We start from the raw sequence: 72,089 nt of genomic DNA on the forward strand, positions 1-72,089 counted from the left end.
TCCAATGGGATCTATGAAAGCATGAAGCATATTTCCGAGTTTAAAGCATACATGCATCGTATCTACATCAGGGCGCGTAAGGACCTGACACAGGCATGGACCTCACTCCGCTTTATTTCCATTGATGATGTTGTGAACGGGGTTGTGGATACCTCGCCACCGACATGGTGCAGACCAGAGGCTGTAGAGCGCAACGAGGCCACTATCCGGTGGCAAAAAGAGGAAACTAATCCTGCCACACAACAAAAGCAAAATGAATAGCTCGTCGTGAAAGTTTAGGCAACTTGGGAGGTGGCACTGATAGTAGCAGGAATGACACCACCAGGAGGGGATACATTGACAATGGCCAAAAGCAGTCAGAAGCTCCCACTGAGATGGTCGTGGACGAGCCACCAACAACTGGCACGGATTCGCCTTTGAAATGGCCAGCACAACAAGAATGGCCGAAGCCATGAAAGAAGGCAAAGGCATCCAAAACAGACAGTGGAGTCACCACCTTAACTGATTGGGACCTAAATGATATAGAAAACATTGTTCGAGATGCCACTTAGGATGCAGTCAATGACGCCATGACAAAGTAGCAGATTGTGTTGGGGGAACTCAATATGCAGCTACAAGAACATGGAACAAGGATCGCGCCAATAGGCACCAGCGCTACTCAAGGGATTCCTGGTATCATAGCCATTGAACCATTATTGAAGACCCAAATGGCTCATTCCATCACGATTCCAGGAGGAGCATTGATCACCGCAAATGCGGAGGACCATGCTGTGCTAGGATGACTTAAAGGGCTGGGACTAAACGTGGCTGCTCTACCGCGCGAAAGTTTGCAATAGCTCCAAGACAGTGCCACAATGGAGCTCCACACTAGGGCCAACCACGTCAAACAAGTACTCTAGGAACATAAAATTAATATCGAACAACTACACCTCCAATGAGATGAAGCAGTTACGCAGAAGCAACAGGTGGAGAAATTAGTAGCGGAAGCTTGCTCGAGTGCTCGTGAGTTAGAGATTGCGGTGAAATTTCCTATTGAGACACAACTCCAGAAATTGGCTACTGGGTTTAGACACACAAAGGAGGAGGACGCACGGATCCAGCTTGAGCTCAGCTTGCAGATCACGGACTTAAAACTACAGGTTCCACCGCTCACACCACTAGAGATCCTAGAGCAATGCAGGAATGTTATTACTATGGGGCACGCAATGCTCACACATTCGATGGAGGAATGTACCGAGCTACTAACTCAGTTGATTGTTACACTCACCTCCCTTCAGCAGGATCCAACACTTCGCCAATTGGAAACCGAGGCCCAGGAGCTCCAACAAGCTTATGATCAGATCAGAGGAACCGTGCAGAACATTGCTATTACACAGTGCTTGGCTAAGATACGGGAGGCTCAAGACCTAAAAATCCAAGCTGATGCTACCAGACAAAAGGAAGCAGTGATTAAAGCCCGTCTATAACTGTGGCTAGATGAGGCATTTGCGCTTTTAACCACTATAGAGCGCAAGGCAGCCCACATGCAAGCCAAGTATGCCACTATGGAGACAACAGAGACAAGGACTAAGGTGTCGCTGACACACGTGGAACAAATGCAGTGAATGATAGAAGAGTTTGCTGCCAACCCAGCGACGCACAGAGGCTGATAACTGATCTCTGTGCAAATTTGGTCGAACTAGTTGAGTGACTCGAGACGAGTCATGATGATTGTGTTGGGGGATTTTTGGGTAGCGGAAGCCCCGCACAATGGTCAGAGGGCACAAAGCCCACAATCTTGGGTAAAGCAAGGGTAAAGATTCCGCGAGAAGCACAAAGAGGGATTTGTAATAAGTCAAAGTCAAAGGGTAGTCTGTCCAAAAATAATGTAAAGAAATGTAAGTAGAGTCAGCCTGCCCATGGATCACGGTCCATGGAAAGGTATAAATAGAGCAAGGCTCTATGGGTAGAGGAGGCTAAGTTTTGTTGTATGTTTTTGGGTCTAAAATGTAATGAGTTCTTGAGAAAAAGAGTCTGAAAGCGTCTATAAGTCCGAGTCGGGTATTTGGGTAGTGATAGAGGCTCTGCAGCTATGTGCGCAGAGGCATGGAAGAGTCCGCAGCTGTGTGCGTAGGCCCCTGCAGCTGAGTGCGTAGGGTGGATCTGGATGTATGGGTGATAAGTGGAAATAAATATAAGTTTCTTATGCAAGTTCTGTGTTACAATCTAAGTTATCGCAAATCTGACTGTATGAATGGTTGATATAACTGTTTAATCTATTCGCATATGCTTATGTTATAAATATATATGAATCTAAGTTTATCCTAAGTGTGCGAACTGGTTAAATATGTTAAATGTTTCCTTAAATGCCCTTCTAAGTAGATTTGAATTACAATACTTCATCAAATAGATTAGAACGGTAAACAACACGATCTCAGAAATTTAAAGTCATTCTGGGTCCATATTTGTGCAAATATAGAGTAGTGCGAGGCTGCAAAGTAGCACGCGATACCTCCAGACCACATCTAGACATCCCAAGGGTGTGGAATCCTGGTTCCAGCACCCTCCCCTGCTACCTCGGGTGAGACTTCAATCTACGCTCCACAGACTGTTCCTGAAAGGGCTGGTAGCTACGGGATTTGCTTGGCTAAATAATTCTTCAGAACCTGGGTTAGGCCCATATAAGCCAACAGTCATCAGTCAATGTGGCTGAAAAATGCCATCCTTTCGGCTTTGGTGGTTGTCTTCTTTTCCTGTCTTTTTTGTTTTGTGGGCACGCACTTTGTATGTGACCAGCTTGATGACAAATGTGGCATCTAAAGGCATTGTTTTCATAATCAAGTGGCTGGGCCCATTACTTTTCATTGTGGAGTAAGAGGTTGTGGTCTAGTAATCCTTGACTGAGATCAACCTCCACACAGATCTTGGCAAAAGTGTAGATATCCTTGCAAAGGTGCTCACTGTCTACTTTTAAGAACTTCCCCAAAGCGTTGCCAATGGTTGCTAATACTTTGATGTGCCAAAAGTGTAGAGGTAGGTTGTATAATTTTACCCGCGCAGGCATTTTGGAAACACCATGGTGTTTCGGTCAAATTCCAGAGAGCAAGATGTCATAAAAAGGCCAGCATTACCCCAGAACCATGGTCCCTAGTTCAATGCATATTCCTTATCATTGACTGTGTAGAATTTGAAAATAAAAATCCTTTCGAACAAAGGTAGATATCACAGTTTTTTGTCCATATGGAGTAAATCCATTGACTAAGGGCTTCCGGTTTGGGCCAAAACCCATTAAACTTGCATATCACTGCTTTAGATAAATAATCATCATGTATTTCATTTACCTCATGTATAGCAATTGTTAATGCAGGGTTCTGAGTTGTCTGCTTGATGATGTAGACACCAGGGGTCGTATCTTGCTATTTTGTTTGCGCTTGAGGTTCCATATTCCCATTTACTGCATCTTTGAAGGAAACAGGTCCTTTTGAGCTTGTGTTAGAGCAACCTCCATAGAGTCTTGTGTTAAGGTAGATAGTTGAGTCGTTTCCTATGTCGTATTCTATTAGCTTGTGCTCCTCCTGCAATACTTTTCCTGCGTAGATCAATAGTTGTTTGCAATGTGGGATACCTATCCTTTCTTGTATCCTCTATTTGAGTGTTTTTATCTCCTCCCAAATCCCTATCTTGATGCATACTGTGTTCCCTTCCATAGATCTGATAAAGAGGTTACTTTGTTTACCTTCGAGCATTTCAGGAGTAGAGGATTCAAGATCCAATGTTGGGGTGTTTGCCTCTTCGTGGTGTTCATGCACAATCATTGTAGTTCTCTATTGATTTGTTTTGTTTCGTTTATGGATCAATGTTACTCATCGGTGATCGTCATATACTGGTCCAAAGTAATCCTTAGCACCAGGCCTTGTATGCTGCTCTGCCCTCCTCCCATGGATCGTGGCTACCATTGCTCTTTGAATCTTCTTCATGGCACCCCATTTTTCCTATTGTGGAAAATCCCCACCTTTTGATAGAGGAAACCCCCAAAAGAATGGGTCATTAGTCGGTAGTGACCTCCTCGACTACAAATATGCAACGAGGATCTCTGATTTGTGAAAATCAGTCTCACCCAAGGAAACATGTACGATTTTTCACTCTGGACCTGGGGTTTTGATGCCCCTGGTAGTTCTCGCCATGCCTCTGCCACTGGTGAAGAGATGTGAGCCCACAGAGCACATTCTCAAAACCCTAGATCTCCTCTGCAACACTACCACCAAGCACTTCCCAGTGCCCGCCATAGTGACAACTCCGCGACAGCCATTGCCAACGGCTTGAGCATTCCTCTGAACTTGGGCAAATAAGCAATGTCTGGTACCCTTATTAAACACGAAATCCAGGCGCCGCAATCTGGAAAACTTAGATCAAACCGGTGACGATGTGTTGGAGACGAAAACATACTTTCTACAACCAATGTGGATTGTCGCAGAGCTGGAGTTGATTGCCATGGCTGCCATTATTCAAATCCCTCCTTCTAGGGTTTCCAGCAATCCCCACCCCCCCCCCCCCCCCCCCCCCCCCCCCCCCCCCCCAAAAAAAAAAAAAAATGAACTTATCTCCATTTTCTAGTTTGTTTATTTAATGGCATTTTTATTCTTCACTTTTAAGATAGTAAAAGTTTTCTTATACAAGCCTCGAGGGTTATCTCAATTGGTTGAGTCTCTATCATTAAAGCACCTCTATTATTAAGAGGGCACAGTCTCAATTCTCTTGACACCCTTGGGATCATGTTTCGTGGTTGAGCCTGTAAGAATTGATTTCTTTAGATAGATCTGTTTGATACAAATATTTTGTAGATATAGTAGTCACCAATCTTAGAGGTCTGTGAATCACATAGAAAAGGGAAAAAAAATCTTATATATAACATTAAATTTAAACATTTTCTATTAATTAGTCAACAAAGTATAAAGAATTGTTTGATTTATATTCAAATGAGTTGTGTCAATATCTTTAAAATATGATAACTATTTATTATATTGAATATGATTTGTGATGTAGTGGCAATTGTTTGATCTATAGTTAGATGAGTGGTGTTGGTATATGTAAAAGATTATAAAGCTTTGTTCTATTGAATATGGTTTGTTGTGTATTGACCATTAATTGATTTATGGTGTAGTGACCATTAATTGATTTATAGTTTGAGTTAGATGAGTGGTATCTATAAAAGATGATAAAGCCTTATTTTTTATTTTATTGAATACGGCTTGTAGTGGAGTCGTAATTATTTGATGTATATTTAGATTAGTGAGGTTGATATGTGTAAAACATGATAAATATTTATTTTATTAAATATATTTTGTTGTTGATGTAATTTAATAGAATTAATATTTTCAAGTTTATAGATACGTTTTAATAAGACCTTGATAGTTATGAGATTAATTTTGGCATTATAAAGGTAAAATATATGTGTTGTGGTAATGCTAATTTAAGTTGATGAAATTAAATAGCTAAATATGGATATGTTTATATTTTTGTTAATTTTTTTCAATTGAAGAAATTGTGTGTGGAGTCACTTTTAAATATACATAGTTTTATTTAGAATTAGATCACAATATCTATGGAACTAAATCTCCTCACTTAACCATTAAACCACATCTTTAAAACGATTTATATTTTTTATATATTTATAAATATAAATTAATATTAGTAATTAAACCTAAATGTAAATTTAAATAATTTTAATAAAATTAAATTTTTTACTAAAATGTATATTTTTATTTAAAATTATAAAAAAAAACACTAAACTAAATAATATTAATAAATCTCATATAATATTAAATATAAACCCGACATCATCATTATTTCAATTTCATTATTTAAATTTTATATTTTTTATATGTAAAATTAAACGATACAATTCCTCATTATCCATTTTCATATGTAAACATTGTTTCATAGTGCAAGGTTGTAGCTACTTAGATTTCAAAATTTCTACGTCCAAAATATCTTACAACTAGCATTTGCACCAGATGTTGCAAAGGAAACGCCGTAAGGCATAAATTTGAGAAGAATCATGAGATAAAGAAAATCACTGAATAAAATTTAGTAAACAAAATTTCATTCAAAGCTTGATGATAAAGAGAAATCACTTACATTATACTTTTATACATTCGAGAAGAATCATGAGATATAGAAAATTACTAAATAAAAATTAATAGACAAAATTTCATTCAAAGTTTGAAGATAAAGAGAAATTACTTACATTATACCAACCCGTAATTAGTTAATAATAACGAAGTGAGACTTTAAATACATTCTTGGGTCAAGAATGTTAAAGTATGTTATGAGGGTTAAAAGAGGTTGAAAAATAAAGAAATTAACAAATGCAAACAAATACTTTTCTTTTAATTGAAATGATATAATTCGATAAAACGTGTTAAATTCAAACAAATTCCTTAAACTTTTGAATTCAAAAGATGTAGATATCAATTTCAATGAATATAATGTAATTTTCCTTTTTAGATTTTCAAAAAATAGCCTAGTATCATAAAATAGAAATGTGTCAAAGCAAAAAAGTCCACCTCAGAAACAATAATTTAAATTTTTTCCTATAAATTTTTTCTACTAAAATGTAATAAATAATGCATAAAGTAATGCTCTTTAATTGTTAATGAATGGAAATTTTCCCACCTTTGTTAGACAGATTCTTATATATCGAGAGGAAGGTTTAAAGAGGATGACAGTTTTGACACGAAACCAGAAAAGGTGGCAGCGTATTCGGTACAAGCTGTGATATTGCGCAATAAGCTAGTGAGCTAGTGAATAGATTCGCTCAAATGTTGTACTGGCAAGGCTAAGACATGACAAAAATGGTTGGTTAATGAAGGGCACTCTGCTTTATAGGTTTGATGTAGCTGGTTTTTTTTTATAACTATGACAATGAGAATCAACATGGTCAACAATCTTAGTACCTGTAAGTGTTCCATAACTCGATTTTAGCAGAGCATGGAGTTTTGATCGGTTGTATTAATTATATTTTGGATATTTTTAGTGTCGCATGAATATTTATGATATAATCTCTCCTAAGATCAAATTTTATTCCTATCAACAAATCCGAAACTATCTCCTTCCTCGGGAGAGAGCTTCTAGGACAACTTTTCAGAATTTGAGATATCTAATCTGCACAAATATTTTAAAAATTTGGTCATCTATGTATCCGCGGAAATGGGCGGTTTATATAATAGTTTCCAGCATGGAATTATTTTTTTAAAATATATAATATTTCAAAATATTCTAAGAATTTGGAATTCGTAAACGCAATGAGGAATTTATTTTTCTAAATATATAATATTTCAAAATATTCTAAGAATTTGGAATTCGTAAACGCAGTGAGGAATTTATTTTTCTAAATATATAATATTTCAAAATATTCTAAGAATTTGAAATCCAGTTAAATGCTTGGTAAATACAAAATAAAAATTTATTTTTCTAAATATATAATATTTCAAAATATTCTAAGAATTTCGTCACAAAGAAAATAGAAAACAGAGGAGAATGAAATGGGGGAAAAGAAAAATAGAGAGAGAAGGCAGAACAATATGACGAGAAGCAAATAGAAAACAGAGGAGAATGAAATGGGGAACAGAAAAAGAGAGAGAAAAGGCAGAACAATATGACGAGAAGTAAATAGTAAATAGGAGATAACAGTTGTAAAAAGTTCAACTATTTCCCATAAATCTTTCAAAATTCAACTTTTTGAAAAACTTGACAAGTAAAATATACATTTTTTTCTCCAAACAAATTTAAAAATTTTGAACAATAGAGATAAGAATTCTGTACATTCATATTTCAGGGGAGAAATATGTCATTGCTTTAAACAAGGCCAAATATTATTCATAATATCAGTGTACAAAAAGACTGGCAGTCCGAATAATATCTTGGTGACCCAGATTCTCTACCAGAAATACATGTCACCTCTTGTTTGTTATTGACAAGGATTCACTCTGAATATCCAAGTAAAATAAATAGATGAACACTTCGTGGGATAACAACATGATAAACCAAGGCATTTTTGTGTAGATATAATCCCAAAGATGACTAACACAATGATTTGAACAAAACCCTCCAAACTTCCATGCCTTAACTTCGTCCTTGATATCATTAAATTGTTAAAAAAAAAGCCTTTCAACCCATTAAAGTCAAGAGAGCTAGCTCTTTTCTTGGCAAGCTTACCTTCAATTAGGGGCATTAGGTAAGGAGGTTTATCGGTTATTAGGGCATATAGAAGGCATCATTAGGTTAAAAGGAAGTGTCCAGTCATGTAACATAATCTGTAAAAGTACTACTTCTTACATAAAACAAGATAATCATAATAGAGTAGTTATTTCCCTATTCCTTCTGCCTGCCACCAATAATAATCCATCAGTGATGGAAAGAAAAACCATCTAGAACTTCGTTGTGGAGGTTCCAGAAAGATTGCATCAGCATCATTACCTTGTATGCAGTATTTTTCCTTCATATAAAACATTCACAGCCGAGGGCAGCCAGAATGTTAGAATCCACCAGTGGTCTCTCCCACATAGAAATGAACATGAATCCTCTGAAAGAACACGCAAGAACTTGCCCTATAGTAAATATTGTTGGTTTCCTTAAAGGGTCCATCTACCAAAAATGATATTTCACGTTCAACACTCAAAATGTCTATAAAATAAATTCTCTTTTGGAGAAACCATTGAGAAACCCTTAAGCCATCAAGAAATTGTTTAGCAACAAGAAACTCTAACTATTAATTTTTTCTTAACTATTAACTATTAATCTGACAGCCTCTTCTGATCTTTATACCCTCTTGGATTTCTTCTCTCTTTATGCTATAGGATTCATTTAAAGTTTAAACTTAACCAGTCCATGTGGTTGCTTCATTGGATCCTTGGTGTTAAGTAGAAATTCTGTGATGTAGGTCAAAGTTAATAGTAGCAATGCAGCTCCTCTCTACAAGTTCTTGAAGTTAGGCAAAGGTGGGCTTTTTGGTAATGGAATAAAGTGGAACTTCACTAAGTTTCTGGTGGACAAAGATGGGAATGTTGTAGAACGATATGCACCCACTACGTCTCCATTGAGTATCAAAATCTTGGAAAAAATCTCTTTGTTAATTCCATGTATCATATATGAAGATCCTTGTTACCACTAGCTCACTATATAATTACTTTGGTGAAAACTTGTTTTTGTGTGCACCAATGACACCAAACTTGAACTAAGGACACCCACAGGGAGATATGTTGTGAAGAACATCACTCCTTGGAAAAAGCAAAGAGATTGTATGCAAATTGGCACACAGAATAAGCCATGACGTTGTCGAGAACAACATGCTGTTAAAAATTAAGTACCTTGTTCTTCAAATCGATGTCTTATTTACATTGATGATGCAATAAACCATGATCTCCAGGGTGATATAAGGCCTAATACCTATGTTGCATCATATGCAAATGCAGAATAGAATCAGATTTTAATTTGTATTGACCTTGCCAGTCATAAGGCCTATGTTTCAAATAGCTTATATAGATTATAATTGTATTCCACTGAACAAACAATTGTACAACTTGAGTTATGTTTGCCTCACAGCAAGAGCAGCAGGGCTTGTTTTCTTGGCCTTTTATCTTCTGGTATTTCTCAGCACTCGTGGAAATACTAAGATGGCATGTATCTAGCAGTGAATAATTTAGTATAATTACTCAAATCCATATTAATGCATGATCTATGATGTGGTTAACGCTATCAAATTCCTTGATGCAACAATTTCAATGTTAAGATGGATGTGTTCTAGCATTCTTCTGAATAACTTCATATGACTGCCAGGTTGGATAACTAATAGGCAAGGTATATTTTTAAATAGTAGATATATAAGCCCTATTTGATAAACCTGACCTGAAGTGTAGATGAATCCCCATTGCAAAATAAATTTATTGAAATGAATATCCAATTTTGCAATGACACTGAATTTCTCCCTTACGGTGTTTGTTGATTTTGTTGATTTTTTAGATTGATATTGGGGTTTAAGGAGACCATTTTTTCTCCTTTGAATGGATGGGAATGAAAGCGATGCTTATTTTTGTCAGGGCAGCCCAGGCTATATTCCCAGCATTTGTTAATGGATGGTATTACGAAATGCCTAACAATACCTTGGTATGTATCTCTCTATCTTCATCATCGTTGTCACACTCTCTCAAACTCACACACGTCTCTCTTACAATTTCTTTCACTTGTAGTTTGTGCTGGAGAAGGCCAGGGAAACTGTTGCTGGCCAAAATTTGGGTTCTGTTGGACTAGAAGCTGCCAGTGCAGAAATCTCAGAATTGGCTTCAAAAGTGTCCAGTGAATGCCTCAACAATGCTTTTTCTAGTTTCCCTGAAATGCCATCATTATACAAGTAGCATCAACATATGGTACATGCTATGCATAGCCTTAATCAGCAATTTCAAGTCACATATTTTTCAATGGAGAGTTGTTTGACATCAACTGAGAGTTCTGAAAAGAATTTAGTTCCGATTATGCAGAATGCTGGCAAGATAAGATTGAGAACATTACAGAATATAAATGTACCTTTTTGGCAGACTGACACTTCAACATCACTGATTGTTTTTAGTGAAGATAAGTACTTGTCTGCTCCTAGTGCAGTCTCTGAAAGAATGGCCTGTTGTAATATCTTGTCCCTCAAAAGCATATCTGTTATCTCCCTCCTGATTTACTGTGCAACCATCTTGACTCTCCTTAGATGAGCCATGCATATAATCTGATTTTGTTTTGGGAATTTGCTAAATTTGGGTCCATGGGAGTACAGGTAATTCCGATTTGGGGTTCTGTTAAATTTGGGTCCAATGGAGTATTCGAAATGTTTGAGAGTACACAAGTTTAAAGAATGTATTGTTTTTGTCGTCTACGCATCAACCACGAGTGTGTGGAGGCACTGTTGGGTTGCAGGCAATGACTATAGACTTGTTTGATGAGCTAGGAGTTGCACCATGTTTCGAATCAACAGTGAACGATGTGTCGATATTATCTACTATTTGTTCATCTATTACACCTGTTAATGCGGGTGCCTACTATAATCAGACATTTTTAGAAGATATAAACAAGGGGCAATCTATTTTCATGTTTACTATACTCGATTTTTCAGGGGAAAGTACCAACCTGGAAGCAAAATTGATTTTCATGAACTCATTTAAAACCAACTGGCAAATTTTGCAAGTAAGTATTGTGAGCCACGAACCTGTTCTTTTCAACTGCTCAGTAGTAGACAATATTCTATATGGACTGAAAGGCAGAGCCAGCACTGTTGACATTGAAAATGCTGTCGTACATTTCAAAAACCTTTAGACATGTTTTAAATCTCGTTTGATTTGAACTAGAAACATGCGACTTGTATTGTCAAATTGAGAGTACAATTAGTTGCTTTATTTGACTATTTCAATGAATATGGAATTCTCCTAAATTTGAAACATTGTCCACTTCTGACTCAACAAATACAGAGAATGGCCATTGCCCATGAGTTTGTATCAAATTTTCTGGAAGGGTACAATACACTTGTTGGAGAGCATGGTGTGAAGTTGTCAGGGGGTCAAAAACAGCGGATTGGAATAGCAAGGGCATTACTGAGGAATCCTCGTGTACTTCTTTTGGATGAAGCTACGAGTGCTTTGGATGCAAAGAGTGAATACCTGGTTCAGGTGATACCATGACCCAAACCATGATAGCCTCTTTGTTCTTCTATTACTCTTGATTTTTCGTGTGATCTTATTTTCTTCCTTAACAATGCCCTTGCTTGTATTTAATCAGGATGCCATGGACCAATTGATAAAAGGACAGACGGTTTTAGTTATAGCACATAGACTTTCAGCAGTCTAAAGTGCAACTACCGTGGCAGTTGTGTCAGGCGGTCAGATAGTTGAAAGTGGTACTCATGAGGAATTGTTGAAAAAGAATGGTATCTATGCATCTCTAATTCGAAGGCAACTGCAAGGATCCAAAACTAAAAATTAAGTTTTCTTAGCCCGAACGAACATGGAGCAAACTACCCGAGTTGCGTTTCATAAATCCATACTACATTGATCGCTAATTACATCTAGTCTGAATCTCTGATACCAGAGTCACTAACACAGAAATTTGACGATTAACAATTGTTAGATGATCCTTGCTTATAATTTTATGGAAGGAAATCTTGTTGAGTATTTGCCCGGTGCACAGTACAAATGATAAGCAGAGTATGGAAAATGAGCTGTATCATTTCTGTAGACTTTGCTACCATTGGAATTCATGTGATAAGGTGGACAGACAGCAAGGTTATCAGGTCTACACCAGCTCGTCACCTCAGGATTTATGATCATCTCACTGTATCTAGTAACATCTGTTTCAACCTCACCATCACATGGCTGTCCATCATTCTTCCAGCAGCTACCGATATCAATCAAGTAAAACTGGCTATTTGAACCACCTCCGCGTATAACATTGAGTGTCAATCTTACCTTGAAATTTGGTGACTCTGGCAACTAAACGAAAAATATTGAAGTGAGCATATGAAGTATGCTGAATGCATTTTCCTAAATACTAAACAGTAAGACAAATAAGGACTCAGGAAAGACCTTCAACATCATCCCACGAGTGTCGTAATGATATCCCCCAGAAAATCCTTCGGTGGCATCAGCACGCAAATACAGCATCAACCAAGGATATTTCTTGGACGTTCTCAATTTATGGGAAAATATCCATCTGCCTGTGCTAGCTTGCTTCTCCCAAACAACAGAAAACTAAGAAATATTATCAATGTCAGCTCCTAGACTTGCATTCAGATCATAAGTGCCATAGAAGCTTCCCCTTAAACTGGGTGATTGTGAATCACAGGAATAAATTGCATTTTCTTGAGGCTTTGTCCAGTTGTGGTACACAAGAGGTTGATTCATGCAGCCTTTCCCAAAACACGGAAAGGTCCTACTTGTAATGATCGGACTGACTTTTCTACCATTCTCTGGACCCAATTCAGATTTAGTATCAAAGTTCCCATTCTTCAACATGATCATCCAAAACTGCCATGGATTTGATGAGTCCCTTACTTCACAGAGGGAACCAAGATATAGCTCTTTCTCCGCAGCATATTTGTCTGGATTACTCTGAGACTCAAAAGAGATATTTGGAAATTGATCCCCACTCCTTAGTTTATTGTCTACCTCAGTGACTTTCTGATTTACTGTGCAACCATTTTGTTTTCCATAGAGGCAACCGCCCACAGGATCTGACATGAAATAAAATAAGAGGTTATTAAGCAGATTGTAGAGAAAGCTAAAAATTACATAAAAATATCAAACATACTGTTCCTCAAATAAAAGGCCCTCTGTTTTGGCCTGTAAGGGTAGAAAGATAGGTAAGAGTTCACCTTGCTGTCACATTATCGAGACATCAGCTTCCCTGACCAAAGGGGCTGCAGTCTGGGTCCAAGCACGCTATCACCACTTACTGCTGAACTCAACTCATTGTCTTCAGAACAAAAAAGCCCATGATTGTGAATAGTTAAAAATAATTAGTCCTCTGAGAGATCAGATGTAGTCATGGCTGATGAGACAGTTCCAACAGATGTGGAAATTATGGAAATTGTGGGTGTCAAGGAAACCATAATACTAACTGGGTTTTGTGGAAAAATCAGAGAAAAACTGGTGTTGCAACTGTCTGAATACGTATTGACGCTAAGAATGCAGGTACTAGGAAGTAGACAATGTGACAACAGCTGGAACTAATTCTTGCACCAGAAATGGATTCTCATCTGCTGGGTCTGAAATTAACTGGGCTTTATCATTATGGTCATCATTCTGATTATTTTTTCAATTGCCCAGTTGATTTCTTCCATTGAATTCATCTCTTCCTGCTTTCATTTTGGGAATGGTGCATGAGGAAGTTGCAGCTTAAGCTTCTACATTAGCATTACAAGGACCTTCCTTTTGTTGGAAAGCTCACCATCACTTCCAAGATTCTGCAAGATGGTCACATGTATTATGCTTCTTGCTGGTTTCCAATCCAATCTCAATTTCTGAAGCTGGAGAAGATTTTAAGAGCATTCTCATAGGCTAAGTATGGAAGATAATGGGTTCTCTCTTCGCATCTCTGCATCATGCCAAAGCTAGAAGGTTGACAAGGGCTTATTGATATCGAAGATTCTGGCAACAATGTGGGTAGTAAGGAGTCTTGTTGGAGAGCCCCATTTGGAAAGCTTAACTCATCCACAGAGACTATGTAATGCAGTCATATCAGCAAAAATTAGGGTCACTTTTCACTATGTGGAATCATTTGTGCTCCTCAATACTTCAGAATATAGGAATTTCTTGTCCTCAAGAGTGTTTGAACTTTGGGAAGCCTGGAAGCCCATGACTAAGTGTATTTAATGGGAATTTATTGGCAATAGGAGGGGATCAGATCTCACCTTCCATCCTATTTAGATTTTGGAGAATGCAATAACAATGCATTAGAACTCACAAGATTTTAGCCAAGGGAACTCAACAAGAAGGGTGTTTTTTTGTGGCATGGTTTTTGGGATATTGATCAAAGGACATGGACAGAGTAGAGAACCCTTGCCTATTCTAATAGTTTTTTTTCTTCCAATAGAATGATTATCAGAGAATTACATGCTACTATTGATGTCGAGGATCTGTCCAAAATGATCTTTCTAGAAGGGCAATTGGAGAGATTACGGATGATCTCTATTTTTTTTAAATTTGAAAAATACTTCTTATATTTACAAAAATATATATGTCAAGAGAAAACAAAAAATAGAAAGGTACATAAAATGGTATTTACATTACAGAATATAAATGTACCTTTTTGGCAGACTCACACTTCAACATCACTGATTGTTTTTAGTGAAGACAAGTACTTGTCTGCTCCTAGTGCAGTCTCTGAAAGAATGGCCTGTTGTAATATATTGTCCCTCAAAAGCATATCTGTTATCTCCCTCCTGATTTACTGTGCAACCATCTTGACTCTCCTTGGATGAGCCATGCATATAATCTGATTTTGTTTTGGGAATTTGCTAAATTTGGGTCCATGAGAGTACAGGTAATTCCGATTTGGGGTTCTGTTAAATTTGGGTCCAATGGAGTATTCGAAATGTTTGAGAGTACACAAGTTTAAAGAATGTATTGTTTTTGTCGTCTAGGCATCAACCACGAGCGTGTGGAGGCACTGCTGGGTTGCAGGCAATGACTATAGACTTGTTTGATGAGCTAGGAGTTGCACCATGTTTCGAATCAACAGTGAACGATGTGTCGATATTATCTAATATTTGTTCATCTATTACACCTGTTAATGAGGGTGCCTACTATAATCAGAGATTTTTAGAAGATTTAAACAAGAGGCAATCTATTTTCATGTTTACTATACTCGATTTTTCAGGGGAAAGTACCAGCCTGGAAGCAAAATTGATTTTCATGCACTCATTTAAAACCAACTGGCAAATTTTGCAAGTAAGTATTGTGAGCCACGAACCTGTTCTTTTCAACTGCTCAGTAGTAGACAATATTCTATATGGACTGAAAGGCAGAGCCAGCACTGTTGACATTGAAAATGCTGCCGTTAAATCTCGTTTGATTTGAACTAGAAACATGCGACTTGTATTGTCAAATTGAGAGTACAATTAGTTGCTTCATTTGACTATTTCAATGAATATGGAATTCTCCTAAATTTGAAACATTGTCCACTTCTGACTCAACAAATACAGAGAATGGCCAATGCCCATGAGTTTGTATCAAATTTTCTGGAAGGGTACAATACACTTGTTGGACAGCATGGTGTGAAGTTGTCAGGGGGTCAAAAACAGCGGATTGGAATAGCAAGGGCATTACTGAGGAATCCTCGTGTACTTCTTTTGGATGAAGCTACGAGTGCTTTGGATGCAAAGAGTGAATACCTGGTTCAGGTGATACCATGACCCAAACCATGATAGCCTCTTTGTTCTTCTATTACTCTTGATTTTTCGTGTGATCTTATTTTCTTCCTTAACAATGCCCTTGCTTGTATTTAATCAGGATGCCATGGACCAATTGATAAAAGGACAGATGGTTTTAGTTATAGCACATAGACTTTCAGCAGTCTAAAGTGCAACTACCGTGGCAGTTGTGTCAGGCGGTCAGATAGTTGAAAGTGGTACTCATGAGGAATTGTTGAAAAAGAATTGTATCTTTGCATCTCTAATTCGAAGGCGACTGCAAGGATCCAAAACTAAAATTTAAGTTTTCTTAGCCCGAACGAACATGGAGCAAACTACCCGAGTTGCGTTTCATAAATCCATACTACATTGATGGCTAATTACATCTAGTCTGAATCTCTGATACCAGAGTCACTCACATAGAGCCTTAACTTCTTGATATCATTAAATTGTTTAATAGTCCAGTCATGTAACATACTCTGTAAAAGTACTACTTTTTACATAAAACAAGATAATCATAATAGAGTAGTTATTCCCCTATTCCTTCTGCCTGCCACCAATAATAATCCATCAGTGATGGAAAGAAAAACCATTTGGAAATTCATTGTGGAGGTTCCAGAAAGATTGCATAAGAATCATTACCTTGTATGCAGTAATTTGCCTTCCTTCCGTTCTATGGTATAAAGATCAAAGAACTTGTCCTCCACTTATCTCTGATACCAGAGCATTCTTATAGGCTAAGTATGGAAGATAATGGGGTCTCTCTTCGCATCTCTGCATCATGCCAAAGCTAGAAGGTTGACAAGGCCTTATTGATATCAAAGATTCTGGCAACAATGTGGGTAGTAAGGAGTCTTGTTGGAGAGCCCCATTTGGAAAGCTTAACTCATCCACAGAGACTATGTAATGCAGTCATATCAGCAAAATTTAGCGTCACTTTTCACTATGTGGAATCATTTGTGCTCCTCAATACGTCAGAATATAGGAATTTCTTGTCCTCAAGAGTGTTTGAACTTTGGGAAGCCTGGAAGCCCATGACTAAGTGTATTTACTGGGACTTTATTGGCAATAGGAGGGGATCAGATCTCACCTTCCATCCTATTTAGATTTTGGAGAATGCAATAACAATGCATTAGAACTCACAAGATTTTAGCCAAGGGAACTCAACAAGAAGGGTGTTTTTCTGTGGCATGGTTTTTGGGATACTGATCAAAGGACATGGACAGAGTAGAGAACTTTTGCCTATTCTAAGAGTTTGTTTTCTTCCAATAGAATGATTATCAGAGAATTACATGCTACTATTGATGTCGAGGATCTGTCCAAAATGATCTTTCTAGAAGGGCAATTGGAGAGATTACGGATGATCTCTCTTTTTTTTAAATTTGAAAAATACTTCTTATATTTACAAAAATATATATGTCAAGAGAAAAAAAAAAATAGAAAGGTACATAAAATGGTATTTACATTACAGAATATAAATGTACCTTTTTGGCAGACTCACACTTCAACATCACTGATTGTTTTTAGTGAAGATAAGTACTTGTCTGCTCCTAGTGCAGTCTCTGAAAGAATGGCCTGTTGTAATATCTTGTCCCTCAAAAGCATATCTGTTATCTCCATCCTGATTTACTGTGCAACCATCTTGACTCTCCTTGGATGAGCCATGCATATAATCTGATTTTGTTATGGGAATTTGCTAAATTTGGGTCCATGGGAGTATAGGTAATTCCGATTTGGGGTTCTGTTAAATTTGGGTCCAATCGAGTATTCGAAATGTTTGAGAGTACACAAGTTTAAAGAATGTATTGTTTTTGTCGTCTAGGCATCAACCACGAGTGTGTGGAGGCACTACTGGGTTGCAAGCAATGACTATAGACTTGTTTGATGAGCTAGGAGTTGCACCATGTTTCGAATCAACAGTGAACGATGTGTAGATATTATCTAATATTTGTTCATCTATTACACCTGTTAATGTGGGTGCCTACTATAATCAGACATTTTTAGAAGATATAAACAAGAGGCAATCTATTTTCATGTTTACTATACTCGATTTTTCAGGGGAAAGTACCAACCTGGAAGCAAAATTGATTTTCATGCACTCATTTAAAACCAACTGGCAAATTTTGCAAGTAAGTATTGTGAGCCACGAACCTGTTCTTTTCAACTGCTCAGTAGTAGACAATATTCTATATGGACTGAAAGGTAGAGCCAGCACTGTTGACATTGAAAATGCTGCCATTAAATCTCGTTTGATTTGAACTAGAAACATGCGACTTGTATTGTCAAATTGAGAGTACAATTAGTTGCTTCATTTGACTATTTCAATGAATATGGAATTCTCTTAAATTTGAAACATTGTCCACTTCTGACTCAACAAATACAGAGAATGGCCAATGCCCATGAGTTTGTATCAAATTTTCTGGAAGGGTACAATACACTTGTTGGACAGCATGGTGTGAAGTTGTCAGGGGGTCAAAAACAACGGATTGGAATAGCAAGGGCATTACTGAGGAATCCTCGTGTACTTCTTTTGGATGAAGCTACGAGTGCTTTGGATGCAAAGAGTGAATACCTGGTTCAGGTGATACCATGACCCAAACCATGATATCCTCTTTGTTCTTCTATTACTCTTGATTTTTCGTGTGATCTTATTTTCTTCCTTAACAATGCCCTTGCTTGTATTTAATCAGGATGCCATGGACCAATTGATAAAAGGACAAACGGTTTTAGTTATAGCACATAGAATTTCAGTAGTCTAAAGTGCAACTACCGTGGCAGTTGTGTCAGGTGGTCAGATAGTTGAAAGTGGTACTCATGAGGAATTGTTGAAAAAGAATGGTATCTATGCTTCTCTAATTTGAAGGTGACTGCAAGGATCCAAAACTAAAATTTAAGTTTTCTTAGCCTGAACGAACATGGAGCAAACTACCCGAGTTGCGTTTCATAAATCCATACTACATTGATGGCTATTTACATCTAGTCTGAATCTCTGATACCAGAGTCACTCACACAGAGCCTTAACTTCTTGATATCATTAAATTGTTTAATAGTCCAGTCATGTAACATACTCTGTAAAAGTACTACTTTTTACATAAAACAAGATAATCATAATAGAGTAGTTATTCCCCTATTCCTTCTGCCTGCCACCAATAATAATCCATCAGTGATGGAAAGAAAAACCATCTGGAACTTCATTGTGGAGGTTCCAGAAAGATTGCATAAGCATCATTACCTTGTATGCAGTATTTTTCCTTCCTTCCGTTCTATGGTATAAAGATCAAAGAACTTGTCCTCCACTTATCTCTGATACCAGAGCATTCTTATAGGCTAAGTATGGAAGATAATGGGGTCTCTCTTCGCATCTCTGCATCATGCCAAAGCTAGAAGGTTGACAAGGGCTTATTGATATCGAAGATTCTGGCAACTATGTGGGTAGTAAGGAGTCTTGTTGGAGAGCCCCATTTGGAAAGCTTAACACATCCACAGAGACTATGTAATGCAGTCATATCAGCAAAATTTAGGGTCACTTTTCACTATGTGGAATCATTTGTGCTCCTCAATACGTCAGAATATAGGAATTTCTTGTCCTCAAGAGTGTTTGAACTTTGGGAAGCCTGGAAGCCCATGACTTAGAGTATTTACTGGGACTTTATTGGCAATAGGAGGGGATCAGATCTCACCTTCCATCCTATTTAGATTTTGGAGAATGCAATAACAATGCATTAGAACTCACAAGATTTTAGCCAAGGGAACTCAACAAGAAGGGTGTTTTTCTGTGGCATGGTTTTTGGGATACTGATCAAAGGACATGGACAGAGTAGAGAAACCTTGCCTATTCTAAGAGTTTGTTTTCTTCCAATAGAATGATTATCAGAGAATTACATGTTACTATTGATGTCGAGGATCTGTCCAAAATGATCTTTCTAGAAGGGAAATTGGAGAGATTACGGATGATCTCTCTTTTTTTTAAATTTGAAAAATACTTCTTATATTTACAAAAATATATATGTCAAGAGAAAACAAAAAATAGAAAAGGTACATAAAATGGTATTTACATTACAGAATATAAATGTACCTTTTTGGCAGACTCACACTTCAACATCACTGATTGTTTTTAGTGAAGATAAGTACTTGTCTGCTCCTAGTGCAGTCTCTGAAAGAATGGCCTGTTGTAATATCTTGTCCCTCAAAAGCATATCTGTTATCTCCCTCCTGATTTACTGTGCAACCATCTTGACTCTCCTTGGATGAGCCATGCATATAATCTGATTTTGTTTTGGGAATTTGCTAAATTTGGGTCCATGGGAGTACAGGTAATTCCGATTTGGGGTTCTGTTAAATTTGGGTCCAATGGAGTATTCGAAATGTTTGAGAGTACACAAGTTTAAAGAATGTATTGTTTTTGTCGTCTAGGCATCAACCACGAGTGTGTGGAGGCACTGCTGGGTTGCAGGCAATGACTATAGACTTGTTTGATGAGCTAGGAGTTGCACCATGTTTCGAATCAACAGTGAACGATGTGTCGATATTATCTAATATTTGTTCATCTATTACACCTGTTAATGTGGGTGCCTACTATAATCAGACATTTTTAGAAGATATAAACAAGAGGCAATCTATTTTCATGTTTACTATACTCGATTTTTCAGGGGAAAGTACCAACCTGGAAGCAAAATTGATTTTCATGCACTCATTTAAAACCAACTGGAAAATTTTGCAAGTAAGTATTGTGAGCCACGAACCTGTTCTTTTCAACTGCTCAGTAGTAGAAAATATTCTATATGGACTGAAAGGTAGAGCCAACACTATTGACATTGAAAATGCTGCCGTTAAATCTCGTTTGATTTGAACTAGAAACATGCGACTTGTATTGTCAAATTGAGAGTACAATTAGTTGCTTCATTTGACTATTTCAATGAATATGGAATTCTCCTAAATTTGAAACATTTTCCACTTCTGACTCAACAAATACAGAGAATGGCCAATGCCCATGAGTTTGTATCAAATTTTCTGGAAGGGTACAATACACTTGTTGGACAGCATGGTGTGAAGTTGTCAGGGGGTCAAAAACAGCGGATTGGAATAGCAAGGGCATTACTGAGGAATCCTCGTGTACTTCTTTTGGATGAAGCTACGAGTGCTTTGGATGCAAAGAGTGAATACCTGGTTCAGGTGATACCATGACCCAAACCATGATATCCTCTTTGTTCTTCTATTACTCTTGATTTTTCGTGTGATCTTATTTTCTTCCTTAACAATTCCCTTGATTGTATTTAATCAGGATCCCATGGACCAATTGATAAAAGGACAGACGATTTTAGTTATAGCACATAGACTTTTAGTAGTCTAAAGTGCAACTACCGTGGCAGTTGTGTCAGGCGGTCAGATAGTTGAAAGTGGTACTCATGAGGAATTGTTGAAAAAGAATGGTATCTATGCATCTCTAATTCGAAGGCAACTGCAAGGATCCAAAACTAAAATTTAAGTTTTCTTAGCCTGAACGAACATGGAGCAAACTACCCGAGTTGCGTTTCATAAATCCATACTACATTGATGGCTAATTACATCTAGTCTGAATCTCTGATACCAGAGTCACTCACACAGAGCCTTAACTTATTGATGTCATTAAATTGTTTAATAGTCCAGTCATGTAACATACTCTGTAAAAGTACTACTTTTTACATAAAACAAGATAATCATAATAGAGTAGTTATTCCCCTATTCCTTCTTCCTGCCACCAATAATAATCCATCAGTGATGGAAAGAAAAACCATCTGGCACTTCATTGTGGAGGTTCGAGAAAGATTGCATAAGCATCATTACCTTGTATGCAGTATTTTGCCTTCCTTCCATTCTATGGTATAAAGATCAAAGAACTTGTCCTCCACTTATCTCTGATACCAGAGCATTCTTATAGGCTAAGTATGGAAGATAATGGGGTCTCTCTTCGCATCTCTGCATCATGCCAAAGCTAGAAGGTTGACAAGGGCTTATTGATATCGAAGATTCTGGCAACAATGTGGGTAGTAAGGAGTCTTGTTGGAGAGCCCCATTTGGAAAGCTTAACTCATCCACAAAGACTATGTAATGCAGTCATATCAGCAAAATTTAGGGTCACTTTTCACTATGTGGAATCATTTGTGCTCTTTGTTAGCTACCTATACCAATAGGTTTCATATTTCATGATTGGCAAAGAAAGTTCCAAATATGCTCTGCTTTGGTGATGCAAAGATCCCATATTTCCAAAAGAAGACAATGTGTGCACATAAGCTTGATGTTGATTAAATTTTGATGGGTGGTCCAACAGCCTAATCTGGATCATGCCATGTTTCAATTTTTTGTTGTAGAATAGAGAAAGAAGTCTGTCCAAACTGTTTAATCTTGGCAGACCAGTAGCTTAGGTAGAGAAGTAAGGTTCCCAACTGCTTAATCTGGGACCTTGGAAGCAATAAGGGTAGTTCTAGATAGAAAATCAAAAGAAAAAGCCAAGAGAAAAGAAAAGGCAAATAAGGGTCTGCAAGTCTAAGTGCACCCTCCATGAAGAAACAAAAAATGCTAGGCAAGTAGATGGGTAGGCAGATGGGGTTGCAAAAATGTCATTTCTTTCAAATGAATCTTGCTGGTCTAACACAAAGCAAACATCAGTGCATAGAGAAGCTCCTCTTCTCCATCATGTTGCAGCAAAGCAAAGGAGCATGACTAACTTCCTTGTTCCCCTTTCACATTCATTACTAACATCCCTTCATCAGTTGTGTTCATGAAAGAAATTAAGGTTTTATGTTGGTTCTTAGTCTTTTAAAAGCCACATTTCTTGTCTAAAATTCTTTTCATTTTTCACTACTCCTTAAGCTAAGTTGTTTTCATATAAACTTAGTGAATTCATCCCTCATTCACTTCTTCCATTCATATTAACCCCTAACTTCTTATTATCTAAATCCCCTATGTTACCCTTTCCCTATTATTATAAACACTATGGTGTATAAACCCCAAGCATTCTATAAATATCCCTTCCCCTTGGCATTATAGCCATATGTTCACAGTCAGGGATTAAATTGACATCTGGTCAGTTTAAAAACCCAAACCCTACCCCTCTTCCCCCTTCAGAAGTTATCAAAACCATTAACCCCTTCATTTGCTAAAAAACCTTGTAAAAAACCCCATTTTCACCCCTAACCCGCTTCATTTGCAAAAACATATGAAAAACCCACTTTTTTCATTTTACCCAAAGTTTGGGCGCTATGCGCATTTTTATAAAAAATACATTGAAAACCATATGAATTTGTCGAAGTCCTAAGTCCCCGCCGGGCACAATTTTCAAAGAAAATATTAAAATATTCTCCGCCCGCTGCCGTATTGTCCTGGCACTTCAACGACCCGTCGACCGTCGGATCTGGCCCTTTTCATCCGACGGCTCTCATGCATATCGGAGCGGCCCCGACGTCCGTAAGTTAGCTTCCGATATTTGTCAGAGGGTGACGTCAGGCCTCTGCCACGCGTCACCCCCAAATCGTATCGGAGCGCCCTCTGACAATCCCACTTCCGTATATAAGGCGGTGCGATATCAAACCGCTTACCGTCTCCGGTTTCCATTAACCCGCCTTGCCAACGTCACTACCACGTCATTACCGCGTCACTGCTACATCACCGCCGCGTCAGCGCCCCCGTCTGCCACTGCTCTGACCTGCCCGCCACCTCACCATCCCCGTGGACCACTCTTAAGCCGCCACGTCACTCGATGACGTCATGCTGACGTCATCCGACCCTGACCCCACCTGATGATGTCATGCTGACGTCATCCAAAAAGGCGCCAATGTTCCAAAAAATCCATATTTTGGCCAAAAACCGTGTTTTTCGTTACTTTTGCAAAAGAGACTGTTACTTCCCCTGCATGCATTTTACATCCAAACTGTCGCCAACCTGTAGAAATCGACCCGAGGACCGTTGGCGCGCCAAATCCACCTGCATTATCACCATTGCCAAGCAAATTTACCATGTATTTATCAAATTTACCTCCCCTGTGCTCGGTTGTGTCCAGAATTGTCTGAAACAAAGCTTAAAAGAGTGAAAAAACACTGAATTCACCGGCAAACCTTCAGTGACCTGGGCCTATTGCTAACTGTTGAGCCAAAATTTACCTGCAGCGTCGTGTTCATCCAAATTTTCACCAAACCTGCAGTCTTTCCGCGCATTCGTGGATTTAGACCCCGAAACTATAATAATTCACCGCGGAGACACTTGAATTAGTCCTGATATTGGTTTTATAGTCCTCTGTGCAGTATTTCAATTGCTGCTGCTACAATTTACCCTCTGTTCCTTGCAATTCACCTCTCTATTGCAAAAATACCCCTTTGGTATTGTTCTGTTCATTAACACCAGTTCACATACAAACAGAGCCCTAAAGTAACCATGGATGCACCAGTAGCTCCTGTAGCCTTGAACATTGCCCCATTAAATGCCCCTCAGAGAGAATTGGAATGGCAACCATTAGCAGACCTGGATTATCAGATATCAGAAGAAATGCTAATGCACAGCAAGTACCACATCCACTTGCTAAATGAATTGAAGATTAAACATGAGTGTGGAACAGATGTATTGGGCATTTGGGATTCTTTCCTCCCTATCTTCAAGCTCCCTCAGGTCAACCAGTTCCCTGACCTAATCCACCTATGTGCTGACTGCTATGACGCCACTCAGAGGGCTGTGATTGACCCTTCAGGCTCAGTTGTTTTCTATGTCACCCCTGAAGCCATCAGAGAGATGCTGCACTTCAAAACTGAGAAGAAATTAGTTCCTCTATCTCTGATTGATCTGATAAAGCAAGGAGCTAAATTGACAGATGCTCAGATCACCAAACTAAATCAATTGTACATTGGCTCTGACACTGTGAAGTACCCTCCCATTTCTCATGTTTACCTCAACCAATTGGGCAGGGACCTTGTAGACATGATCAGTCCCATTCTGGGCTATAATTCAATTGAGTTTGTTGATGAAACTGTGCTGGTGATGATGCTCATGTTTGCCCCTGGCAAGTCCCCAGTCTGTTATGACTATGCCACCTATATATCTGATAAAATACATGAGCAGTTGATGAACTTGGCAAGAGAAAGGGTGTTCAGATACACCTCCTACATCTACCACTTAATTTTGTATTATCAACATGAGAAATTTCACTTTGCTATGAAGAGAGTGGATGCACAAGGAAATCCAAGGTCAGTGGTTTATTGGTCCTCTGCCTTCCACTACAGATCTTGTTCTCCATACACTTATTGTGAGTTTATAGACCTCTTCATCCACCCAGCCATGTCTTTTCTTATGAGCTCACCTCCTCCAAGACTAACTGATGAGATGCAGAGAGTCCTTCAGTTATCTAAGGTATACAGCATTGGGGATTGGTACTATTACCAAAACCACACAGTTATCAGGATATATGGGTGTGAGTTACCCCCATACCGATTTCCCAAATATGTGCCCATGAGATTGTTTGCCCTTGAATACTTCAGGCAATTTGGGAATGCTGATGTGCTACATTTTTCAGGCAAAGGCAAGAAAGCACAGCTCAAAGTAAGAAACCAATTAGGCCACTTCATTTACAACAAAAGAGAGGAAGGTTGGCAAGAAGCAGACAGAATGCTAGAATCCCTTGGCCTACAGACCAGTTTCCTTTGGAAACCTTATGACCCCAATCACTTCATAACTTTAAGAAGGGTCAAATATAGGCTGTCCGGTTATGACCATGTAAGGTTGCCTCACATAGAAAAGTATGCAAATCAAATAAAGTGGAGGAGAGGAACCTTAGAGGAGGCTGCTACACAAGAAGAATTAAATCAAAGAGAGTTTAAAAATCTCCAAAAGATGGCTGACTTGGAGCTTTGTTCACAGGTATTTTCTCTTCCAAGCACTCAAGTGGGAGCAGCTGCCTCATCCTCCACAGCACATCAACAAGCAGCCAAAGCTACTGATCAAACCTCTAGCAAAGGCAAAGAGAAAGAGATGGAGCCAGAGCAGCCACCTCATGAAGAGGTGCAGCATGAACAGGTACAGCAGCAGGAAATGCAGCAACAGCAACAGGTACAACAGCAACAAGAGGGGCAGCAAGAAAAGGAGAAATCAGGGCAGCAAGAAAATACATCACAGGCCCCAATTTCCACTGAGCAGCAGCCACAACAAATTGTGCCTCCTAGGCAGGAGACAACAGTGGAGGCCTCAGTCCTCCAAACCCCACAGAAAGAAGACATAAGTAGAAAGAGGGACAGAGAGACTCCCCTCACAACATCAACAACTCAAGGGGAGAAAAGACACAGAATGAATCCCCTCTCAGAAGAAGAAATGCCTATAGGGCAATCTTTGGGCATGGGCCCACCTAGTATGGAAGCATCTGCAAGTTCCTTCCAGCAGGAACAAGAGAGGACAGTGGGAGGAGGAGTCAGCTCCTCAAGCCAGCAAGGAGGAGGTGAACTGGGCATCAAGCAACAATTCATTGACATAAAGAAGAGGAATGAGCCCATAAAAATACAACTATATAATCATTTGTTGAAAATGGCTCCCACTAACCAGCAAAGACTAATGTCTGCATATGATGTCCATGAAGGCAAAATGATCATGAGCCACTTCATGCCAACCGCGTTGCAGCCACAGTCCCCTGCAGACTACTTGAGGACCAATCTTGAGGTCCTTGCCAAGGACATCCACCCGATGGATCAGATTGAACTACATAAGCAAACGGGTGAGATGGTGTATGCCTCCTTGGCGGATAAGACATTGGTGAACTACAGGCTAGAGAATAGCCTAAACAAAACAACTTCCCAACTTGAATTGGAAAGAGCATCCTCTCAAACAAAGGACAACAGGATCAAAGCCTTAGAAGAGATAATCATAGAAATTGGGCATGATCCCAAGGACATCAAGGCCATACAAGCATTATTGAAATTAAGAGATGCAGATATGGCAGCGTTGAGGAAGATGATCAAAATCCCAGCAACTCTTCATCCTCAAACAGAAGAGGTTGCCCAGCTGAGACATGACCAAGATGCATCAGCTATGCTGGTCGCATTATACAAACAGCTGATCCTGACACAGGAGAAATTGGGAGAATCAGAGGCTGCACAGGCTGCACTGCAAGCAGCATTACAACAAAAAGAAGGAGGACAAACATCTCAGCCTCCTCCAGAGATAATCAACCTGGAGGAACCTCCTAAGACTACTGCACCATCTACATCAACGCCAGCACCAACAACTGAGCAGGCTCCAAGCCTGGATATGCAGAAGCTAAGGAATGAAATCCAAGCCTTGGAAGCCCAAATGAAAGAACTAAATGAGGCCAGGGAGAATTTAGCCAAGTTGAATGAAAAATATGATAAATCCAAGCAGACTGTAGCTGAGAAAGGAAGAGAGATAAAGGCTCTCAAAGAGAGGATAAAGGAGCTGGAGAAGGAGCTCACACTTGACAAAGTGATAGCTGAGCTCAAGACAGTCTTATGGGCCAACATTAGCCAATCCATCACTGATCAATGGAAATACATTGAGACCATTCATGAGCAAATAGAGCTCATAGGGAAAGCACATAGAGAAATCCAGAGAGCAAAGGCATCTCTAGGCAATATGCCTGAGGTTGCCAATAGAATGATTAATGTGCTTGATAACAGAACAAGTGCTCAGCTGGCGACAATGGGAATTACAAGCAGAACCGAGACCATCCAGCTGATAAAGAGGGTCCTGACATTAAAAAGCCTGGTACAGACATTGGAAAGAAGAAGTCAGGACATGCAGACAGAGGTTAATAAGTTTATGGACAGATTTGCAGCATTACAAAACAGAGGTCTTCCTGGCTTACTGAACAGCGTAGGGAGGCTACTTTCACATGAGCATTATGCCAAAAGGGTCAATACATTCTCTACTAATCAGATCACTGAAAGACCCAGTACTTCATAAGAACCAGGACCAGCAACAGGACAAAGTCTCTACAATAGGGTAGAGAACTTATTCTTTATAATGAATGAGATCAAACATTTGTTTGAAGTGCCTCCAAATTTCTATAAATACACAGAGGCAGATGAGACCTTAGAGGCAATTCTGAGACATAAATTGCCCACACAGGAATGGTGGACTAAGACCATACAGATGATATTATAGACAAGAAGCCATTCACCAAATTTTCATCAAAAAATATAAGTTATCATGCACAGGAAAAATTTTATAAATTCAACATGTATGGACAAAAATGGGCTGAGCCAACTCAGCAAAACTATTCGGCCACCAAGGCAGTACTGACAGTCACAGGTGATACGGCCGAGAAAGCTACAGCACGACAGCCATAAAGACATATCATCCAGCATTAAAAACAGAACGTTCAAACCGACTTAGTGGCCTCCAAAGGTCAAAAAGTCTTCTGACAGAATTAAAGGGCATTTATTTTGTATTCAAAGCTGTAATAACTTTCTCATCTGTTGTTCTGTAATAGTTGGTGAACATATTTATTTCTCAGATGACTCAATGCTCCAGATATTTTTGTATCACCATTTGTATGTATTCCCCCCTCGCATAATCTTGCAGGGGTTGTTGTTGATTTCTCTTCCAGAGTTCCTGTGCTGTAAATTTTTAGAGAATTAATACAAAGCTGATGGGATTTCCAAAGCTCTGCATTATCTGAGGCACTGTGGTGTTTTGCTGAATGTTACAGGATTCCTGCGTACTTCATGGTTCAATAAGTTTTCTTAAAAAACTCTTCGTTATGTGTTTTTTTTATCTTTTCATATCTCATTCATGTTCTGTGTTTCACAGTTAATGGCAAGGAAAAAGAATAGTTCTAGGATTTAATCACAAATTACCCTGAACTCAATCTAAGCTATTATAAACGTTTTTCTTCAGTTATAGTAATAAAGGTGTAATTCTTAATTGCTGCACCTCCACACTATATCTTTCACAGTGACTATTGTTTCAGGAATTCAAGTTTGCTCCTGTGCAGTATATCTCTTTCTCACACTCCCAGCTTGGTGGAAAATTCTTAATTTCTTTTCACTGGTTAAACACACTTCACCATCACAATTTCAAGTTTGTTTCATGAAGTATTTAAATGGCCCTGTAGTTTCAGCAACTCAACTCAATATTTTCAAACAACCTGTAGCCACAGACTCCATAGCCCAATGGATTAGAACTATCTGAAGACTTTCACCTTAGGTACAAAAAGATATCCCTCAACCAAAACATAAAACCAAAACCCTGAACTCATAACTAGCCTAAAATCTTCACAAAACAGAGACAAACAGTAAAGAGAGAGCCCTCTCTGATTACAGCTTGGCTAGAAGCTGTAATCCAAAGATTGGTTAGTGGTTACCCTGGCCGTATTCCCTTGGGAGTCAAAGGGAACAACCTGGGTGTTAACATAATTGGCGACTCCACTGGGGATTCCTCAGGATTTTCTAATTTCTGTATATTTCTTAAAGCTGCTTCAGTCAATTTTCATGCTAGCTTTAAGATATACACAGTCACTCCAAAATCTTGTCTGGCCCTTGTAGACACATAAATATTCCAAAAAACATACTCAAAAACAAGTTCAGAAGTTGGCTCCCAAGAAGAATCCGCGATATACAAGGTCAAATCCTGACCCTAATCCACCAACTGTTTTTGAAAATCCTAACACAATCCCTAAGATCATTAGGAAGCAGCAAGGACAGGAAACTCTTGCTGATTTAAGTCCTGAGACAACTTATCCAAATCCTGTTCCAACTCCAATCAAGGTTCTATTTCGATCTACCCTTGATTCCCCCAGTTCACCATCCACGTCTCAAAGCCCTCCTTTCACACCTCCATCCACTGCACATAGTCCCTTGACCAACACTCTAGTTTCTACCGTTCCCACTACCCCTGTTGTACCAGTCATTCATGTCATCCCAGTTATCCCTGTCAACCCTATAAATCCTGCAAATATGGCTAATAGATATGCACCCCTGCAGTTGCCTGCTAATGCTGCAGCTCTACCTCAGGACTACCAATCCAAGATCTCATATTTTGACTCCACTGGCCCTTTCACAGCAATTCAGCATGCCAATAGGATGCAAGACCATTTTGAGAACTATGAAATAGATGATGATAGTGTGAGAATGAGAATCTTTGTTCAGAGCCTGACAGGGGATGTAAGAACTTGGTTTAGATCACTGGCTGTAAATACCATCACAACTCCTGATGAGCTTTATCAAGCCTTTACTAACAGATGGGAGAAAAAGAAAGATCCCTGCACATACTTGGTGAATATGATACAATCAAACGAGGTCCCCAAGAGACCGTTTTGGAGTATTGTGCAAGATTCAACAACGTATATAACGCAATACCACAGAATTTAAGACCTCCTCCTGATTTAGCCTTTTTCAAATTTCCTGATGGTTTTGACCCTGATATGGCATATCAATTGAAGGAAAGAGCCCCTGAAACCCTTGAAGATGCCCAAAAGGTTCCTGTCACCGTAGAGGCTAACCTGATTGCCAAAAGAAACAGGGCAAGATTGGAAAAAAGAAACACCTTCAAAGAAGAACCCTCAACCTTTGATCAAAAACTGGATGCAATACTCACTAGTATGAAGAGATTGGGGGATAGAGTAGAATCAGTGGAGAGAAAGTCATCATGGGAAGCACCACAAAATAACCCTATCAGGAATCCCAATTTTAGGAGAAATCAAAACCCAAACGTTGGCAAGGCCGTTTCTGATCCAGACATAAGACCTCCTTTCCAGGAAAACTATACTGAGACATCCACTTCGAATGAGCAAACAGATGACACCCACATTAACCTGATGGGCCTGAATGATGAGCAACACATTTTACTGAGTCAAGAAGATCATAAGGATGATGACATTCAGCAATTCCAAACCAGGTCAGGTGAGTCATTTGACTTTAAACAAGGATATGACAAAGCTGTTTATGAAGTTCATAAGCAATACAAGCTAAGAAGCAGAACTATAAATGTGACACGGCCTGAAAAGACAAAGGACATTCCATAGCCTAAGAAGGCTATTGTCGCAGAGCCAAGTGACAAAACTGGTCCAATTACAGATGAGGTAACAGTTGAGGAAATAACTGAAATATCTCCCTCAAAACAGCAACCAGTAGACACAACACCCTTCCAACACAACCCAAGTAATACTCCTCAAGAGATGAGTAAGAAGGACAAGCCTCAAGATCAAGAAAAGAAACAAGAAGAAGACTTAGTGAACAAGGAAAAGGCTGTCACCCACAACACCAAGACCCCATCTGAAAGACCCTTTGACTTAGAAGCTGAAATTGGCAAATTGAAGATAGCTATTCCTCTTTCAGAACTAGCCAAGCATGACATTTATAGACAACAAATCAAGAAGTCCCTTCAACTTACTTGTAATAAAGATAATGTCAATGTGTTGGATGACACCCCAGAATTGCTTTTCGGTCCAGAGGTTGATGGAAAGACAGCAGTTACAGGGATCTTACCTTTCTATGTCAGCCTGCATGTTCATGATAAGATACTACACAATGCAATGTTTGACTCAGGTGCCTCTCACAACTTGATGCCTAAATCAGTCATGGAAAGATTGAATCTAGATATTACAAGACCATATAAGGACCTATTCTCATTTGACTCCAGCCAAGTTAAGTGTTTAGGTATCATAAAAGATCTCTGTGTCTCACTCGTCCAATATCCCAATAAGACAATCCTGATGGATGTTGTAGTTGCTGATATCCCACCCAAATATGGGATGCTGTTATCAAGATCATGGGGGGCTAAACTCCAAGGTTCCCTACAATTAGACATGTCGTATGCAACCATCTCAGTCTTTGGTCAACCCAAGAGGTTATATAGAGAGTCACTTATGAAATACATGGTCAGCAGTGAAGAAAAACCTCAAAACTTTCCCATATATGCTGTCCATTCTGATATAGATTCATATATTCTCTTCAATGATAATTCAGGTCTTACAAGCGATGATGAAACCAAGACACTCAAACAAAATCAGGACATTAATGAACAAGCTTCTGCTCTATAAATAAAGCTGATCCAATCAAGTGATGAGACTGTCCTAAAACACAAACTAAATGAAAAACCAGAACTTCAACTCACAATCCCAGATCACAGAGAAGTTATTAAGTCTCCCCTAGAACAAGAGATCCTATGGTTCCTTGAATTTGATGGGTCAGTCAACAAATTAGGGGCAGGAGCTGGAGTTTGGATACATAATGAACTAAATAGTCATGCACAAGGTCGAGCCTATAGACTAAATTTCAGATGCACTAATAACATGGCAGAATATGAAGCTCTTTTACTAGGCCTCAAACTAGTAAAATCCTTACAAGCCACAAAGGTTTCAATCACGGGAGATTCAGACTTAGTTATCCAACAAGTAAAGGGAAATTTTGTCACTAATGACAAAAGATTGAGATCTTATAGGTCTGCTGCTGCTGAAATACTAAATTCCTTCACCGAATTCCAAATCACCAAAATCTCTAGAGACCATAATCTTCATGCTCACAGTTTGGCCACATTTGCAAGTACCTGCAAGCTACCTTTTGAGCCCCACCATTGCTTTACAGCTGAGGTAAAACACAGACCTTCTGTCCCAAACAATGTCAAGGACTGGCAAGTATTTGAAGATGATACACAAATAAATAATTTCTTGACCTTACAACAGGAGTTTGCAGGACTAAATATTGACACTGAAAGAGCAAGTCAATCACAAATACTTGAAGGAGCAAGTCAATCACAAATACCTGATCAACAGAACCACAAGCCAATATCACCCAAAACAGCTAACCAAAGGCTACATCCAACAATTTTCAACAAAGACAACATACAAGAAATTAAACAAACTAGTTGTGAAGAAATAGCTGGTGCTGAAGCTGAAGTGATACAATTGAAAGACAATTTTCTTCCAACAGGCCTAACTCCACTAGAGGATATTTTTGATTCAAATGATGTCCCTAGAAAACCAAAAATGCAGCCCCTTAACTCTGCCATTGAAGAATGCAACATTGGAACCATTGAGAAACCCAAGATAATAAAATTATCTGCATCCCTACCCCCTGATCAGAAGCCCAAATACATTGACCTTTTCAAAGAGTTTCAAGATGTCTTTGCATGGAGTTATGAGGATTTAAAATCCTATGACACCTCTGTTATCCAACACACCATCCCTCTCAAGCCAAATCAAAAGCCATTTAAGCAAAAATTGAGAAGAATAAACCCTATGCTTCTCCCTGCAATTGAGAAAGAGGTACAAAAAATGTTTAAAGCTGGTATCATAGCACCAATCAGGTTTTCTGATTGGATCTCAAATTTGGTGCCCACAAGAAAGAAAACTGGTGAAATAAGACTTTGTGTTGATCTTAGAAACCTAAATCAAGTGTCCCTCAAAGACAACTATCCCTTACCTAAGATGGATCACATTCTCCAAAGAGTGGTAGGGGCCTCAAGGATTTCATTACTTGATGGATTCTCAGGCTTTAATCAGATCCTAGTACACCCTGATGATCAAGACAAAACTGCATTCACAACCCCATGGGGAACTTTCAAATATGTAAAAATGCCTTTTGGATTGAAAAATGCAGGGGCTACATTTCAAAGAGCAATGGATATTGCTTTTGCCAAAGAGATTCATGACTTTCTTGTCATTTATTTAGATGACCTCACACCTTTCTCAAAATCAGACCAAGAACATTTGAAGCATTTGAGACAGATCTTCTTAACATGTAGGAAATATGGAATTTCCTTGAATCCAAAGAAGTCTCTATTTGGTTTGGAAGAAGGTAAGTTGTTAGGACATATCATTTCAAAGGATGGCATCAGAATTGACCCAGACAGGATACAAGCTATCTTACAAATGCCCCACCCAAGAAACATCAAAGAATTGCAAGCCTTCTTGGGAAAGATCAACTTCTTAAGGAGGTTTATCCCAAATTTAGCAGAATTGATCAGATTACTAAATAACATGCTAAAGAAAGATTCAAAAATGAAATGGACAGTAGAAGCAAATCAAGCTTTTGAAGGCATAAAATTGGCCCTTACCCAAATGCCGGTCTTAACAAATCCTCAATTTGACAGAGAATTTATCATTTTCTCTTTTGCCTCCCAGCATACTATTGCTGCTGTTTTGTTACAGAAAGATGACCAAGGAAATGAGAAACCCATTGCTTTCTTTAGTAGAGCTCTTAGAGATGCACCTCTGAAATATCAGATCATGGAAAAACAAGCTTATGCTTTGATCAAGGCCATTAAAGACTTTAGGATTTACATCCTTTATTCCCATGTTATAGCTTATGTGCCAAGCCCCATTGTAAAATACATACTCACTCAAGAAAACTTAGAGGGCAGAAGAGGAAAATGGATAGCCAACATCTTAGAATTTGACATTGAAATAAAACCTACAAAACTAATAAAAGGGCAAGGTTTGGCCAAACTAATGACAGAAGCAAACTTCCAAGCCTTAGACATAAACGAGCTGGACAATGAACCGGAGCTGGCGACTCTAAAGATCAATGCAGCCTTTGAACAATCCCCTTGGTACTCTGATATATGTTATGTGTTACAAAACCTGTGTGCTCCACCAGGATTGTCCAGAACTAAGTGTAGGTTCCTAAAACTGAAAGCTTCAAAATTTTGTGTCATGGATGGCAATTTGCTTTGGAAAAACCATGAGGGTATACTGTTAAACTGCTTGATTGAGAATGAGACTAACAATGTCACCAAAGAATTTCATGCAGGTGACTGTGGTGGACACTTGTATTAGAAGTCCACTGTGGATAAGATACTGAGGGCTGGTTATTATTGGCCCACTGTTTTCTCTGATGTCAAGAAATTCACCACCTCATGCCATAAATGTCAAGTGTTTGAGGGAAAGAGAAAGTTATTGCCACTTCCTTTGAGGCCTATTGCAACAGAGAGACATTTTCAACAATGGGGCTTGGATTTCATTGGGGAAATTCATCCCTCATCTTCAGGCCAACATAGATGGATTCTAACAGCTACAGACTACTTTACTAAATGGATTGAAGCTATTCCATGCAGACAAGCAAATGATTCCACTATCATTCAGTTCCTTGAGACCAATATTCTTTCTAGATTTGGCTGTCCTGATAAGATAATAACAGACAATGTTGTTGCCTTCAGATCTAAGAAGATGGTGAATTTCTGCCACAAATTTCACATTACCTTGGGCCATTCTACTGCATACTATCCCCAAGGAAATGGCCTTGCTGAATCATCAAATAAAAGCCTTGTAAACATCATAAAGAAGGTGTTGGAAGAAAATAAGAAGAATTGGCATAAGAAGCTTGTGAATGCCTTATGGGCAGATAGACTAACAACCAAGAGATCAATTGGGATCAGCCCATATGAGTTATTTTATGGATTAGAAGCCAAATTTCCTTCATCACTAGGGGTCCCTGTTATGAAACTACTTCAAGAAAGTCAAGCTGATCCAAATGATATGCAAAGAAGGATCAATCAAATAATATGCTTGCAGCAAACTAGAGACCAAGTTTACAATAGAGTTCAAGTTTTACAAGAAAAGTTAAAGAAAGCCTTTGACACAAGGACTAAGGCTGAAGATTTCAACATTGGTGATAAAGTCCTCAAGTGGGATTCAAGAAGGGAAGATAAGGGAAAACATGGAAAATTTGATTCCCTTTGGAGAGGACCATTTGCTGTTCAAGCAATACAAGGAAACAATACTTACTTCCTTAAAAGTCTTGATGAAGCTGATTTGGATGAAGGTCCTGTGAATGGCAGGATGTTGAAGCACTATTTTGACTACTATCCATAAGTGCAGCCTGAGTTTCCCTTGTACATAATCAGGTGTATATATTACTTTCTGTTAAAATGTAAAAATGTAGTTTCTCAAGTTTTATAAGTAATCAGCAAAAGGAAAATAAGTTCAGAGATTTACCAAGATGGGAAGAGCACAATTTTGGCATTTCAAAGAGGAATATTCCAAGTTTGGGTAAAAGAACTCATGGACCAAGGCATTCTGACCTGCTGTTCTTGGTCTTTCAAATAGAAAAACCATCCCCATGTGGAGCCACTGTTAGCTACCTATACCAATAGGTTTCATATTTCATGATTGGCAAAGAAAGTTCCAAATATGCTCTGCTTTGGTGACACAAAGATCCCATATTTCCAAAAGAAGACAATGTGTGCACATAAGCTTGATGTTGATTAAATTTTGATGGGTGGTCCAACAGCCTAATCTGGATCATGCCATGTTTCAATTTTTTGTTGTAAAATAGAGAAAGAAGTTTGTCCAAACTGTTTAATCTTGGCATACCAGTAGCTTCGGTAGAGAAGTAAGGTTCCCAACTGCTTAATCTGGGACCTTGGAAGCAATAAGGGTAGTTATAGATAGAAAATCAAAAGAAAAAGCCAAGAGAAAAGAAAAGGAAAATAAGGGTCTGCAAGTCTAAGTGCACCCTCCATGAAGAAACAAAAAATGCTAGGCAAGTAGATGGGTAGGCAGATGGGGTTGCAGAAATGTCATTTCTTTCAAATGAATCTTGCTGGTCTAACACAAAGCAAACATCAGTGCATAGAGAAGCTCCTCTTCTCCATCATGTTGCAGCAAAGCAAAGGAGCATGACTAACTTCCTTTTTCCCCCTTTCACATTCATTACTAACATCCCTTCATCAGTTGTTTTCATGAAAGAAATTAAGGTTTTATGTTGGTTCTTAGTCTTTTAAAAGCCACATTTCTTGTCTAAAATTCTTTTCATTTTGATATACTCCTTAAGCTAAGTTGTTTTCATATAAACTTAGTGATTTCATCCCTCATTTACTTCTTCCATTCATATTAACCCCTAACTTCTTATTATCTAAATCCCCTATGTTACCCTTTCCCTATTATTATAAACACTATGGTGTATAAATCCCAAGCATTCCATAAATATCCCTTCCCCTTGGCATTATAGCCATATGTTCACAGTCAGGGATTAAATTGACATCTGGTCAGTTTAAAAACCCAAACCCTACCCCTCTTCCCCCTTCAGAAGTTATCTAAACCATTAACCCCTTCATTTGCTAAAAAACCTTGTAAAAAACCCCATTTTCACCCCTAACCCGCTTCATTTGCAAAAACATATGAAAAACCCACTTTTTTCATTTTACCCAAAGTTCGGGCGCTATGCGCATTTTTATAAAAAATACATTGAAAACCATATGAATTTGCTGAAGTCCTAAGTCCCCGCCGGGCACACTTTTCAAAGAAAATATTAAAATATTCTCCGCCCGCTGCCGTATTGTCCTGGCACTTCAATGACCCGTCGACCGTCGGATCTGGCCCTTTTCATCCGACGGTTCTCATGCATATCGAAGCGGCCCCGACGTCCGTAAGTTAGCTTCCGATATTTGTCAGAGGGTGACGTCAGGCCTCTGCCACGCGTCACCCCCAAATCGTATTGGAGCGCCCTCTGACAATCCCGCTTCCGTATATAAGGCGGTGCGATATCAAACCGCTTACCGTCTCCGGTTTCCATTAACCCGCCTTGCCAACGTCATTACCGCGTCACTGCTACATCACCACCGCGTCAGCGCCCCCGTCCGCCACTGCTCTAACCTGCCCGCCACTTCACCCTCGTGGACCACTCTTAAGTCGCCACGTCACTTGATGATGTCATGCTGACGTCATCCGACCCTGACCCCACCTGATGACGTCATGTTGACGTCATCCAAAAAGGCGCCAATGTCCCAAAAAATCCATATTTTGGCCAAAAACCGTGTTTTTCGTTACTTTTGCAAAAGAGACTGTTACTTCCCCTGCATGCATTTTACGTCCAAACTGTCGCCAACCTGCAGAAATCGACCCGAGGACCGTTGGCGCGCCAAATCCACCTGCATTATCACCATTGCCAAGCAAATTTACCAGGTATTTATCAAATTTACCTCCCCTGTGCTCGGTTGTGTCCAGAATTGTCTGAAACAAAGCTTAAAAGAGTGAAAAAACACTGAATTCACCGGCAAACCTTCAGTGACCTGGGCCTATTGCTAACTGTTGAGCCAAAATTTACCTGCAGAGCCGTGTTCATCCAAATTTTCACCAAACCTGCAGTCTGTCCGCGCATTCGTGGATTTAGACCCCGAAACTATAATAATTCACCGTGGAGACACTTGAATCAGTCCTGATATTGGTTTTATAGTCCTCTGTGCAGTATTTCAATTGCTGCTGCTACAATTTACCCTCTGTTCCTTGCAATTCACCTCTCTATTGCAAAAATACCCCTTTGGTATTGTTCTGTTCATTAACACCAGTTCACATACAAACAGAGCCCTAAAGTAACCATGGATGCACCAGTAGCTCCTGTAGCCTTGAACATTGCCCCATTAAATGCCCCTCAGAGAGAATTGGAATGGCAACCATTAGCAGACCTGGATTATCAGATATCAGAAGAAATGCTAATGCACAGCAAGTACCACATCCACTTGCTAAATGAATTAAAGATTAAACATGAGTGTGGAACAGATGTATTGGGCATTTGGGATTCTTTCCTCCCTATCTTCAAGCTCCCTCAGGTCAACCAGTTCCCTGACCTAATCCACCTATGTGCTGACTACTATGACGCCACTCAGAGGGCTGTGATTGACCCTTCAGGCTCAGTTGTTTTCTATGTCACCCCTGAAGCCATCAGAGAGATGCTGCACTTCAAAACTGAGAAGAAATTAGTTCCTCTATCTCTAATTGATCTGATAAAGCAAGGAGCTAAATTGACAGATGCTCAGATCACCAAACTAAATCAATTGTACATTGGCTCTGACACCGTGAAGTACCCTCTCATTTCTCATGTTTACCTCAACCAATTGGGCAGGGACCTTGTAGACATGATCAGTCCCATTCTAGGCTATAATTCAATTGAGTTTGTTGATGAAACTGTGTTGTTGATGATGCTCATGTTTGCCCCTGGCAAGTCCCCAGTCTGTTATGACTATGCCACCTATATATCTGATAAAATACATGAGCAGTTGATGAACTTGGCAAGAGAAAGGGTGTTCAGATACACCTCCTACATCTACCACTTAATTTTGTATTATCAACATGAGAAATTTCACTTTGCTATGAAGAGAGTGGATGCACAAGGAAATCCAAGGTCAGTGGTTTATTGGTCCTCTGCCTTCCACTACAGATCTTGTTCTCCATACACTTATTGTGAGTTTATAGACCTCTTCATCCACCCAGCCATGTCTTTGCTTATGAGCTCACCTCCTCCAAGACTAACTGATGAGATGTAGAGAGTCCTTCAGTTATCTAAGGTATACAACATTGGGGATTGGTACTATTACCAAAACCACACAGTTATCAGGATATATGGGTGTGAGTTGCCCCCATACCGATTGCCCAAATATGTGCCCATGAGATTGTTTGCCCTTGAATACTTCAGGCAATTTGGGAATGCTGATGTGCTACATTTTTCAGGCAAAGGCAAGAAAGCATAGCTCAAAGTAAGAAACCAATTAGGCCACTTCATTTACAACAAAAGAGAGGAAGGTTGGCAAGAAGCAAACATAATGCTAGAATCCCTTGGCCTACAGACCAGTTTCCTTTGGAAACCTTATGACCCCAATCACTTCATAACTTTAAGAAGGGTCAAATATAGGTTGTCCGGTTATGACCATGTAAGGTTTCCTCACATATAAAAGTATGCATATCAAATAAAGTGGAGTAGAGGAACCTTAGAGGAGGCTGCTACACAAGAAGAATTAAATCAAAGAGCGGTTAAAAATCTCCAAAAGATGGCTGACTTGGAGCTTTGTTCACAGGTATTTTCTCTTCCAAGCACTCAAGTGGGAGCAGCTGCCTCATCCTCCATAGCACATCAACAAGCAGCCAAAGCTACTGATCAAATCTCTAGCAAAGGCAAAGAGAAAGAGATGGAGCCAGAGCAGCCACCTCATGAAGAGGTGCAGCATGAACAGGTACAGCAGCAGGAAATGCAGCAACAGCAATAGGTACAGCAGCAACAAGAGGGGCAGCAAGAAAAGGATAAATCAGGGCAGCAAGCAAATACATCACAGGCCCCAATTTCCACTGAGCAGCAGCCACAACAAATTGTGCCTCCTAGGCAGGAGACAACAGTAGAGGCCTCAGTCCTCCAAACCCCACAGAAAGAAGACATAAGTAGAAAGAGGGACAGAGAGACTCCCTTCACAACATCAACAACTCAAGGGGAGAAAAGACACAGAATGAATCCCCTCTCAGAAGAAGAAATGCCTATAGGGCAATCTTTGGGCATGGGCCCACCTAGTATGGAAGCATCTGCAAGTTCCTTCCAGCAGGAACAAGAGAGGACAGTGGGAGGAGAAGTCAGCTCCTCAAGCCAGCAAGGAGGAGGTGAACTGGGCATCAAGCAACAATTCATTGACATAAAGAAGAGGAATGAGCCCATAAAAATACAGCTATATAATCATTTGTTGAAAATGGATCCCACTAACCAGCAAAGACTAATGTCTGCATATGATGTCCATGAAGGAAAAATGATCATGAGCCACTTCATGCCAACCGCGTTGCAGCCACAGTCCCCTGCAGACTACTTGAGGACCAATCTTGAGGTCCTTGCCAAGGACATCCACCCGATGGATCAGATTGAACTACATAAGCAAACGGGTGAGATGGTGTATGCCTCCTTGGCGGATAAGACATTGGTGAACTACAGGCTAGAAAATAGCCTAAACAACACAACTGCCCAACTTGAGTTGGAAAGAGCATCCTCTCAAGCAAAGGACAACAGGATCAAAGCCTTAGAAGAGATAATCATAGAAATTGGGCATGATCCCAAGGACATCAAGGCCATACAAGCATTATTGAAATTAAGAGATGCAGATATGGCAGCATTGAGGAAGATGATCAAAATCCCAGCAACTCTTCATCCTCAAACAGAAGAGGTTGCCCAGCTGAGACATGACCAAGATGCATCAGCTATGCTGGTCTCATTATACAAACAGCTGATCCTGACACAGGAGAAATTGGGAGAATCAGAGGCTGCACAGGCTGCACTGCAGGCAGCATTACAACAAAAAGAAGGAGGACAAACATCTCAGCCTCCTCCAGAGATAATCAACCTGGAGGAACCTCCTAAGACTACTGCACCATCTACATCAACGCCAGCACCAACAACTGAGCAGGCTCCAAGCCTGGATATGCAGAAGCTAAGGAGTGAAATCCAAGCCCTGGAAGCCCAAATGACAGAACTAAATGAGGCCAGGGAGAATTTAGCCAAGTTGAATGAAAAATATGATAAATCCAAGCAGACTGTAGCTGAGAAAGGAAGAGAGATAAAGGCTCTCAAAGAGAGGATAAAGGAGCTGGAGAAGGAGCTCACACTTGACAAAGTGATAGCTGAGCTCAAGACAGTCTTATGGGCCAACATTGGCCAATCCATCACTGATCAATGGCAATACATTGAGACCATTCATGAGCAAATAGAGCTCATAGGGAAAGCACATAGAGAAATCCAGAGAGCAAAGGCATCTCTAGGCAATATGCCTGAGGTTGCCAATAGAATGATTAATGTGCTTAATAACAGAACAAGTGCTCAGCTGGCGACAATGGGAATTACAAGCAGAACCGAGACCATCCAGCTGATAAAGAGGGTCCTGACATTAAAAAGCCTGGTACAGACATTGGAAAGAAGAAGCCAGGACATGCAGACAGAGGTTAATAAGTTTATGGACAGATTTGCAGCATTACAAAACAGAGGTCTTCCTGGCTTACTGAACAACGCAGGGAGGCTACTTTCACATGAGCATTATGCCAAAAGGGTCAATACATTCGCTACTAATCAGATCACTGAAAGACCCAGTACTTCAGAAGAACCAGGACCAGCAACAGGACAAAGTCTCTACAACAGGGTAGAGAACTTATTCTTTATAATGAATGAGATCAAACATTTGTTTGAAGTGCCTCCAAATTTCTATAAATACACAGAGGCAGATGAGACCTTAGAGGCAATTCTGAGACATCAATTGCCCACACAGGAATGGTGGACTAAGACCATACAGATGATATTATAGACAAGAAGCCATTCACCAAGTTTTCATCAAAAAATATAAGTTATCATGCACAGGAAAAATTTGATAAATTCAGCATGTATGGAGAAAAATGGGCTGAGCCAACTCAGCAAAACTATTCGGCCACCAAGGCAGTACTGACAGTCACAGGTGACAGGGCCGAGAAAGCTACAGCACGACAGCCATAAAGACATATCATCCAGCATTAAAAACAGAACGTTCAAACCGACTCAGTGGCCTCCAAAGGTCAAAAAGTCTTCTGACAGAATTAAAGGGCATTTATTTTGTATTCAAAGCTGTAATAACTTTCTCATCTGCTGTTCTGTAATAGTTGGTGAACATATTTATTTCTCAGATGACTCAATGCTTCAGATATTTTTGTATCACCATTTGTATATATTCCCCCCTCGCATAAGCTTGCAGGGGTTGTTGTTGATTTCTCTTCCAGAGTTCCTGTGCTGTAAATTTTCAGAGAATTAATACAAAGCTGATGGAATTTCCAAAGCTCTGCGTTATCTGAGGCATTGTGGTGTTTTGCTGAATGTTACAGGATTCCTGCGTACTTCATGGTTCAATAAGTTTTCTTAAAAAACTCTTCGTTATGTGTTTTTTTTATCTTTTCATATCTCATTCATGTTCTGTGTTTCACAGTTAATGGCAAGGAAAAAGAATAGTTCTAGGATTTAATCACAAATTACCCTGAACTCAATCTAAGCTATTATAAACGTTTTCCTTTAGTTATAGTAATAAAGGTGTAATTATTAATTGTTGCACCTCACACTATATCTTTCACAGTGACTATTGTTTCAGGAATTCAAGTTTGCTCCTGTGCAGTATATCTCTTTCTCACACTCCCAGCTTGGTGGAAAATTCTTAATTGCTTTTCACTGGTTAAACACACTTCACCATCACAATTTCAAGTTTGTTTCATGAAGTATTTAAATGGCCCTGTAGTTTCAGCAACTCAACTCAATATTTTCAAACAACCTGTAGCCACAGACTCCATAGCCCAATGGATTAGAACTAACTGAAGACTTTCACCTTAGGTACAGAAAGATATCCCTCAACCAAAACATAAAACCAAAACCCTGAAATCATAACTAGCCTAAAATCTTCACAAAACAGAGACAAACAGTAAAGAGAGAGCCCTCTCTGATTACAGCTTGGCTAGAAGCTGTAATCCAAAGATTGGTTAGTGGTTACCCCGGCCGTATTCCCTTGGGAGTCAAAGGGAACAACCTGGGTGTTAACACTCCTCAATTCCTCAGAATATAGGAATTTCTTGTCCTCAAGAGTGTTTGAACTTTGGGAAGCCTGGAAGCCCATGACTAAGTGTATTTACTGGGACTTTATTGGCAATAGGAGGGGATCAGATCTCACCTTCCATCCTATTTAGATTTTGGAGAATGCAATAACAATGCATTAGAACTCACAAGATTTTAGCCAAGGGAACTCAACAAGAAGGGTGTTTTTCTGTGGCATGGTTTTTGGGATACTGATCAAAGGACATGGACAGAGTAGAGAACCCTTGCCTATTCTAAGAGTTTGTTTTCTTCCAATAGAATGATTATCAGAGAATTACATGCTACTATTGATGTCGAGGATCTGTCCAAAATGATCTTTCTAGAAGGGCAATTGGAGAGATTACGGATGATCTCTCTTTTTTTTAAATTTGAAAAATACTTCTTATATTTACAAAAATAGATATGTCAAGAGAAAACAAAAAATAGAAAGGTACATAAAATGGTATTTACATTACAGAATATAAATGTACCTTTTTGGCAGACTCACACTTCAACATCACTGATTGTTTTTAGTGAAGATAAGTACTTGTCTGCTCCTAGTGCAGTCTCTGAAAGAATGGCCTGTTGTAATATCTTGTCCCTCAAAAGCATATCTGTTATCTCCCTCCTGATTTACTGTGCAACCATCTTGACTCTCCTTGGATGAGCCATGCATATAATCTGATTTTGTTTTGGGAATTTGCTAAATTTGGGTCCATGGGAGTACAGGTAATTCCGATTTGGGGTTCTGTTAAATTTGGGTCCAATGGAGTATTCGAAATGTTTGAGAGTACACAAGTTTAAAGAATGTATTGTTTTTGTCGTCTAGGCATCAACCACGAGTGTGTGGAGGCACTGCTGGGTTGCAGGAAATGACTATAGACTTGTTTGATGAGCTAGGAGTTGCACCATGTTTCGAATCAATAGTGAACGACGTGTCGATATTATCTAATATTTTTTCATCTATTACACCTGTTAATGTGGGTGCCTACTATAATCAGATATTTTTAGAAGATATAAACAAGAGGCAATCTATTTTCATGTTTACTATACTCGATTTTTCAGGGGAAAGTACCAACCTGGAAGCAAAATTGATTTTCATGCACTCATTTAAAACCAACTGGCAAATTTTGCAAGTATTGTGAGCCACGAGCCTGTTCTTTTCAACTGCTCAGTAGTAGACAATATTCTATATGGACTGAAAGGCAGAGCCAACACTGTTGACATTGAAAATGTTGCCGTTAAATCTCGTTTGATTTGAACTAGAAACATGCGACTTGTATTGTCAAATTGAGAGTACAATTAGTTGCTTCATTTGACTATTTCAATGAATATGGAATTCTCCTAAATTTGAAACATTGTCCACTTCTGACTCAACAAATACAGAGAATGGCCAATGCCCATGAGTTTGTATCAAATTTTCTGGAAGGGTACAATACACTTGTTGGACAACATGGTGTGAAGTTGTCAGGGGGTCAAAAACAGCGGATTGGAATAGCAAGGGAATTATTGAGGAATCCTCGTTTACTTCTTTTGGATGAAGCTACAAGTGCTTTGGATGCAAAGAGTCAATACCTGGTTCAGGTGATACCATGACCCAAACCATGATATCCTCTTTGTTCTTCTATTACTCTTGATTTTTCGTGTGATCTTATTTTCTTCCTTAACAATGCCCTTGCTTGTATTTAATTAGGATGCCATGGACCAATTGATAAAAGGACAAACGGTTTTAGTTATAGCACATAGACTTTCAGCAGTCTAAAGTGCAACTACCATGGCAGTTGTGTCAGGCGGTCAGATAGTTGAAAGTGGTACTCATGAGGAATTGTTGAAAAAGAATGGTATCTATGCATCTCTAATTCAAAGGCAACTGCAAGGATCCAAAACTAAAATTTAAGTTTTCTTAGCCCGAACGAACATGGAGCAAACTACCTGAGTTGCGTTTCATAAATCCATACTACATTGATGGCTAATTACATCTAGTCTGAATCTCTGATACCAGAGTCACTCACACAGAAATTTGACGATTAACAATTGTTAGATGATCCTTGCTTATAATTTTATGGAAGGAAATCTTGTTGAGTATTTCATGTGTTTGTGGTTGTCTCCTGGACTTATTGCAAATCCTGCTTAGTATTTATTTTATACTTCTTAAAGAAGATAATGCTCTTAAAAATCATGGGAAACATAAAGTTACCAAAATATCTGAGGAAAAAGTTACCAAAACTTGTTTACAGTGCCACCCAGTGAAAGGCTGATGGAATCAAGGGTAAGAGAAAGTATCACGAGAGAATAACTATCTTGGCTGAAGAGCATGTTGCTAATTGCTTTTAAATTGTTGAATTCATTACAATGTAGTCACTGAAACTAACAGTAAAGTAGTCTGAAATCCTCTAAAAGCGTGTTATTGACAAGGATTCACTCTGAATATCCAAGTAAAATAAATGGATGAACACTTCGTGGAATAACAACATGATAAACCAAGGCATTTTTGTGTAGCTATAATCCCAAAGATGACTAACACAATGATTCGAACAAAACCCTCCAAACTTCCATGCCTTAACTTCTTGATATCATTAAATTGTTTAATCGTCCAGTCATGTAACATACTCTGTAAAAGTACTACTTTTTACATAAAACAAGATAATCATAATAGAGTAGTTATTCCCCTATTCCTTCTGCCTGCCACCAATAATAATCCATCAGTGATGGAAAGAAAAACCATCTGGAACTTCATTGTGGAGGTTCCAGAAAGATTGCATAAGCATCATTACCTTGTATGCAGTATTTTGCCTTCCTTCCGTTCTATGGTATAAAGATCAAAGAACTTGTCCTCCACTTATCACCAGGCGTTCTATTGCACACACAAGGCAAGATTAAAAAATAATAATTGTGCCCACGGGGCTTTGGATTGACGGTGAATGGGTGCGCTGTTAAGGCACTCCTTGCGATAGGTCACTGGTTCAAATCCCCCGTGGGTGCGTAGGTTAGTCTTAACAAGCAAAAAAAAAAAAAAAATTGTGCATATTGCAAAAAAACCATCAATATCATTTCCCACAACTTTGGTGAAAATTTGATTATCTCTTACAATATGCCAAAGAAATATGTTACATGCACAACCTTGAAATGAAACTGAGGTTACCCCAATGGAAGTCCTTATGCCACACCTTGCGATGCAAACTGCATGCATGACGCACTCTAAAACCATTAGCCCCGACGAACCAATAAACAAATCCATAACATTTTTTACTTGGTAGCAAAAGCCCAAATTGATTGACTTCCTCCACTTACAAATCTGATCTCGTAAGCTTGCTCATCAACATTATGAACTATTGAACACTCGAAGACAGTTTTTCCTACTCCCAGTGCTGATAATATCTGGCCTTGAAGAGTTTAATCAGAATGATGTCCATTTATACCTCAGGAATCAACACCCTGCCAAAATGCATGCCAATTTCTCCCATAAATGTCTATGTTGGTAATATCAACAAAATAACCCGCCAGCACCTAGTTCACCTTGTCGCAGCTCCTTTCTCCGCTACTCTTCTAAAGGATCTGGACTCTAAATAATCCGCCGCATTCGCCTAAAACCAAAAGCATATCTGATTATCCATGTAGCTACACAGTATGTTCATGATCTGCATATTGATCCAATAGCAATTTCCTTAATAATGCTAACAAATGACACAGCCATTAACAATTAAAGCATCGTACCTATCATGATCATGTCGAGCTAGATATGTTGGCATAAACTCTTTTGATTTTGGCAATGGAGCCTCCCTAAACCATTAATGCCTGAGGGCTTCTTCTGATGTTATTCGCTGCACTTCATTGAACCACAATCAGCTTCAAAACAACATAATACCAAGCACTATTTAGTATTTATAACTAGGATCCCCAGAAGCAGTTAAGTAAATCAAAATAGAACAGAAAAAAACATGTAAAACAAAAATTATATGGGTTTCCAGAACGAGTCTATTGGAGGAATGCCACCATTGAAATCAAACTCCCAATAATTTTGAAAGGTATGTTTCAGAGATTTTCGAGAAAGCAATTAAATATTAACTAAATTTTTTGAGCTTGATGAAGTTTAGGGAAAATCCATATCAAGATAACTATGTCAGGGTCCAGAGGAAGAGGTGAACCTGTAAAGACTAAGCACTATGTTAAAGCCTCACGTAGTTGGAATACGTAGTTGGAATACTTAAGGATCACTAACACTGCGTCTCGTGGTTAGCCATGTGCAAAAAATGTCGTAGAACACGAAATCAGAAGACAGGGTAGCAAATGCTCTGCCATGGAGATGCAAAGGGTTTTCAAATTTCATGCCATGGGTAGCAAACCCTCCACCATGGAAGAAAGAGACAATGGGCAATGACTCTGCAGTCTCGACAGGAATGAAGAGAGGAACCTGCACTCCCGTTGGGGCATGGAGGAGAAATATAACACTACTCGACGCATATCCAATACCAATTGTAGAGGGTACAGGGCTCTGTTGTTGGTAAGAAAAACAACTTAGGGTTAACTGAAAACTCTTACAGAGCATTTATATGGCAGTGAATGGCCCCATTTGTCTGCAGAAAATGTCGTAGAACACGAAATCGGAAGACAGGGTAGAAAATGCTCTGCCATGGAGACGCAAAAGGTTTTCTGATTTCGTGCCATGGGCAGCAAACCCTCCACCATGGAAGAAGGATATGATGGGCAATGACTCTGCAGCCTCGACATGAATGAAGAGAGGAACAATACCAATCGTAGAGGGTACAGGGCTCTGCCTTTCCGCTCCGCTCCTGTGGTCAAGCACCTGGAAGTAGAGGTGAACAAGAGCGATCCAGATAATGCCGAGAAGGGCAAGGGTCAAATTAATCGAATGGCTCACATTATTTTAATCGTCTAACACTAAAATCAAAGGCCCACAAATGTACACGTATATTGAGAGGAGAGTTGATTTCATAGAGGAACGCCTTACGGCGTAAATATCTTATAATCTATTTTAATTAGCAATATTACATATCTAATTATTATTTCATGAAATATAAACCCCACATCATCATCATTATTTAAATTTTATAATTTTTATATATTAAATCAAACGATACAATTCCTCATTATCCATTTTCATATGTAACATTATATATCCCATCATTGTATCTAATTATTATTTCATGAAATATAAACCCCACATCATCATCATTATTTAAATTTTATATTTTTTATATATTAATTCAAATGATACAATTCCTCATTATCCATTTTCATATGTAACATTATATATCCCATCATTGTTTCATAGTGGAAGGTTGTAGCTACTTAGATTTCAAAATTTCTATGTCCAAAATATCTTACAAATATCTTATTATCTATTTTAATCAGCAATATTATATATTTAATTATTATTTCATGAATTACAAAGCTATTATTATTTGGAATTTGGGAAAGATGAAAATATGTTATTAATATAATGTAATAATTTAAGAAAAGTGTTTTTTATAAATATTGTAACATTATTGTAAGTTTAATTAGAAATATAGTATTTAGAAAATGACAAATAGAGGATAGAAAGTTTATTATGGGTTTGAAAATAATTATAAATTATATTATATTATGATTTCATATTAAGAAAATATTTTGTTTGATATTTTCTTCATTCTTGTTAGTTTTTTTTTCTATGAAGTTTGGGGATGCAACATTTCTATAAAATCATGGAGAAAAATAGAGTAGGTCCAAAATAACTTTTTAACTTATAATGTAAAAATTGAAGGCAATATACCATATCTTATTCTCCTAATAGAATTAATCATTTCCATTGTTGAGAGCACGACTATGACTAGGTGCCTAATGCACAAGAACAAGTTAAAAAACATGGAAAGAAAGATGCTTTCCAAAATTGCTTCAGACTCTAAGAAAATCCACTTATTGCTCAAGCAAGGATGGCATAAAGATGTCAAACCTTGGCTACATCATTAGGGAATAAAGTAAGAGATCACTATACAAAGTAATGATAATATTAATAATATTATTACACCTAAAGTAAAAGAGAAATTGTACTGCAATAAAGAATTAGAAGATAAAACAAAATTTAAATCTTATAAAGAGGTGATTTTCCCTAATATTGAAGATCAAAAGAATCTCTCTTTTTTGACTAGCATAAAGAAAAGAATCAACATTGTTACAAGTGAAAATTCTCACAAACTCCAAAGTGAAACTTAATATTGAACAATTACCAAAATGCCATGGGATGAAAGAATTTGTCATCTTTGTGACATTAAGAGGGTTGAAGATAAAAATAAATTTCCCTTAAATGCCATGTGTATATGCAAATTAAATTTCAAGTCAAAAATATTTTTCACAATACCAACCTTATTCTAAACCATCAAAATGGTTTTGGGACACTTCTCTCAACAATTTTTGAACATAGAAATAAAATTCTAAAGAAACACAAGTAATATGTAATATAACTGCAAACATATTGAAATCTCTGCCAAAATCAATCTAAGAGGGATACAAGAATAATACATGAATGTTTATTTATTAACAGAAAAACCCTTGAGGTAGGGTAACACCATACAACTACTCCTTAAGGAAGGAGAATACTCCACAAACCATATGTTTGTCAATACAAACAATACTCGACATATCTCTAATGGAGAGCCTCTAGCCTTTATATAAGCTTCAGACATACAATACCATGGGTAATACCATGAGCCCTCAATACCGTACATCCAATACCATAGGCTTATTTCATTTACATCACATTATTTCCTAACTAATTATGGTCCCTTCCACAATGTGGGTTAACCACTTTATTTATTTGATGCAGGATCATCCAGCTAGAGCACCATGACCAGGTGTTGGTCTTCGCCAAGATGGAATTTGTGTTAAAAAATATTTTTTTTAATGTCAGTTTGTCAAAGTAGGGTGGAATATTTTGTTTACTTTCACTTTCAGTACTAGTTAGGGATAGTTTGGTTGGTTAGGGTAATTATTTTGTCTGTCTTTAATCAATAGAAATTTAATAACTGTTCTGTCATTTTGGAGAAAAAAACAAGATGTGTTTGATGTAAAATCTTGTCAAAAATCGAAACCGAATACAAGCATCGTTATGTAACTAAATAGAATTACAACTGAAAATAGTTACTACACAGTTCAAGTAACTGTGAACAAAGACTACAAATGTACATGAAAAATCCATTGAAAAGGTTCAGCATTCTTAGCATTCAAGCAATAACAATAAAATAACAGATAATTCGAATCCATCTGTGTGTCCATAACATTTTTGTTTTTGTTTCCTAATTCACCGAACATCAGAGTAACTGATACAATGCATACATACAAGTTTATTTAATTCTTATTTTTCTAAGAAACAGAGTCCAAATAGCGAGACAGAGATGCACTTCCAGAACGAGGGTTTGTAACCCGTGAAAGAAATCGACAGTGAATGAATAGGAGCGAACGCAGACAAATAAATCAGACAAGTTAAGCACATATGAGCCATACATTATTTTCCTAATTTCGAAATCAACCACTCTAATGAATACTAGAACAACTATAGTGCTTTCTATTCGTGGAAGAAATTACAAACACAACTGCAAATTAACAATCCTAATTCAAGGGCGTTTAAGTCAGAGTGAAAGGAACGACAACCAACAATTACCATTAAAACAAAGGTAATCAAAACCAACATTTCTCTGGAATTTTTCTTTCAATTATAATATGAAATGTATGAGCATACATAGCAGAGTTCCAACATAACCCACGAACAGTCACATAGTCGACAGTCGACAAACCCTAGGTGAGGGTTTTGGGAAGCGGCTCCCACACATTATAAATTACAGTCAACAAGCACAGAATCGAGGAAGCCTACGCTAAACAAAATGACCAAGACACTAGGCTACAGCTGAGAGACAACATTGACCAAGCATTGAGGAAAACCAAACCCTCAATCTCACAGGCCTAATCCTAAAACTAAAGATTAGTTGTGTTGACAGAGCCTACCAAGCAGAGGCCGACGTGATTGTTCTGAGCATACCCAAATGCAAACCCTATCTCTTGCACAAGAACAAAAATGTAGTTGTTAGCAACCTGTGAACAGAGGGAAGAAAAAAAGAACAAGTGCATGAATGAAATTGTAAGAGGGATTCATTCCCCTACCTGAAGGGTTCACAGCAAGAACAGAGTATAAGCCCTTGAACCTCGAATTTGAAACAACGACTGAGACAAAGGAGTGGCCACAATAGTAACAGAAGGACAAAAATAGCAAATTGAAACATGGACGGAAGAGGCTACCTGCATTGAAGGCAAAGATTGGAGAGAGCCATGGTTATGCAACTTGAGTGCATTCCAACCCACTGAGATTCACAAGCAAGACAACCTCATATCAAAAACCAAGCCTCTAGAGCAAAGACAAGTTGAAACAATTGCAAAAAGAGCACATGAAAACACTTATACAAGTGGCAGAACCATTTTTGGTTGCCTAATGAACGAGGACCAAAAGTTATCCAAGCAAATATAAGAGTCACACTGTCAGACAAGAAAACCCTGAAAGTGCACCCAATAGGTGCAGTGTAGCTGCATACACAGGCAGAAAAATAGAGCAAACCTTGACGACAAAGTGCAAAGAACAAAAGTGGTTGAATGAAAGATGGTGGAAGGGTTTTGGCGTAAAACGAGGAACGGGAAACATGAATCGAGATACAATACAGTGTATTAATTGCACACATAATTGCCACCTTATCATTTTCCAGAAAAATCCGAGAACGATTGGTAATCATAAACTAATCCACGGTTAATCACATTTAAATCATTTAATTGTTGAGCAATCCTAATAGTGTTGGGCTGGTCCCATCATTATTAGTTATGGCCTATTTATTCATTATCCTTAACCAGAATAAATAATGAGGTTCAACCACTTACAATTGTCATTAATGTGGGTAACCACTTACGTGCTTTATTTACTAAAGGTGTAGTCTAACTGATAGACACAATGGCCTTTTTCATGACATTTTTTTCTTGTATTTTAAACAAAATCTGGTAGATATTTTTAAAAACTTCAGTTGAACTTGTTTAATATGTAGAATTCAAGTGTTGCAGGGGTTTTTCAAGGTTCATAATCCATTTATGCATTCAAAGATGTATTTTAGAAAATAAAAAATCACATTCTAGCTTGAAATTATCTTGTTGGGTCTGGGTGAAAAATGTTCTTTCATCTATAAGTTAAACTATACCTTTACATAACTAACTAATTGTGATCCCCTTTTTTACATCCCACTATTCCCTTGGGTACCCCCTTACGTACCCCATATTATCCTCCTCTTGGTATACTACATAATCACTTACCTTTTTTAAGATTCAATCAACCAATTTTAATCTCAATGGACATTAACCACCACCACCATCATTAATAAACTTGAATTTGTATTTGAGTGATTATTCATTTCAAAATGTATATTTTTATTATAAAAAATTTATATTTTATATATTAAGTTTAGTTTGAGTGGTTTAGAAGAGGAATGTTATTATGTCAAACAAAAGGTTAAAATCTCACTTGTAACATATTTTCTTTTCATGGAATAATTGTTAATAGGTTAACAAGATATCAATAATCTCATTCAAGGCTAGGTGTAACTTCTAAGTGAATTCGATAGTATAGATGTGCTCTTCATAACACAAAAACTTAGTCAAATAAATTTTATATCGAATACTTTTCAAAAAGAATGTTAGCATAAAGAGACAAATTTAATTGTATGATTAAGTGTTAGCTCCATTGTTGTCACTAATGTCTTTAGACATTTTTCTATTAGATAAATATACGTGTGCATTGTGTGAACCCGTCTATAGTGATTAAAACATATGTCATAATAAAGTATCAAATAAGGCATGTAATAGAAGCAATTAAACCTTTTACATTAAGTACAAAGTACTTATCCACTCAAGTTTAACTCACTAAACTCTCGTGTGTGGGGGGGTGGGGAAAGAAAAAAGAAAAAAAATCTATAATAAAACTTAGTGGTTGCCACTATAACATCAAGAGTATATCCAACATCTTGTAAGCTAGATATACCATAAATTTATAACTTAGAAAAAGTTGAGAACTCCACGAGGTTGGGGGAGCCTAATCCTTGAACCTTATTTCAATGTGCCAAAGATGCCCCCCTATGGGATTTGAAACTAGGTGGAGGGTATAAAATCTCATTGTGCCAACCACTTGGTCGTCCCACAATGAGATTATTTCCACATTTAATTATAAAACATGAATTGTAATTTTTTTAAGATCAAACCATATAATGTTTCTCACAACTTAAGTTAAAACAATTCTTATTATGGATTGAATATTCGGTTGTTGATAGTAATTTTTAATTTTTAATTACAATTAAAACAATCTAATATTAAATTCTAAATAATTACAATAGATGTGTCTATTTTACAATAGGGATTTCAAAATTTTAATTTAATTATCAATAATTATTAGATGGATGATAGGGATTTAACCTTCAAGAAATATTCTTAGTAGTATTCACAAATCAAAGATTGAGAGTTATCTCCAAAGCTATTATGTCATTTTTTCACTTTTAATTAAATTTATTAATTAAAAAAATGTCATATGAACAAGTGTCATAAGAAATAAGTTATGGTTTTTTGGGCATGTGGTATTGATAATCTGTGGTATTGGCCCATGATATTGTAACAAAGTCTACTCACTGATTAAGAATCTTCATGGTAAAGTAGGAGTGAATATCCATAGTTAAGAATGTTGTACATGTTTTTATAAATGTATATATGTTCAACTTATATATTAATTCTTTTTATAATTGGTAATAATAATAATGATAATAATTTAAAATAAAGTTACAATTTAGTTATTTTTTATTATTATTATTTTTTTAATTTTAGCAACATGAGATGAATCATGAAGTGTTTTGATGCTTATCATGGATTGATGTCTATCGACATTTATTAGCCATTCAGTTTATATGGTTTCGCTAATAGAAATTTAAATCAATGATAAAAAAAATATTGTATTTTTTATAAGATCAAATCATATACAATGCTCAACATTGTTTTGACATATGATTCTTGATATTAATTGTCTTATCATTCTTAACATTGTTTTGATATATGGCCTTGAGAGTTAGTTCAGTTGCTTGAGTCACCATTGTTAAATCATTTTTGCTATTGAGATGTTTGTGGTTGAGCCGACAGGAAGTGATTTATTTTGATATATAGATGTTGATATTAATTGTCTTATCATAAAGAGACTCAATAAGCACAGCAAATTAAAATGTTAACTCTTAATTACAATTAAAATCATCTAAATAGTAAGTTGTAAATATTTTAAAGTTAAATCAATGAGTGAAAATTAAAATTACATTTATATAATAAAAAAAAAAATATATATATATATATATATATATATATATATATATATATATATATATAATTTCATTTTTATAAATAAATAATTACAAAAATATTCTCGATGGGATGGCCAATGAAGTGACAAAGGTGGTAAGGATTCGGTCATAGTCGCCACAAGAAATACATGTTGCAGATGTGGCAGGCCAATTGATGGAGATAATTAATTTCTTCTCTTCCGTGATCTAGATTTCAGTGCACTTCAACACTTCTCATTACTCCATAGGTTCAATAGGCATGGTAATTCCTTGTCTTAATCAATTTGAATTCTTCATTGTTCTCTGAGCTCTACTCCTCCTTCTTACTTTGTTCCTTACCTAAATTTTTTTAGCAAGAATCCTTTCTTTGTGGTCTTCCCTACTCTAGATTTATGTTCATTCTCTATGTTCTCACAGCTGTTTCCTGCATTGAGCCTGGGCCCTAGAAAAGAGACAATCGGCGCGAAGGTTTGCACTAGGGATCTCAAAGTATTTTCCTAGATGCATTTCCTCATCCCCTTGACAACATGGTCTCTTAATCCAATACTCTTTTTCCTCCCATCTACTGCCATGATAAGCTAGTGTGTGATATGTAGGTGAGGTGTCGGAGGTTGTGGCTCTCCAAGTAGTGCGCACACTCATTTTTGTGTTGAGTCTTCTACTTAGCTCTACCATGACCAAACTCCATTAGAAGTGCAGCAAGAGTAGGAAGACGTAGAGAATGGCACATGACTCAAACAACAGTAGCATTCAAACATAGAGGTGATGGAGGAACTTGTTGCCTGGGTGTCGGACACTAGGTACACATGAGGGAAATAAAAATGGTACTTGCATTCACTTGATTTGTATTATCACCTAAAAAAATTGTTTTGTAGAGTCTAGATGGATTGTCATGCAACACAGGACATATTTCTAGTGGTGCTTGAGGAAATTGAACTCTAATAAACAAACATAGAGTGATGACTTTCTTGCATTGAAGTAGGGTCGACTCGTAGGCCATCCCCAGATACTAAATTCAAGGTGGTAGCCAAGCTCATTGAAGTGAAAACCTCACCTTCCCCTTTGTTTGACATTTATGTTTCCTTTTAAGTTTTTGTTAGTTGGGGACTTCATCTATATGACAACATTTTTTATTTCAAACAGCTTTTCTTATAGCCAAGATAACTTGTAAAAACTTAAGCTTTATATCTATTTTATTTTGAAATTATATGGTGTTGATGGGTTATTGTTATGCTGCTGGTCTAATTTCCCAAGTGGCAAGGCGCACATTAACACCCACCCATAACATGCTTATTCATAAAAATTAACCTTAAAACATTATAAAAATAATTTCATTATAAAATAGGTATAAATTAACCAACAAAAAAATATATTTTTTAATTAATAATTGAAAAAACACGTTATTTATAATAATAAAATAAATTGGATACTTCAAACATTTTATTATTATTATTTATTAATTAATAATAATGTATATAATTAAAATCAATTTTATTAATTCAAAATTATTTTTAACGACTTTCTAACTTCTAGAAAAAATGCGCACACAAAAAAAAGAAAAGGTATTTTTCATGCCATTTATTAAATTATGAAAATAAATCCGAGTCAGGAACCATTTACAGATGCAAACAGACCAGAGATACCATCCCATCCCTTGTACCAAGTCCCCTTCAACGTCAGTGCACAGTAACATTTTCCATGTCGTTACGAAGACTGAGTAAGAACGTTGAAGCCACCATACAGAGTAAAGGATCTGCTTATTCATTAACAAACTGCCATCTGTCAAATGCCGGGGCAGGTGATAACCAGAGATATCGTCAGCTCCCATGGGGTGCAGCGAACTTAACTTATTCTTGGGACCGACCCAAAGAACACCATAAAATTCACCCTTGCTGTGCTGAGATGAGGAATATCTCAACAATGGAATGCCTGCAATGGATCCTAATTGTTCTTGCATCTTGTCTGATTGTGTCGGGGAACCATAGGTAAGAGAAACCCTTGGACTGCTCTAACCCTATTCCCCCAACAATTGCACGGTTGCGCCTGCAATGGCCAAAATCTTAGTTGTCAGGCCTACACAATTACAAAGGCCAAACAGGCTACCAGTCCGTAGAAAATATCAGCTCCATCTTCTATTCAAATAAGTCCCAGATGGCCTAGATCAATTCCTTGGCTCACAGTTCTTTGCAACAGGAAATGGCTCTCTCTTGTTTTGAAGGATCGAAGTAATGATTGGCAGGTGGGTTCATGGCAAGTTTTCCTGTTGGTCCTTGACAAGGTTATGGCATGGCAGAATTATGGTGTTGGAAATTTATGGTTCTGTATGTTTCCTATGCACATTTTTTTGTTGTAATCTTGGTGTGTGGTAAGTATTTGTTTTCTGTTCAATGTTACTTTGCTTCATGGATATGAAAGGTATAGCTTAGATCTCTTATCTTAGATATAGTTTTTCTCTCTTAGCTTCGAAGCATCAATTTGTTGTTGGTGGGTGTTGTATTCATGTTAGATGTAGTATTGTGGAGACCTCTATTGTTAGGCTGTTATCTTTTGCAAAAATTAGATATGTGATCTCAATGTACACTCTGTTTTATTAATAAAAATAATTTTGACCGGTTCAAAAAAAATATTTTTAAAGTAATAAAAATATTTATAAAATTTTAATTAATTAATAAATAATAAAAATGATATTGAATGAGTTAATCAATCTTTTATATTTTGTAATATTAGATTTTAAAAAAAAAATAAGTGATAAGTTTTTTTAATATCATTTTATACTCACATTTTGTATCTTATTAAAATAGAATTGCATCATAAGACATTCTCTCTTTATATGTTGTGATTTTTAGTAGCTTTTTAATTTGGTCACTATCATCACATCTATTTTACAACCATGCATTTGATCTAGGAGGACATGCATATGTAATAGCTATCTCAGTTCATGAATACAGGATTTCATGTCTATTGAGGGTGTATAAAAAACAAGGCATATGTGTTCCACTTAAAAATGTCATCTATCTTTTTACATGGTTTCAAATCCACTCAAATCATTTTTATTGAGCACCTCTCAAATCTATATGCATACAAGAATGAATCTTATGCTTGATTCATTCATAGTAGAGAGATTAGCAATAGAGTTTAGGGAGTCCAAGGGGTAGGTGTTGGAAATGTTGTTTTCGTTAATGTCAAAGATGGGAGGGGACTATAGATGTCCAAGATAAATATTGCAAGATGAATATTGTTGCAAAAATTGTTTGAACACCTAATTTTTTGTTGATGCCCAATTTGGGTACCCTATTACATTTGAAGGAATTATTACTCTAAATACCTAGCTCAAATGGAAGGATATGGTCTATGGTTGAAAATATTATTTTGAGACCTTTTCAGTGGCATATGTCACTCCCTTTAACTCCATAAGAATAACTTATGAAATATTATGTTAGGTTGGTCCATCCAATTTTACCAATTAGCCTCATAAGAGTTATCTTGGTTATCTTGAGTGGTTGAGTGGAATGATTATTGTCCAACCCACCCAAGTTCAAATCCCAACTAGTGACATGTTGAGCTTTGATGCTTTGATGAATATTGTGATAATGGTTTTGGACCTAAGAACTCTTAAGTGAAGATATTTGTGGGTTGGTCTAGTACCAAAAACCTCACTCTTGTCTTCAAGTTAAGAGGGTGATTGATTTCTTTCCTTGATATGTATGTATATATATATATATATATATATATATATATATATATAACTAAATTCAATAATATCCTCCCTTTTACTCTCATAGCTTCTCTAATATCTCCTTCAATCTTCCATCCTCATGTTTATACAATGTTAAATTATATACATATTCGCTTTTTTTAATATATATATCATCATCCCTATCCCTACTTTCATCAAAAATAATTTTAAATTATAGAGAGAGAGAGATTTAGTTGTATATCTCCTCATTCCCACCACCCTCCTAATAAAAATAATCTTAAATTATATATATATATATATATATAAAGAAAGAGTTGAAGTTGTTTGTTTGTATTTGCAACCATTTTAGTTTTAGGTTGATATATGATGTAAGCTCCAAACATAAATTACTAAATTATTGAATGAGAAAATAAATTTTGAACATATTATAATTTAAGTTAATGAGTTAAAGTAGTATTGTTTGGTCAAATTTCATGAATGTGATTTGGATTGAAGGTTTTGTTTTGTAAAATGGTCAAGTTCAAAATTTGTGGTAGTTAAAAAGAGATATCAAAAAAAATATTCATAGTAAAAGATGGTGTAACCAAGATGTAATCCCCAAATAATTTTGACAATGTAAATACCCTTAAATCATAATTTCTTAAACTATAAATTAATCCTACCCATTAGAAATTAATCCTACCCATTAGAAAAAAAAAATTAGATCCTTTATAAGCATTGTTTTTAATTTATAAAATAAGCTCATTTATAAAATTTAAATTAATTTAATAAATATTTATAACCTATAACTTAATTAATTTATAATTTGTTAATTTATTGAGTTATAAATTATAAATATTTATTAAATTAATTTAAATTTTATAAATAAGTTTATTTTATAAATTAAAAATAATAGTTATAAATGATCTATTCTAATATTGCTTCTCTAATATATATAATTTTCTCTGATATTTCTTCAACACAATTTTACATTTTAATATATTTTTCCATCACCTATTTTCACTTTCATAAAACATTATTTTAACAACCCTCTATATATAAAACATTATTTTAACAATCTATATATATTATGTAAAAATTATTATCTCTTATTTAATATATTTTTCTATCGCCGTATTTTCACTTCATAAAACATTATTTTAATTCTCTCTCTCTCTCTCTCTCTCTCTCTCACTCTCATATATATATATATATATATATATATATATATATTACTTAGCAGGAAAGGTATAACGTATTTAAATATGTTGAACTTTAAATTAATTTATTGTTGATCAAAATTTTTAAACAATATGTAAAGTAGACATTAGACAATAAAAATAATTTATTTATTTTAATTATTAAATTTTATTTATTTATTTAAAATATATGCAAAATGCTTGGGACGAGACTCGCTGGAGCAAGAACATGGTGACCTAGGGTTTTAACTTTTCTCAACGACGGAGTACTGCTCAGAGCACGGTGCCTCTGATCCACCAACCCTGCAACTCCTGTCAGCCACGCACGTCAGCTCATAGTTTAGCCTCAATGGCTTCCCCGATGGGGGAGGACTCAGAGCCTCCCCCTGCTTGTGAACCCTACGCTATGGGCCACAAACAACTCTAACAATGCCTTTAATCTGCAAACGCAAACAGATCAGCATTACATTGATTCGCACAATGAACCACAGGGTATAGATTATATGCCCCGGACAAGAAGCAACACACAGTGGGAGATGATGAGAAACCCAAAGCAACCTCCACAACCTGCAAACCTGTAGCTACAGAACAACCTAAGATTGAACTGCCCAGTCAGAGAATCAACACCTAGATCCAATACATGAAGGATCATGCCCTTATTGGAAAATTTATTGGGTTTTGGCCAACAGAGAAAGCCTTACAAGGATGGATAGCTACCAAATGGAAACCAAAAGGACACATCAATATGAAGCTAGGACCGGAGGGTTTTTTCACAGTGATCTTCAACTGCATAGAAGATCGAAACAGGGTCTTAGACAACAGCCCTTACTTCTTCAATGCCACTGGACTTTATTTACATGACTGGATCAAGTGATTCAACCCGAATAAAGAAGATCTTAGCTCAGCACCAGTTTGGATCCGGCTATATTACCTGCTGCTGGAATATTGGGATGAGGAATCTTTAAAATACATTGGAAATGGACTGGGAGAATTCATAAAATTTGCGGAAGAAACAAAACACAGAAGATACACTTCCTATGCCTGCATCTGTGTCTACATGAACCTGAACAAAGCTCTTCCGGACTCGATAAGTTTATTCCATGATGATTTTGAATGGATTTAGACTTTAGATTATGAGCATGTTCCTTTCCGATGCTGAAAATGTCATGCACATGGGCACCTATTCCGAGACTGCCCACTTAATGCTAAGCCCTCCTCCAACACCGCCTCTGAGCAATCTAATCAAGAGGGCTTTACCAAAGTGAACTCTCAGAAAAGGAATCACAAAAATCTTGCTTCTCAACCTAAAAACACCCCTCCCAGCAATCCAAATCCCTCAACCAGCAATAGCTTTGATATTCTAGCTCAGACTAAATTTGAGGTCCCTAAACCCCCCATGCACTCTCATGAGATTCCCAATCAGCCCTCTGCTAACCCTCAACCCTGAGCAACCCCAATTTCCCCCCTCCACTGCCTCCATTAAAAAGATGGCCTGCAAACCTAATGGTATGGACATCGATACCCTTTTGATTTATCCCAAGATTGTAGCGAACATCATGACTAAGAGAAGTGAACTCAAGAAAATGGATAAAGAGCCTGAAAGCATTGACCTAGGAGACTTGGATATTTTTAGCCTTGAGCAAGCATGCAAGCAAAAACAATATGATAAGATCCCATCAAGACAGCTAGAAAGTCTAGAGGTCATCCTATCTAGAGCACATCACCAAAGATCTTTAGGAATTCAACCAGGAAATCAATGGGATGGCAAGAACTTGTTCAAGGATACTAAGAAAAGACGTAGAAAGACAGATCTATAGCGAACCATCCTCATCGGGGAAATGCTAGTAGAATCCAGAAGATATTCTAAACACACAAAGTACTATAGGCCATTCCCCAACCCTAAACCATGAAACTCACATCATGGAATATAAGAGGGTTGAACAGCCTTGGGATATACATAATGATAAAGAATTTGATACAGAAGGAGACACCTCATATCTTCTTTATGCAAGAAACGAAATGTAATAGTACTCTTCTTAGTACCATTCTTTCAAAAGCATGGCCTGGTTGTCACACAATGGCGGTGGATGCTATAGGAGCCTCGAGTGGATTGGAAATAGCTTGGAATGCATAGGTTATTGTGCTCATAGAATTCAATGAAAACCACCACTTCATTCAAGCTAACTTCCATATCATAGCGACCAATGTGCATGGTCATCTTACCAATGTGTATTTCCCACAAGCTGCTGAGGAAAAAATCACAACTTTGGACATGCTCACACTGCTGAACGCCAGTTGAACCCATCCACTCTAGATCACGAGAGGCGATTTCAATATGATCACCAAATTTAGAGTTAAAATCAGGAGGCCAAATCAGATTGGACAATGAAAGTGAGAACTTCAAGGAGTTCATACAAAGCAACTAGTTAATCGACTTGCCTTGCAAGAACGGAATATTCACCTGGAATAACGAAAGGTCTGGTCCTCATCAGATTGCTTCAAGGCTTGATCGATATCTACTATCAAATAACGTTATTCACCTAGGAGGAGACCTCTCAACCTCTATTCTGCCATATGCAGGATCGGACCATTGGCTAATTTCACTTCAGTGGCAAAGACCGGGAAACTCCACTAGAAGACCCTTCCGCTTTGAATCCTTCTGGTTGACCCATCCACATTTCAAAGATCTAGTACAGCATGCATGGAAAAGCTTTCTTCCCCTACAGGTTCCAAAATGTTCCAATTTCAGCAAAAGCTGAGGTTCCTAAAAGAGAAAATCAAACAGTGGAATAGTGCTACCTTTGGAAACATTTTCAAGCTCATAAATCCCTAGCTCAGGAAATGGAGAAACTCCAGCAAACCATCATTAAAGAAGGCAGGACTGAAGCCCGCAATGAACAGGGAAAGAATCTTCAGACTTAGATCAATGAAAGAGAAAAACAAGAAGAAATCCTATGGAAACAGAAATCGCGAATAATATGGTTAAAGGAAGGTGAGAGGAATACAAAATTCTTCCATTGTTCAGCAATCCAAAGGAGAATGCACAACAACATCACCCAAATTCACAACCAACGGGGAGACTAATTGGAAGACCATAGGGATATTGGAAAAGAACTCATCAAGCACTTCAAATCAGTCCGTCAAGAACCTAACACGAATAGAAAACCTGCATTTGACAAGTTACTCCCTCATATCCCAAAGGTGATAACAAATGAACACAACCAATTGCTTCTTCATCCAGTAACCTTTCAGGAGGTGGAATCAACTATGAAGCTACTTCAAGAAGGAAAAGCTCCTGGTCTAGATGGCTTCACCTCCAATTTCTTCCACCAATTTTGGGATATTATCAAAGAGGAGGCTTGGTAGGTAGTTGAAGAGTCTAGAACTCTCCATTGGATGCTACCCTCCCTGAATGCTACATTTATCACTCTCATCCCCAAGGAGGAACACTCTAACACACCAGACAAATTCAATCCTATAGCCCTCCGCAATGTCATCTACAAAATGATATCCAAAGTTATAGCCTCACGTTTGAAGCTGTTGCTTCTCCTGCTCAGCAGAACAATTGGGCTATGTCGAAAGAAGACAAATCATAGACAGAATCATCCTCACCCATGAGATCATTCACTCTTTCAATCACCACAAAAAAGTAGGTATGCTACTAAAAATTGACCTCTCAAAAGCTTTTTATAAGTTGAGTTGGGTGTACATTCAATTGATGCTAATAACCTTTGGTTTCTCACCTGTTTGGGTTCGATGGATCATGAGCTTAATCTCCTCAACTTTCCTCTCCATACTGGTTAATGGAATCCCTTCCCCCCCACCTTTCAACCCTCAAGAGGCATCCGCCAAGGGGATCCCCTCTCTCCATTCCTCTTCATTCTTATGGCTGAAGGGTTGGGTAGAACCATAAAGCATGCCCTCCAAGAGAAACAACATAGAGGAATCTCCCTTCATAATTCCCCTGCCATTACCCACCAATAATTTGCGGATGATAACATGTTATTTGGGCATCCCTCGGTCCAAGAAGCCTGAAAATTCAAATCCCTCCTTGATGATTTCTCCACCGCTTCTGGTGCCAGTATTAACACAGTCAAATCCCAGTTCTTCTTTTTTCATACTCCTGCCATAAATCAATCCTCCATAGCTACCATTCTGGAATTCTATGTTGCCTCTCTCCCCTCCAAGTACCTTGGTGCCCCATTAACTGATTCTACCCTCAAGCACTCCTCTTGGCAACTCCTCCTTGACAAGCTGGAATCCTGCCTAGCCTCTTGGACATTTAGAGCCCTAAACATGGCAAGTCGGCTAAGCCTCATCAAAGTTGTACTGCAATCTATGCCTCTTTATCTATTCTCTATTTTAGTGATGCCCAAATGGGTTCTCCAAAAAATCAAATATATCCAAAGGAACTTTCTATGCGGATCAGTGGGTCATAACCGCAAATGGGCACTGGTAAAGTGGGATACTGTTTGCCTCCCAAAAAACCTTTAGGGAATCGGTCTTAGAGACCCTCAACATAGTAACGTTGTCATGGGAGCACGAATCTGGGGGAAGTGGTTTTCAGCCCCGCATACCCCCTGGGCGATCCTATGGAGAGCCAAGTATGCCAACCACAAATCTAATGAAGAACTAATCAAGCTTACAGACACGGGTAAGGGCTCCCTAATCGAGGACTTAGCTAGAATGCACAGAAACATGATCCAACAACATAGCTTTTGGGAAATAAGATACGGCAATAATGCTCGTTTCTGGATGGATTCATGGTAGCAAAGACCCAAACTCAACAACTTAATATCACCTCCACTAACAGAGGACAAGGAAGTAAATCGTTGGGAAACGATCAACCAATACTGGATTTCCACCCTCGATCAAGGATATAGACAATGGCGCAAAGAAAAATTCATCATCAGGAATGGTATAGAGATAATGTATAAGGAGCTAAACACAGAGCTAACCAATAGACAAATCAGATTTACTGAAGAAAAGGATATACTACATTGGGGATACAAACCACATGGCACCTTCACCACACAAGAGGCATGCAACCTTACGATCAATCCTCATACCAACAAGGACCCTCTTTGGGACAAACTGTGGTCCCCTAAAATTTGGCCCAAGATCTCAACTTTTCTATGGCTGCTCTACCATAAAATAATTCTCACTTAGGACCACTTAAGGAAAAAAAAAATTCATGGCCCCTCAAGATGCCCCAACTGCAAGCAAGAGGAGGAAACTATATAGAATCTCATGGATTCCTGCAATTTGGCAAACAAACTTTGGGAAAAAACAATTTTCAGATGTCAAAAAGATGGCAGAGATAAAGAAGACATCACCAAAATTGTTCGTCACTGAGCTAAAAACCCATACAAGAGTCCCCTGCTCAATGCATTATGGAGAATCGTTCGAGGCCTCCTCATGTGGAAAATCTAGAAGGAGAGGAATAGGTGTATCTTCCGGAATCAATCCACCCCCATAGAAATCATATGGAATAATATGTGCAGCAACCTTCAGGAAACTCTAGCACTCCAATCTTGGAGTAATGAGGACATTTCTATCGAACCGCAAGAATGAAATATATGGATGAATTCGAACCTCACGATCCACCCAACAAATCCATCCTTGCTCATCAATATTCCAGCAAGCGGTGCCCTCCACCCTCAGAATTCACCCCACTCAACATTGATGGCACTTCTAAAGGCAATCTAGGTCAAGCCAAACATGAAGGAATCTTTAGGGATCATTATGACAATCCTTTGCTACTTTACCTAGGCACTTTAGGATGGGACATGAAAAATTCGGCTGAATTGGAGGGACTATGGCAAGGTCTAAATCTCGCTTAGCAGCATAGCTACTTTCCCTTAATCATAGAAGGAGATTCTCAAATCCTTATCAACATGGCCCAACAAATTATACATAGAACTCCAGTAAACAAGCTATCCTGTAGCTAGAGACTTGCTACTCATTTGCAACACATTGAGCATTTTCTTGCAACTAATAAGGCAATCACTTTCAAACACATCAAGAGAAATGGCAACAAAGTGGCCGACCTCTTAGCCAATCTAGGGGTGATAAGTGATCGAACTTTATACACAGGTTCACTTGAAATTATAAAAGATGCCACACACCAACAGGAATACACCAAGCTGGTGCAAATGGATGAAGCACCCCCGGATGCGGGTGTTAGATGAGCAATTAATGCACATCGGTCGCTGGACAAGCAGGTGGCTGATCCTTATGGCAACCTGTGCCTTCCCCTGTGGGAAATTAAGGCAGGTCCTAGCTCCTCAGACGGTGCCATTAACCAATTGTGAAAACCGAGAAATTCTCTGCAATTTCAGAAATATGGAGCACAACTCCCTGCAATCACCCATTCGGCCTCTCAATTGCTCTTGCCACCCCACTGCAACAAAGCCGAGCCTTCGCACCACTACTGGAAGATGTTGCAGACTTCTCTGCTGCGTCGAACTGGACAATGGTCATCATTTTTCTCGGTCCTTTCTCTGCAACCTGCATTCTGAGGTCTCAACCCCTCTCTCTAGCCTGGATTTAGATTCCCCTATTCCTCTCATCAACCCCTTCATCATTCTTGCCCCACCTCCTGACCCTAAAATTCATCGCTCGTTGCAGCTTTTTAGTCAGATAATCATGTGCCATCACCATAGAATGAGGTGCAGGCGAGGTTGTATTCGAGGTGGCGCCACTCGCCCTTCATATTTTCCCCCTCCTATCTCCACCTCCCCTCCCCCTAGCCCTTCCAATTCCCACTTCCTTGGCAGATACCTGGACACCCGCAGCGGCCAAGGTAGAATGGGCACCTGCGAAATTCAATGTTCAGGTGGAAATGACCAGCACACCACTTCCACTGCTTCTTCCCATCAAGCAAAATTCTAGTTGTGCTGCTCCATGGTTAGGTTCGTCATCATTGCCACCGTCATGGTAGATTTCAGAGAGGTAACTAACTCATGCCCCAAACCTGAGCTCAACCCAAAAATGAATTAGGCTCCTCCATCGCTCGTCAACTTTCAAGGGGAGCCGAGCTCCAACCACCCACCGAGAGACATGTACCATCTGTCCAACAGCCATCAGCAGACTCTAGGAGGTGATGCCACCCATAAAGACAAAGGAATTCACATGGGGAACCGTGAGCCATAGGACACTACAGGTGGCAGGCAATTAGTGGAAACTAGTTAGAAGAATATGGCTGGTGTCCGATCATGGAGGAGAAGCCACCAACATAAGCCACCTAGCCACTGCGTGCCAGGTCACATGTCGAGTTCTAAGTTCGGTTTTGTTCATTTGCGTTTTACTATGGTCATTTTTGAGTCTCGCATCTAGCTTGGGTTTCAAGTTTTGGTTCTCTTCGACTGTTTTACTGTGGTTAATTTTTAACTATACTGTGGGTTTTACTGTGGCTGTCTTTCTGAATTTTACAGTCTTTTGGTTAAAAATTTTCAATTCTAGAACTGTAGCCCCTACGTGGGTAAAATGAACTTTTCTTATCTCGTTCTTGGATTGGTTTCCCCAACTAGGGCAGTCGCGATGTCAAGACTTGATTTTTAAATTGGTCATATAACTCACCTAGTACCACAAAGGCCGGTGCCTCTTTGTACATTATGTTTTTATTAATAAATTAGTTTTACATAGAAAATTTTATATATATATATATATATTTAAATTTTTATTAGTGTAAAGTAATTGGAATCTTATTTTGTAATTCTTATTTCACCTTTAACATTATGAATTTGTCACATCAATCGTAATTAAGTGTATCTGGGGTCCTCTCATCTGGGGATCCTTGTTTTAAGCTTTTTCAAAACACTCCTTTTAATATAAAATTAGATATAATATCTTTTATTGATGCTTTAATATAATAAGAGAGAACTTTATCTTTTTATAAATATTAAAATAAAAAAATAAGATACATTTTATAAGTACGATATTCAAATTATTGAAAAGTTATCCATGATAATCATTTCTGTGATTCTTATTTCACCTTCAACATTATGAACTTGTAATATCAATTGTAATTAAGCCTACGTGGGGTTCTCGGTTGCGTGATATAGATTCCTCAAAACACCCCTTTCAATATAAAATTAGATATCATGTCTTCTATTTGATGTTTTTAACATAATAAGAGAGAATTTTCACTTTTTGTAAATATTAAAATAGGAAAATAGGACACATTTTATAAGTACGAAATTCAAATCATTTAAAAGTTGTCCATGATTATCATTTTTCTGGAATGAGTCATGTTAAATATTTAATACTTTCTTTATTTAATTAAAACTAATTTCCATGAGCAGGACATTCGAACAAAGTTTCTACCCATCTTTTATGCAATTTTAAAAGTTGGGTATTTAATATTTAAGTTATTAAATTGTAATCCACTTAGTATAATGAGGCTTCAAATTTGTTTAGACAATAATGGAGTTTTTTTTTTAACTTTTGATCAAATTAGGAAGAAATTTTGGGAGATCCTGGTTACAGCTAGCAGTCAGGTTTCAAGATTTAGGGTGCCACAATGTTTTTTTACTGTGCTAAATCAAATTCCACAATCAAAAATAGGATTCAAACACTCCTTCTGTCAAGATTTAGGGTGCCACAATGTCTTTTACTGTGTTGAATCCATTTCCACCATCAAAAATAGGATTCAAGCACTCCTTTTGTAAGATTTGTTGAGAAAAAAAAGGTCAGATTTGGGCTATTTTTTACCTCCACGCAAATTTTCCACCTCAGTACACAATGCCATTATAGTATATGGATATTCAATTTCGAAATTAAGTAGATTCACGGTTTGATAATTTAAACTATTCATTTTTTAAGTATATAGCTTAAATTGAAATCTAGGAAATATTATTTTGGGATTATAATTATTGGTATTCAATATTTAGATATTTTAATAAGATTTTTAATTAATTAATTAATATTTTTTAATAAATGAGATTGAAATTTCAAAATTATTATTTTAAAATGGTATAGACTAACTTACAGACAAAATATGCTGTGACAAAACAATTTCAAGAAAGATTGTGATTTTTTGTTGTTTAAAATGAATTTTTGAATGCATAAATGGATTCAACACCAGGAAAACCTTTGGGTTGCTTGAATTCTACAGATTAAACAACTTAAACTCAAGTTTATAAAAATCTCTCCCAAATTTTAGTTAAAATTAATTAAAAAAATAAAATAAAAAGTAGATTATATGACTTATATAGCAAATAAATTTTATTATTTTTTATATATTTTTAAAAATAAATTTGATAAAAAAAATTGACTAATTAGTAGAATTATAAATTTAAATTATTAAAATTAAAAAAAAAAAGAAAGAAAAAGAATTATTGTCCAAAAGTAAAATGAATATCAAAATTTTTGAAAAAAAATATTATTATCAAAATTGTATCTTTTCATTATCCAATTATATTACTTAATTTATGAAAACATTACAAGACAACTAATTTATTCCAATAAGTTTTTAGAATTAACTTATTTGATTAATAAATACCAAATCATTGAACAACCGCATAAATACCTTTACTAAGATTATGAGTGTTATTAAGCACTAAATCAATTTTGCTTAAAAATAATTAATTTAATTTAGTATATAAATATTATATATAAAAAAAAAAATTCTACTCACTTATCATAACTTACGCTTTTTTTTCTCTCTGAGTTACCATAACTTATGTTATCACGATATCTTATGAATCAATGAAAACATACTAAATATATTATGATACATATAATTAAATAATATAGTTTAATTATTTTTTTAATGTTTGTAGGAAATCTAAATATATAAAGTGATAAAAATGAGTTTATTTTTGAGAGAATGTTCTTTTACAATGAACTCAATACACAAAATATTATGCTTTAGAGAAAGTTCATTGTTCATATACTAAAAAATTCAGAATTTTACTAGCGCAACATTTCTTCCACCTGTTAAGCCATTAGAGCATTTTTTAAAATGAGATTTCAACTTTGTACTAACTTCAAATTGTGAAATAAAATGAGATTCAAATACCTCATTAATCCAAAAACCATGAATAACATCATATTACTTGATACTTCACTAAATAGTACTTAAAAGTGTCATCTAATTTCTATTTAAAAAATAATAATAAAATTATTGTGTGGAAAAGAGAATTCTATAACCAATATAAGAGAGACTTAATTTCTTTAGTGCTCCATTGAGACTCTACTCATGTGGTTTCTAAGATAATCAATAAAAAAACATGTTAGCTATATTTAAAAATAAAAATCAACATGCAATTAATATTACACAAATTAGTATTATTTGGATGTTTCAAATTAGACATTTTTGTGATTGTGTAAGACACTTGGTTTTACCACATTAAATACAAGTATGAAAATGTTTCAATTTAACAACATCATGATCTTACATTAGGATTGTTCTACTTTGAAAACTTTGTGATTTCGTAAAATGATTTAGACAAAAGAATATTAGTTATGAAACAAGGAACTTAAAAAACATGATTAATTGAAGACTAATATAATCAAACTCAACCCTTTGCACATAAAATTTAAAACTATGGCTTATACTTTGCCCATTATTATGAAAAGATGATTAACTAAAGGTTAATACAATCAAACTCAAGGCTTTGCACAAAAAATTTAAAACTAAGGCTTATACTTTGCCTATTATTATGATTACATCTCTCTCACTCATCCCCAATGAAAGCATAGTTTTTTACTCTAATTCATCTATATTTAAACTAAGCCAGAGTATCTATAATGTAGCTCTTGTCCAAATGTGGCTATTGGTTCATATCTTTAAAAATTCAATAATTAAACTAAGTGGCAGGGAATACTAGCTATACCATCATATTTAAATTCCCTAATTATTTTCCTTTCCCATTCCCATTCTTATTCCCACCATCATAAATAAATAGTTATAATAAATAAATAATATTAAACGAGTGTAAGTGTATTTCAAAATTGAAATTTGTTTATATTTGCAACATTAAGTTGATAAATGGCAAAATCTCATAACTAATTTTACAGTTAATTTTAAAAGTAAAGTATATTGAATGAGTTAACATTTTTTTATATGTTATAATTTAAAATGATAAACTAATTATTTTAATAAATATTATTATTTTAATAAATATTATTATTTTAAATAAGTTAATAATTTTAAAATAATAAATAAAATATTTTTAAAATAATACAAATATTTATAAAATTTTAATTAAATTAATAAATAATGAAAATTACATTGAATGAGTTAACCAATCTTTTATATATTGTAATATTAAATCTTTTAAAAATGAATTAAGTGATAAGTTTTTTAAATATCTTTTTGTATTCACATTCTTTATTTCATTAATATAAAATTCTATCATAAAGCATTATATTTATATGTTATGTTTTTAAGTAGCTTTTTAATTTGGCCACTATCGTCCTATCTATTGCATATATTTGATTTAGGAGGACATACATAAGTAATATCTATTTCAGTTCATATTTTATAACCATAATACAGGATTTCATGTCTATCGAGGTGTATAAAAAATAAGTCATATGAGTTCCACTTAAAAATGTCATTTATTCTTGTTGTACATGGTTCCAAATTTAGTCAAATCATTTTTATTGATCACCTCTATTAATTTTTATTGATCACCTCCCTAATAGATATGCATATGGGAATGAATCTTATGCTTGATTCATTAATGGTAGAGAGAAACTTAATTAGCAATAGAGACAAGGGATTCCAAGGGGTAGGTGTTAGAAATGTTGTTTTCGTTAATGTCAAATATAAGAGGAGACTATACATATCCAAGATGAATATTGTTGCAAAAATTCTTTCAATATCCAATTTTTTTGTTGATGCTCAATTTGGGTACCCTATTATATTTGAAGGATCTTTTACTCTAAATACCTACCTCAAATGGAAGCATATAATATATGGTTGAAAAGATTATTTCGAAGTGTTTCCAATGGCATATGGCACTCCCTTTAACTCCATAGGAATGAGGAGATATGAAAGATTCTGTTAGGTTGACCTCTCCAATTTTACAAGTTAGCCCCAAAGGATTCATCTTTCTTACCTCAAGTGGTTGAGTGGAATGATTATTATCCAATCCACCCAAGTTCAAATCTTGGCTAGTGACATGTTGAGATTTGATGAATATTGTGGTAATGGCTTTGGGCCTAAGAACTTTTATGTGAATATATTTGTGGGTTGGTCTGGTACCAATTACCTCACTACCTCACTCTTGCCTTCAAGCTAAGAAGGCAATTTATTTCTTTTATTTCCTTGGGGATACATCTTGAGTGGGCCTAATGGTTAAGAAAATGTGCTTCCTCGTAAGAGGTCACATGTTCAAAACTAGAGGGGGGTAGAATATGTATGCCTTCGTAGGACATGGGTCCCTTGTCCCACAAACAAGAGGGTCTCATACACCAATTTCGTGTCTGACTTTGTTGTGACCTTAAAATTATATATCTCTATATATATATATATATATATATATATATATATATATATATATATAAAGAATAAACTAAATTTCATAATATCCTCCCCTTTACTATATCTTCTCCCTTTTCTTTCCTTGGGGATACATCTTGAGTGGGCCTAATGGTTAAGAAAAT

The 72,089-nt window shown here is 37.2% G+C and overlaps 4 pseudogenes across 1 annotated transcript; 3 read left to right on the top strand and 1 right to left on the bottom strand.

Annotated features, from left to right (window-relative positions):
* Nucleotides 1-10,044: 10,044 nt before the first annotated feature.
* On the top strand, nt 10,045-11,997 carry LOC149165044 (ABC transporter B family member 25-like; annotated as a pseudogene).
* A 15-nt stretch (nt 11,998-12,012) lies between these two features.
* On the bottom strand, nt 12,013-13,757 carry LOC149165045 (uncharacterized; annotated as a pseudogene). Its single transcript, XR_016260296.1, has 2 exons — nt 12,597-13,757; nt 12,013-12,503 (listed from the first exon to the last, which is right to left on the bottom strand). The product of XR_016260296.1 is annotated as an uncharacterized LOC149165045 (transcript).
* A 1,961-nt stretch (nt 13,758-15,718) lies between these two features.
* Nucleotides 15,719-21,407, top strand: LOC149165046 (uncharacterized; annotated as a pseudogene).
* A 22,516-nt stretch (nt 21,408-43,923) lies between these two features.
* On the top strand, nt 43,924-45,103 carry LOC149165047 (ABC transporter B family member 25-like; annotated as a pseudogene).
* Nucleotides 45,104-72,089: the final 26,986 nt, after the last annotated feature.

Source organism: Pinus tabuliformis, chromosome 5_1 (genome assembly GCF_031772625.1).
Source record: "Pinus tabuliformis cultivar Carrire ecotype Pingquan chromosome 5_1, CPIR1, whole genome shotgun sequence".
Classification (NCBI taxonomy): domain Eukaryota; kingdom Viridiplantae; phylum Streptophyta; class Pinopsida; order Pinales; family Pinaceae; genus Pinus; species Pinus tabuliformis.